This window comes from Schistocerca nitens, chromosome 2, assembly GCF_023898315.1.
Source record: "Schistocerca nitens isolate TAMUIC-IGC-003100 chromosome 2, iqSchNite1.1, whole genome shotgun sequence".
In the NCBI taxonomy this organism is placed as follows: Eukaryota; Metazoa; Arthropoda; class Insecta; order Orthoptera; family Acrididae; genus Schistocerca; species Schistocerca nitens.
Window position 1 is genome coordinate 295006337 of NC_064615.1, and position 72089 is coordinate 295078425.

Genomic DNA, 72089 nt, shown 5'->3' on the forward strand with positions numbered 1-72089 from the left:
GCACAGTATTACGTTGCAAGGTTCCAATTAGTTGTAAGGGTCTTGAATTAACAAATGATATGAAACACTCAACGACGTTCGAAAGGCATATCATACACGTACTTTATCTCCCTACTACACGCATAAAAAAGCACGTGACAAAATTGCGAGAGTAGTGCAGTGGTGAACACAAGTAAGAAGTGCCGAGCGTGGAGTCCGCCGCGGTGTCGCAACTCCGCGGCCCAACTACAGTTATTGTTGGGGGCGTGCGTGGACCACGCGACTAATGAGCAGCGCGCTGTTAGAAGAGGAACGCAGATAACTTTTCGAAGAACTGCAGTCCAATGCTCTACCAAAAGAGCTACCCAAAACAACTAACGCACCCTAAGATAACCGCCTCCCCCCCCCCCCCCCCACCCACACACACACCGACATCACGTCGTATGGTGATTGTCAGGCCCGACCAGGCTACATACGGTTACAGCAAACCAACAGGTACTGTTTACACCAAATCAACAGGTACCATAGCATTAAGCGACCTCATACTGATGAATGTCAGTGCAGGAGGAGCAATCGCGGCGACTCCTTGGAATGACTGAATAAAATCAGTATCAGAGACAAACTTACGCTACGTCCCTAATGTTAACCAAAAGGAAAGTACTTCCGACTATCTCAATATGGCACGATTTGTGCCACCAATAACATGGTACCCCCACCGTCAGCCACAAGTGTAACCACACAGCATGACTCACCAGATAGTTGAGGCGCGCGCAGAACAACAGCAGCCGGCGTTGCCACTCCTCGGGCAGCATAGCGACCACTGCACTGTCGGCGCGTGCCTAGTAGCGGTATACTGCAAGCCGGCAGCCACACTCACGGGGGAGGAGGGGGCACCGGAGGCGACGGCCCTAACGGAACGGGAGGTGTCTGCCTGCCGCCGGCTTCCGGACGCACGCCATCTGCATTGCACAACTATTTCCCTCGCCGAATTCCTGCTCCTAATCACTGCGGGCGCTACAACAGCAACAGTCTTCCGAACGGGTATCTATCGGCCACGAACTCTAATCACACTCAACAGGAAAATGCCAAACAAACAGTAAAGCTTTAAAAAAGAAAAAAACTATACTTTTTCAAAGGAGGGACAATTCTCTGTGTGCAAATATGTACACCGTGGTTAATATAGACAGAATATTCGTCGACTGTGGTGGTCCAGTGGTCAACAGATTAGCCTCGCGTTCGGTTGATTTATTTCTGTTTCCTAGCTTGTAGTCCGTCTCTTACGACCTCGTCGATAACGGGACGTTATTGCAGTGTCCAACATCTGTATCGATAAGACACCGTGACCCATTGCACTTTCGCAGAGAGTTATTCTCATTTCATGAAGTTTCGGGATTACAGCTGGATGATGTCGACTTCTTGCACTGGAGACTACAGTTCACAACGATCAAAAAAACTCATGGACCTTTTTTCACGCTGCTAACCCGTCTTCATAACCAATGTATTCTGACGTCGTTGGCTTCTCTACCTTACGAATTTACGAACTTTCTCATAGACGTTTTCGGCGAACAAATGTTCAAGGCATTATTCTCTCACGCTGTGGTATTTCAGCGGGTTTCTTAGAAGGCTCTGTGCTATCAGTCGTAGTTATGAATGCTTACAAGCGTCTATTCTTTTTATTGTTAATACCGTACTGCGTTGAATAACCAGGTTGCTCCTCTTGTATCTGCGCTGCAGTCTGGAACCGCAAGGCCGCTACGGTCGCAGGTTCGAATCCTGCCTCGGGCATGGATGTTTGTGATGTCCTTAGGTTAGTTAGGTTTAACTAGTTCTAAGTTCTAGGGGACTAATGACCTCAGCAGTTGAATCCCATAGTGCTCAGAGCCATTTGAACCATTTCCTCTTGTATCTCTCTCCAGGCGCCAGGCACCGAATAACATACAGGCCTATTAAAAGTGCACTGAAAACTTGTCGACACTCTCGTTTCACACTGTCTAAGAAGACAGCGCCGGCCGGTGTGGCCGTGCGCTTCAGTCTGGAACCGTGTGGCCGCTACGGTCGCAGGTTCGAATCCTGCCTCGGGCATGAATCTGTGTGCTGTCCTTAGGTTAGTTAGATTTAAGTAGTTCTAAGTTCTGGGGGACTGATGACCACAGATGTTAAGTCCCATAGTGCTCAGACCCATTTGAAGACAGCCTCTTATAAAACCGTGTTCGAAATAAAATTAATGTATTAATACACAGAAGCTTTAAATATCATGCCCCGAGGAGGAGGTCTATTCTCACCAGAAACGCAGCGCTGTAACTATTTTATGTAGACTCCGTTCGCACTGTAAACGTAGGAATCGACACAAATCAACTTGCCAAGTTCTTTTAATTTAGGATCCGACGTATATCATTCACCAAAGATCTTCCCAGCTATCAGTACCTCATTTTATTGTAGTGCGAATGAAGCACAGAACGGTACAATAACACTTCTCTCATGTTTCGACTTTCCTGCGTTCTTCATCATTAGTAATGTGTTAAAATGAGATTTTATAGCAGTAGTATACCTCCCCTCGAATAGCATTTCTCAAAAGTATTATCCTTCGTATTATTTGCGTCGATTTTACTGTAGTAATTCACAGTTACACTTTTTTGGGCTTGTATATTGTCAGTTATCAGGTTAAGAAGTGTCTAATAAATGCTAACTGCCTCATAAAGGGAGTAACTGAGCAGCGCGCGGAAAACATCGTTCGGCCCTTCAGCCTGCATCCGGAAACATTTTCTGGGGTGTTTCCAGTTTTCACGTCTCTCTGTCACAGAAGGTCCTTAGGAACTTCCACGAACGCTGCTCACGGCAGACATACGTAAAGTAATTTGTAAATAGCGACGGTCCTCTGTGGCAGGCCGAGGTAGCTCGGAAGACACCTACATCCCTCGACTTTGCTGCTGCTGCTGCTGCATTTTGAATTTGGAACTTTGAACCTTTACCTTCTTCGATTACACTTCTGTTGTAGAAGCCGGCGGTGTGGCTGGATTTACAATTTAAATCGGAAGTTGCAACTTTTCGGAGCCGGAGGCTAAGCTTCATTAGATACCTACCCGTGAAGTCCGCACCGAGCCGGAGATAGTGAGTGCGACCCTACTGGAGCTTCGGGGGTCTGAGAGGTAAGTACTCCAATTGAGGTGTGACGTGAGTGCGGCAAGTGCTGGCGGGACGAGTTCTCCGCGCGCAGCGGCTGGCGGCAGTCGCGTGGCGGCGGCGGCTCAGCAGCGCTGTTTGAAGCGGCCGGAGTGGCCGGGCAAACAGTAAAGTCCGGCGCGCAGATACGCATCTCGTGTGCAAACAGGCCGGCCGCCGGCCGCCGCCCCGCTCTTCGTTCGGCTCGGCTACGCGGAAAACAGCGGCCCTAATGGCCGGCAGCGCGATCAAAGGATGCCCGTCTGGCCGCCGCCGGGATTACGGCAGCCAAGATCGCACGCCTCTGGCGCCCGCGCCTCGGCTCGGCGCCGGCGTGCAAACGCGCCGGCACAGCCCGCTCGGTCGACAGCTGAAAGCAAAGCGCGGCGCGTGGCGTGGCGTGGCGTGGCGTCTGCGAGATTTCCCGCGGACCTGCGCTACCGATAATACCCTGGGGGGACCTGTGCGCCACTGTCAACAGCGTCGAACCCCAGCAGAGCTCCGGGCTGTGAAACCAGCTTCGGAGGGGAGGCTAGAACTCAGAACGTCGTCATTGTAACACTAGATTCAAAGGGACCGAGGAGCAAACCAGCAGTGAGTGGTGTTACCCAGAAACCATCCCGTACAGGACTCCCTAAGTGGCGAAGTGGTCCTCAGTCCAAATACTGTTTATTTATTATTTAAATCACTACGATAAGTAGCACGGAAAATTGGTCTTAGAGCGCCACTTGAAAAAACAGGTTTCATGCTAACTGATACAACAGTTGCAAACAAATTTACAATAGAAGAACAGGAAATAAAAACTGTTGTTAAATTTAAATTTTTAAACGTTATCACAACATAAATCTAAATGAGAAACCAACCTAGCAGTATGCAATTAAAAAACTGAACAAAGCAAATTATATTACCAAAAACACACACAACAAAAACGCCTTTCTGTAGTTGCAAAACTGAAATATAATAGTGAATAGCTTCTTTAAATAAACAGGTGTTAAAACCATTAAAATGAAACTCAATGCAATGTGCGAGCGTCCCGTGTCTTGTCGAAGCGTGTGCTGTGGTTGCTGTGTTGTTAAGCAGCTGTGTTGGTGGCACATACACATGAGCGTGTCGGCTTTTGCCACCGCAGGGCCCAGTACTTCCCTGAACAACATCTATGAGGGGCATCTATGAGAAGAGCATACTTTAATCGGATACGTACAGTTTGTGACTTAACACAGGCATGACATTCATCACTGAACACGATCGTTTTGTAATCTAAAGGTGGCTTTTTATCAACTGAGGTGCCACGCCAATTGTTACTCTGTAACTAACGACATAGCATTTTTATTTCCACCAGATGACGCAACTTAAAAAGTTGCGAAACCGGTTGGGTGGGTTTATAATCGACCTGACCATTGCACATTTCATTCAGTTTCATTTTAATAGTTTTAACATCTCTTTTTCAAAAAATTGTTCACTGTGTGAATTATCAAGCGAGAATGTGAAACATTGTAAAACAGTTAAGACACCCACACGCAGCTGAAAACATCTTCAAAACAACTAATACAGCAGAAATTGACAGCATAAACAAACAATATCCAGTAAATGTCATTAGAGAATAGCTTGAGATGAAGCAGTATACAAGAAAATAGAACCAATAATGAGTAAGATCAGGAAGAAATGCATTTCATTCTTCGATGGGAGTACCAGAAACAGGAATTAGTGAGAGAATAATACAAAACTGTAGAATAGTAACAGAAACATTTTATGGATCACAGAAATTAAAGAAGATATAAGAGAACTCTAAATTACAGTAGATTATCCAAAAAACAAAACAGAGACTCAAAATACTGCAAGACACACAAACCAGACTACAAACGAAGATCAATAAAAGAACCGCAGGAAAAGCGATCACAGACGAACAAAGAAAGAAAATATCTGGAAAAATGAAGAAATACTGGACAGACAGAAGAGCATAACACCTTTTACATAATAATAAATTATAATAATCTTTGTATAACCACCGTGTTATTGAATTGCCTTATTGAGTTATCGTTGAACTGAACTGTGTTACTTGACAACTTGTATAAACCTTTGTATAACTGACTAGAATGGTTCAATGAAAGCCATAAAATAAATAATAATAATAATAATAATAATAAATAAAAAACTGTTTATTTAGAAAGAAAAAAGTAGATCATCTTAGGTAATTGAAATAAACTTGCGATTAACGAGTGGCTGTTTTAACAATACGAGTCTGCTCCAACACTATCGGTGAGAAACAACCAGAATTACATTTCAACTAGAAAGTTGGAATATCTAGATGGCACTGTGTAGTCTATGGAGCCGTTAAAACTAAAAAAAAAAACTTATTGTTAAAGTTTTCGACCGTGAAATATTCATCTTCGTTTTGTCGACGTATGTACTTAGCGGCATGCGCAGTTTTTTCGGCGACATTGGCCGCAGCACGCTAAATACAGCTCGAGAACATGCTCCGAAAGACTACATAAAGACTATTCCTTGTGACTTGCAGTCGTGTAGTTATGTCAACATCTTTTTCTGAAGGCGAACTCTCTCCTTAATAAGAAAATTGCGCTTATAAGCCATCACCGAAGATTTTATGCACGTACCGACTTCATGCAACTTCAGTCTGAGTGTGTAGGGACAGCATGAAGACTGTAAAGATTATATTAGTTAACCTGGGGATGCTAATCTATCTATGAATTTCTGCTCTACCAACCACGTGTCACTTTGACAATCATACGAAATAGGAAAAAAGAGAGGCACTTCGCTATTAATCACACTTAAATAACTGAAGATGTTTGTCTGCAATAATAGGCATTAATTTACCAACAGACATAATGCGACTGCGACTAGTCTTCTTCCAGATTTGTAAACACTCATCAGAAAGCAAATTTTTAAGACGTAACTGATTGTGTTCATGAGACACATTTTACAACTGATCAGAGAAAATGGAACACTTCATTTACTGAACATTAAATACTATCTACAAAGTAATCGAGGTATGTTATAACCCTACCTACATACATACATACATACATACATACATACATTCACAGAAAACGCAGCAACAAACATCCTTTCCCAGAAAACTTGTGAAAAGTTATTAACTAGTTAATATTTATATGTTTCATTTATTGAAAATTAGCATGAAGGCATATCATTTTTATTAAAGTCAATATTCCCTGATTCGACCCGTTGGAGTCAGAAATCTAATGGTCTGTGTATGTGTAAAACGTTTAAGCACATGAATCACATTCCATGGATCTCGGGAAGAGGAGTCGCTGCGATTTCGAAAGAAGTCAAAGAGGAACGTTTCAGTACGTTGAACAGGATATAAGAACGTTTCAGTACGTGGAACACGATATAAGGACTGATGAAATAATACAATGTTACGGCACTACTGTGAATTATAACTTAATACAAGGGTTTTCATAAACTGTGTGAAGATACCGTTTGCCGTGTAGTAGGATTTGGCAAACACAGAATTCCTGGTTCGCTCTGAAACTATATTACCAACGTGATATTATGGTCTGGCAGGTTGTGGAATACACGTGTAAGCATGTGTCTGGCACCTTCAGTGCTAATGTTAAAGCTTTGAAATCTTTTTAGAAATTGTTTCAAAGTCAAATTTCATTCTATTTTCAAAGAAAAGCGGAATATTGGTATAAATTATATTATTCATATACCCGCTGCGAAATAGATATAAAAAAGCGCGACTGCAGGATGATCTAAGACGGTAACACATTCTTGAAACACACACTTCTGTGTTCGTAACTCACAATGATATTCAGAAAAAGTCGTCTCTGTCTACGGAGAATTCCTAAAAAAATATTGTACATATTTCATTAAATTTTGAGTTATTCAAAGTAATTTATTCATTTTTGAAGCACCCACACATATAACCTAATGCACGCAAATATAGTTGAACTTAACGCGTTTTATCTACCATATACGCTTTCCACATAAAGCTGTCGTGTACCCGCAGTCCAAAAAACTCATCGTTATAGCTTCTAGCCTTCTATATATTGAGGCTTATCAAAATTACCTTGACGCATTTTTCTGTATTTTCAATTTCTTTATTATTTTTTATTAACTACCCTTTACATACTACAAACAAGCAATTGTTTTCATTCCTATTTGCGCTACCACCAAAAACTGACAAAACTTACATCCCGTGACATAGCGTGGGAGATCAGAACGTATAATATACTACATTATAGGAAACATGGTATATGATGGACACAGAACTGATATGCGCCTCATTCTACTACACAGATTAAAAAAAAATTAACCTCTGTTTCGATTATTCCGTGATGTGTTTAGTTTTCCGTGAGGATATCGTGTTTCACAAAGTGAAAAACCTACATAATAAAAATTTCTGATCTGTTGATTCTAATATTCCATCCGTTAAGGTGAATATGGTCTTATCAGTCGACAACTGTCTTTTAGGAAAACAGTTTACCACTACTAATATTTTCTGTAATAACCGTTTATAAAATTCTGTTGTACATTATCTTCACACAAACGCTTCTGCAGATGCGCGCTATCTCAAGCGAACTAATTCTCAGGATCAGTAAGCATACGCAGACAAGCTACAATGGAATCACATAGCGAAGCACGGCATCAGACTTTCGGCATCACGAATATGTAGCTTATCTATACTCATAGGCATCGTGAAGACTGGTTTAAACGAATTATACCGGGCAAAGAGAAATTCAAGCACTCGTTCTTCCCACGCCCCAGACGTTACTTACGCTATGCCTGGGTGCAACATATTGTAGGGATATGACATGGAACGGCCGCATAATCTCAGTCGTGGGTGAAGCAGGTAGCACACTTCAGTTTATTGTTAAGATATGGAAATGCAGTCTACGAAGGAGACTGCTTTCAAATCACTTGTGTGACACAGCCTAGAATATTGCTCAAGTGTGTGGGACCCGTACCAAATAGGGCTAACAGGTGATACTGAACTATCAAGAGGTCAGCACGAATGGTCACATGTTTGTCTGCCCTACGGGAGAGTGTCTGTGATGTTGAAAGAAGTGAATTGGAGGACGATAGACATACACTATTTCGGGAAACTGAGATATGAGTTTCTCCTGGCGTATACAATGTTCAAATAACTTACGGAAATGCAGCCGTGTGGAATCGTCGACGACCGCCTGTATAACTGCAGCAGCAAGCGCTGGGCAACGGAACTTAACATCCTGTGTTGATTTCCAATTACTTTTTATTCAGTGACCAGTACTTATGCTGAAAAGATGGAATTGCAAATGGGAAGTCGATTGTTACCAATTATTGAGAATTTGATTATGGAAGACTTCCAGGAACGCGCCTTGATGTCGGCGGCTCTGAAACCTGCGTGTTTTTTCACTTATGCAGACGATAATTTTGGTTGTAAAATGGCTGTGAGAATTAGAAAGACGTTTTAGACCACTTGAATTCAATTCAATCGAGTATTAGTTTCACGATAACAGGATGGCTGCCTTCCCTTGGTTGATATGTTGGTCAGGAGTAACGTTGATGGTACGTTGGGGCATGCCGTTCACTGGCTCATACCTTGGTTCACAGGATCCAAGTCATCTCGGACCCTGCGAGTTCGGCAGTTGAGTTGGCCCATCTTGAGGTCACTTTTCATCACAATGGTTCTTGTGAAAGACAAATCACACGCGTTGCGCTACCGACTAACCGTGCACCGAGCAAGAGACGATAATACGGAGGTGCCTTACGCAGGGAGCATTTCCAACAGGATTGATAGTATTTTGCGGAAATGATGATGTGAAATGTGTTTCTCGATTATTATCTAAGATTAGGTTCCGTAAAGAATGACCTTGATTTGAGTAAGCGGGTGTCTATTGTATTTCTTGCAGTTGTGACATGTGTTATATTGATCGGACCATCAGGACCATGGAGGACCAGTTGTACCGAGCATAAGCGTCACACGGGCTTACAACTGCCTAGCAAATTTGTTACTGCAGGACCTTGTCTTGACACTGGTCATCCAATGGAATATAACACGGAGAAAGTAGTTGGCACTTCCAACTACTGGGATAGTGTTGTTAAGAAAGCAGCTGAAATTAAATTAGCAAGTAAACTTATAAATAGAGAAGGAGGTTTTCGCTTGAATTCTACCTGGAAACCTGCTCTCTCTCTCCTGTCAAAAAACGGAGGAACAGAGTTAATGATACCTCATCTGTTGGTTGTTAATTTTCACTATCGACAACTTCTGACGTCGATCGTCTTTGTTTGTGTGATGGCGCTAGTGTTTACAGTGTGTGCCCTTCCTGTGCTCCGACAGGAACATTTTTCCGCCTGTTTGTATATTCCGAGAAAGCCTACGTACAAAGTTTCAAGAACCGGTTTTGAATAGTGACTCTAGGAATATACTAAAAACCCCTCTACATATCGCTCCCATAGGGGTCGTGAGGATAAGATGGGATTTATTAAAGCGCTCACGAAGACATTAAAACATTTTCCCGCGCCCCACACCTGAATGGAGCGGGAAAATAGCTTAGCGTACCCTCTGCCATGGACTTCACAATGGTTTTCAGAGTATGCAAGTAAATGTAGACGTACCTGAGAAGCTATTCCAGGGTTGACCAGCCCCTCACTCAAGAGGGACCGTGGAAAGCTAAGTCACGACTTCCAGGGTAAGTTCTGAGCTCAGTCCCCAATAGCAGCGATAATCAGGTCGCGTTGTTATGGCTGGACGCTAGCTCTACGGCGCTTGACAGGCCGCTGCATTCATTATTCGCTTTTGTCCTCTGGCGCGTTTAAAGCGGCCAGAAAGCTGTGAAAGTGCGACGGAGCGTTCTTAGGGAGTGCTGTGTCATGAGCTGAGCAGACGCGCGGTACGGCTTCTCCTGAGAGGCATCGGCACGGCACGGCGCGGCGCGGCGCGGCCACAGCCGGGTGTCAGCAACAAGGCGCGGAAGCCGTACGCCGCGCCACCTGCCGATTACTGACGCAGCTCCCGCCGAATCAGAACATGCAGCCTTGCAGCAGCACTCTGGGCTGGGGTCCCTTCTCGAAGTGAGGCAACTGCGGCCGGCTAACGGTAGCCGCCACACACTACGAACGCAGCAGCGCTTGCGCAATTAACGAATCAGCGGTCGTTATCGAGTAGGGTGTACAGCGGCGCTCCCTGCAGCTAGCAACATGCGCTATTTCGAGAAACGTATGTCAACAGTGAAACGGCCGTACACTCCTTGACTCAGACAGACAAGTTTTCGCTGTACGCCAGAAGAATTAGCTCCAAAATGGGAGTTACTTTCCAAGAATTAGTGGAACTCTGGAAACTATTTTAATCACTCAATAAGGCCGATTTCTGAATGCAGCTTCAGCCGTGAGGAAAAAAGGAAACACAAAAATTTCGGGCGTCTTCCTGTTTGTTCTTTATTTATTTATTTTTTTTTCAAATTTCTCCGAAACCATGCGTTTAGGGAAAAACCAAGGTTACCAAAGCTGCAGAGCATTAAATTATGCAGTGACTGAGTACCAAAACTTTGCTGTTTGATTAAACTTCCGTACAGAAAAGCTACGTCAGAAAACGGCATTTTTCACACCTCGACAAACAGTCGTTTGCCACTATAAAACGTGCAGGATCTGAGAATTGGCCAGTTTCAACTAAAATATTATATGAGGAAAGTTGCAGAGCATCAAACTGTGTTTTCAAAAACTCGAATGTGACGAAAAACTTCGCTGGTGTGTAAATGTGGCCATTACTCGCCTATGTGTAAATCACACTCTAAACGACCAACATAAAACTTTCTACTTTCAGCTCAATGGTTCATTCCAATGTTCACTCTTATTCGCTTGCTTTCAGTACATCCATTCTCTGCCTAGATAAAATATGCGGAAAACACTAAAAGCTGCGTTGTACAAATTGTTTGAGGCGTTTAGAAGCCCAATTGACTTCGAAAGGACAGAGTTCATCGTAGGTCGAGGATTTCTCTGGCCCAGAGTGGCAATGAAGGCACAAGAACTACCTTCCATAAATACAAAGCAAGTAGTTTACAAATAGCGTTTGTTTGGCAGAAACATCACGATTGTGGACGATGGATAGCCTGACGTGATAAGTGACAACAGTACGAAATAAGCTGAGCGGCTGCGCGGAGCCACCATAAGAACTGTACCAGCTGTCAATTAATGAAACAACGTCAGTAACCATGGTATAAAATTTGTTTCTGTCTAACAAACAAGATAAATAGCGCCTTACTTCTTTACTCATTGCGCAACGTGAGTGTGAGCAATTCAATATCAAGCAAGCTCCTGAGAACGCCAACACTTGTAGCTACTGCCACTGACTTCGCTCAGCACTCACTCATCGCAGTCGTTACGACGGACACCGATCTCCGTGTGATTCTATTCAATTCAAAGTTCCTTGTGATTCTGGGCACTTGAGGGCCCATTGCCCCCAACTTTTTTCTACTGAAGAAAGACAAAAGCAGACAATGCGACTTAGTTTACAGTCCCCTAAATTTCAAGTTGTCTCAAGTATCGTAAGACAACATTCTCTCCGTAAATGCCTTGCGGTTGGATAAGATCTCGTCCATTTTCAAAGCAACCCTGTACTGCGAAGATGAAACAAACCCATTAAATGTGTTTCGCTATCAAACTTTGAAAAAATGTACGCTAAAGAGATCAACCAACCTCACCTCTTCGCCTCCTACAGAAGCAACTGCTCGATATCGTTCCCTGAGAAAGTATTTGCAGTTGCAAGCTTGGGAAAACTACCCACAAGACCTACTGGAATGATGCTGGAAGGCTTCGAATTTGAGCCTCTTTGCCATTTTCCACTACTAAATAAACAGCACCTGTGGAACTGCTGAAAACCATTTATTGTGCATGAGGCACAGGGTGCGATGGAGGTGGTTCCTACAGGAAAAGCAACATTACGTGTACCACTGTTTGCAAACTAAGCAAAGACCAGCCCTACAAAAAAATTCCAACTGACGCCCCTATCACTGACACTGATGACTGTGACATAAATAACGACACTGTGGAAGCAGAGATCCCACCGAGTGTATGAATATGGAAGAATAGGAATTAATGTTATTTGGACCCCTATTCTCCAAACCTGTGAATAAATAATACTGCATAATTAAGAAAAACAGACTGTCCATAGCTGAACATCAATCTTTTACTTTTTTAATTTTGGATTATTGTATTACTCTAACAAAATTTTATATAATCATATGTAATTCAATTTATTGGTAACTGAATGAAGTTTCTTTATTTCCAATAAAACAATAATAAACCTAATGTACTTCCTATCACTAATACTCCCGTCAGTGAACTTCTGTTCCATATGTAATATAGTATATATTAATATTATTCTATTAATTTCATAGATTTCAAAAGTAGTATCTCGATATCGTGTAGGTTAGGGATTATCAAAATGGTTCAAATGGCTCTGAGCACTATGGGACTCAACTGCTGAGGTCATTAGTCCCCTAGAACTTAGAACTAGTTAAACCTAACTAACCTAAGGACATCACAAACATCCATGCCCGAGGCAGGATTCGAACCTGCGACCGTAGCGGTCTTGCGGCTCCAGACTGCAGCGCCTTTAACCGCACGGCCACTTCGGCCGGCTAGGGATTATCTACCAGTAACAAAAATAAAAAGGGGAATATTAGAAAAATTCACTGAATGGAAAGTGAAAGATTGATATAGGCCTACTCATAAATCAGTAATGGCGACATTTACTTACCAGTTATGTTTCAGTCACTTTTTTGACTTTCTGAAAACACAATTTACGTCAAATAGGGCGATTCTAAAATACTTCTATTTTATAGTGAGTAAACGAGCGTTTTTTGTAAAGTGTGAAAAAATGCCGTTTTCTGACGTAGCTTTTCTACAGGCAAATTTAATCACATAGCAAAGTTTTGCTACTCAGTCGATGCGGAATTTAATTTTCTTTGGAAATTTGTGGTAAGGTCTTATGGGACCAAACTGCTGAGGTCATCGGTCCCCAAGCTTACGCACTACTTAATGTAACTTAAACTAACTTACGCTAAGGGCAACACACACACACACACACCCACGCCCGAGGGAGGACTCGAACCTCCGAAGGGGGGAGCCGCGTGTACCGTGACAAGTCGCCCATAGACCACGCGGCTACCCCGCGCGGCAAGAATTTAATGCTGTACATTTTTGGTAACCATGGGTTTTCGATTAAACGCTTACTTTGGGATGAATTCGAAAAAGAGTCTGAAATTTTGCTGGTGTACTTTTCACCACTCAAAAACCGGGACAAACTCATTAATATTACACACCGACTTGAGTCATTAAAACAGTTTCCAGAATTCCTCCAACTTCTGGAAAACAGTAACTTTCTTAGCCTAAAGCTAGGCATACGCGTGAGAGTTTTTAACTCTCAGGGGAGCTTCTGCGAGTAACACACGTGTCGTGTGGAGAGCGCCGAGAGACAGAACAGTGTCTGACGGTGGGGCAAGATCTCAGATAGTCGCGCTCTGCGAGCTTAGACCTCTCGTGTAGACGGCAACCGATGTCTCTCGAGAGTTGCTCCCAGGCAAGAAAAACTATTCCGGCATTGTCGGGAGACCGGAGAGTACCCCTAGAGTGCGGAGCAGCCGTACTGCGTCCTAGATTTGTGCCGTATTTCACAGTTTGTAAGATTCCTCAACTTCGTAATATATTTTGCCGTACTCATCCACACATTAAATAATAGTATCCATGCAACAGCGAGTTTTGACCTATAATATGTGGCCGTGGTATGTTCCTGAGCGAAGAAATCGCTCGTTTTACCTCCTAAACAAACAAAACGAACAGTTAGTCTATGAGGTTAAACAGTGCTATGCAGCATATAACCCAAAAAAACATCGTAGACGCATTACACAGAATTAACAAACGAATAAAAGTAACACTGAAGAGACTCGATGCCACGTTAATATGAAATTATGTATGAAAGACTTGCGCGCTATCAAAACTGCAACCAGCCGCTCAATAAACGTGTACCAGCACTGTCAGAACAGTTGAGACTACTGTCGCGATGGATACGAACTGTGAGTGATTGTCAGCGATGTGTCGACAAAAACAATCATGAGGAAAACTGACAAGAACTGCACTCAGGACGAAGTTGCGCATTCAATTACTTAATTTTTACGAGCAACGGCCACCGTTATGGACTGTACAGTTACTGGACTACAGGAACTGAGGTGAGGCGCAAAGTTTGTTGGCTGAAATGACTGCTGTTTTTAACACCCCCACAGAAGAAATTTACCAGAATATCCACAATTCAAGGAGTCAAGCAAAGTAGTTTTATAACACAGATTAAGACAGAGACACGTGTTTGAAAGTAATCCTTTTGGAACTGGGAAAATTGCCCTTTAACTTCATGTAATACAGCTCTAGCTAGAAGAACTGACTTTCAGGAATTTACGAGTTGGCCCTTAAATGAGTACAAATAAAACGTTAAAATAATTGCATGTCCGACAATGATTAATTTATCAGATACCCACCCCATTTGGCTTTTTGAACCCCTATGGGAAACTGGTGGAATGTTTATTTAGTCGTAATTGTTACTTTATCGAATATTAAAATAGAATTAAGGTAGCTGATACTAGACATATTAGGGTCACAAGCAGTGAATCTTTGAAACTGATGGATTTACATATAACAGAATCAAGATTGGCAATTTTGGTTATAAAGAGTATTTCTTCCTTCTCCACCGCTATCATTTTGGAAAAATTTCGATACTGTTGTTTATTTTCCATCACAGGATCTACAATGAGAATCTCTAACGTTACCAACACGAACGATGTCGTTTACGTCTTTTCTTCGCCACTAAATGTATTAAAAGTGCAGCTGCAGCCCGACGCTCTTCCATCGCAACATCTTCCTTCAAGCACAGAACTACGACAGGTAAATCTCGCAGAAAGTGATCTCTTAGCTCTAACAGACACTTCCACCTTGCTGTTTGACAACGCTTCCGACATCTGCTACCGCTACACTCTCAGACACTCGGGGAAAGTACTCGTAAGAATTATTGGACTGTAACTACCAGCGAAAATTCACCCATATTGTAAACAATCCTCCGAGTACTATTTGGGAGTTCCAAAGTGTATGAGAATAAGAAACTCTCACGTGATCCCAGCCCCAAGAAATCATAAATCTCTAAAAATGAGAGCATGAACGAAGAAAGTTCTTTAGCAAAGAACGGTCTTGTCGCAACATTATCAATCTGTAAGACCGTCATATCTTTTCAAGTATTTCTTGGCATCTTTATTGCTGTGAATTGGTGCTACAGTTGTAATTTCACTGCACTACTGCCGTACAGTATCCTGTAACTATCGACAGCGACCAATAAATAGTAGGAAAAGCAGAAGCCAGGCTGAGATTCACAATAAGAATCTTAAGGAAATGCCACTCATCCACGAAGGAAGTCGAGTATTGAGTATAGAGTACTCATTAATATGGGATCCTTTCCAGATAGGAACAGATAGAGAAGACCCAACGAAGAGAGGCGCGTTGCGTCACGGTATCGTTTGGTCGGCGCGAGATCGTTACAGAGATGCTCTACAGTAGCTGACGTTACAAGAAAGTCTTGTGCATCATGGAGAACTTTGCTACTGCAATTGCGTGAGAACACTTTCCGGTAAGAGTCTGACAACATATTGCTTTCTCCCACATACACCACGCGAAATGACGACGAGCAAATACGAGAAATTTTAGGTAATAGAGAGGCTTACCGACAATCAATCTCCCTACGCGCCATTTGCGAGTGGGACACGACAGAGGGATCAGTTAGTCACACACCGTTTGGTGGCTTGCGGAGTATGATGTAAGTGTGCAGATGACGATGGAGACGCAGACGCCTTCCGAGTTAAGATGAGAGTCAACAACCAAGGCTAATTTTTAAAGCACGAAGAAATCTACGTAATAGTTCTTTCGCCGCATCCACCCGCCTTGCCTACACACGAATGCCTCATTTCATCTTGCATCTTGGAATGTCTTGGACGATGGTCTCTTTTTTTTCTTCCACCTGATACGAATGACGTTAGGTTGCTCGGATTCGAAATCTGTTTGTTGTCAGAGAGTTTGACTGACTGCTCTAAACTACACGTGTAATGCGCCGCTGAGCTCAAAATTGCCCTGCTCATTTCGCAGAACTGGTAGAAATAACGCGGAACACACAATTTTAAAGCGTTATACAAAGCGCGAGATGTCAGTGTAACTGTTAAATGTCGGATACAATCCTACTGGCGGAACATTTGCAACTGAGCATTATAGTAGAGGTTGAAAATACCGCTTCAGTTGTAACTTTCTTTTCAGTTTTTATTTCTCAAAGCTTAAATCGCGACCGGTTTCGGGATCTTACATGCCCATCATCAGGTGTGATAACTTTGTGCTGTGACCCCTAGGGCCGCAGTGAATGAGTATAGGACGCAGTGTACCACCAGCTCTGGTTTAAGCATTGAGAAACAAAAGGATAAAAAGAACCTTACAACTGGATAGATATTTTCAACTTCTGCTATCGTAAATACCAGTTATAATTACACTTCTGTCCTGATGTAGAAAAAGCTCCGGAAAACTGTCTGGAATATTAATATAACACTAATGGATATCTACATTTACTTTGCTTATTTAGAGACTAGATTGTTAACCTAAGACGCACGCACTGTTCTTATTGAAGTGTTATCGTCAATGTCATTGAAATATGTGTTTCAATTTAATGAGTAACACTGACGACTTCAATCAAAGCAGACCTGTAATTCTGAGATGACTGTAGTGGCGTAACCAAGCGGCCATTCAAATAAAATTAAAAGTAATAATGACACTTCCACTGGCACTCAACATCAAACACTAATGTATGCATTTGGTACAGAGACAGGCGCCCTTAGCAGCTGTATCCCACCATGTCAACGGACTAAAGAGTGTTGCGACCGAAGGTCTGACATCACATTATTTGCATTCTATGGCAGATAACCGATCACCTTAGCAACAGCTTGAACTGTGTCATTCACACCCGAGGCTTCGTCGACAAGTGCACCAGTCTTCCGGAGGAAGCTCTACCTACGCACAAATGAGGTATCTGATTCGCAAAATTTATGGTTCACGCACTCATTCTGGGCCTTAACTTGCTGACGGATATGGTTTTAGAACAATTTTATCAATCGCCGACTGGGTCTGATACGACGCTCCTGAAGCATTATTCCTGTACAGAGACTCGCTAATTACGAGCGATCATTTTTGTTTTTATAAACAATCTCCTTTCCAGGTGAACCACACTTTCCTAAAATTCTCCCAATAACCCTAAGTCGGCCATGCACCTTCTCTACTGCAATGATTACATGCTCCTTCCATTTCATACCGCTTTGCAACGTTACGCCCAGATATTTAAACGACTTGACTGTGTCAAGCAGGTCACAACTAATGCTGCATCCAAACATTACGGGTTTGTTTTTCCTACTAAGCCGCATTAACTTACATTTTTTACATTTACAGCCAGCAGTCTAAGTCATCTTGTATCATCGTACAGTCACTCATCTTCGACACCTGCCCAGCATCATCAGTAAACAACCGTGATTGCTGCTCACTCTGTCCGCGAGATCATTTATGTATGTATGGATTAAGAGCAGTCCTATCACACTTCCCTGGGGCACTCCTGACGACACGCCTGTCTCTGCTGAACTCTCGCGCTCGAGGATAACGTACTTTGTTCTATTACTAAAACGTCTTCGAGCCACTTACATACTGGGAACCTATCCCGTATGAAGTTGGGCACCCTGATAAATACATATCGACACATATAATAAAGCTGTTTCAGTCTGACATTAAAGTGTATTGAAAATGAGAAGCTTACTGTTTCAAAGAACAGGTTCTTTGAATGCTCCACTGAACACAAGCATGTAGTTAGCTGTAGTGCATGATTTTCATGAATTTGTCATTCTGAAAGCTTCAACTACACTGATTTTTCACGAGTAGAAACTTGCTCTAAACTGTTAAATTTCAGAAATATTAACATTTTTGTTAAGCTTGTCAAGAAGTGTGTGCCAGCCTCAGACATGAAACTGATCTGTGGTAGAGCTGTTATGGGTGACGAGTTCATCACCAGAAGGAGAAGCACAAGGAATTTCATATTAACCTTGCACAGCTATGATTTTTATTAGGGTATCTTCTTTTTTAAATCGGTGACTCTTCATAATATTCCCAACCTGTAAAGTGCTATTAGTTGTTGTTCCTCTAGTTACTTGTTTTATTATTTGACACCACATTATAAGAACGATTATGTTTGGTGTAAGGGTGAGACAAGCCCAGCTTTTAAAAAATTCAGAGAATATCGCAATAAATCTTTGTTTGGTTGTGTAATAAGTTATTACGTATGTTGGTGGCCTAAATAAAGATTGGGAAAAGACAGGACCGATTAATCAAATTTCCCAATTTCTGGAGAGTTTTATGTACTTTACTTGAAGGTATGTAGATGTGACTTACCTGGTTATTGGAACAATGCCTTCAGTTTATCTGCTGGAGGAAATATGTACATAGAAAAACATTAAACAATATTTGGAATGTGGTATAAGGCGACTTTTTCCTTTATCCTTTGTTTCTACTGTTTTTTCCTCTCTCTAAATACCAAATAACGTCCAAAACTATTTTTCCTCTTCAATACGGATGACATTTAGCAGTTGAATTTTTTTTCTAACAAACGGTTATCATATACCAAAGTTTTCGTTGTTTAGGATTTGTCAAACCTAAATAGCTTTTTTGTATCGGTGGGAAAACACTCGCAAGAAAGTAATCAAGTACCTACTCAATCCGCTTTTGCAATAAAAACTGCAAATACTACTCGCGTAAGACGAGTGAGCGCGGCAGTTACTGATTTACAACTTACGATGTTAGCAGACGACGCCAAGTCCCGCATCTCTGCGCATAACTCATACGTGCGGTACAATCAGTTGAACACTCGCCGCGGTGGTCGGCGGCTGCTTTACACGCCATCTGCGGCGCACCCACCCGGGTGTCGTGGGTTTTGACCAAAAAGTCGCTCGTGTAAAACAAGCTGTAGTTGAAGCAAGTTACAGGTGCTGCTTTAAACAGATTCTATAAGTTACGTGAAGAGAGAGAGAGAACTGTATGTTTTTGTAAAAGTCAGGCTAACTGCTGAGAAATAATAAATTTCCCGCCGGCCTATTGCGTGCGCAGGCTAGCGCGGTATCGAAGCGGGGTCATCGCGAAACGAGAGGGGCGGTGGCTGGTGCGGCAGAGAGCGAGCAAGGGCTGATTTAATAACATTTCATTAGCCGCCGCTGGCGCCGCCCTTGTGTTGTGGTCTCGGATAGTGCGCGCGGATAATGGCCGATAAAATCTCTGCGGCTTCCGCTTTAATTTCTCACAAAGTCATTATTAGCGCGGTGGTGGCGGCGGCGGCGGCGCGTGATCCAGTGCGCCGAATTCCGCGCTCGCCCGCAAATGCACCGCCGCCGCATTTAAATACACTGCTCCTCGCGCCAATTACAACGCAAAAGGTGCGCTGTGGCCACAAAGCCAAAACCAGCGGCGGGGAACCACTTGCCCGTGGCCGCCATATTAGCGGGTCCGACTAAGTGGCCAGGTACTGCGGCGTCTAAAATTGTGCCCGGAATATGGCTGAATGCGCCGGGAATTCGCAGCTGTGCGCTGCGCCACTTGGGTTTCGCGCTCAACTCACCGAGCAGGAACGCGCGCTCTGCCCGAGAGAACTCAATGTTGGCGCACCAGCAACGCTTTTCAGCGATTTTACTCACTTCGCATCCCAGTGCAGGCTGGCAACATTGTCACATAAAACGCTAAACGAAGGAAGGAGGATTAGGATTTAACGTACCGTCAACGACATCTAATGTTCGGCTTGGAGAAGGCTGGACAACAAAATCTGCCGTGTTCGTTTCAAAGGAAGCGTCTCAGAAGTTACATTAACCTTTTCACTACCATTCGGAGGTATGTGTCCCATGACAGGTTATCCGAGAACCAGCGGATGCACCTTATTGCCATGTATCAATGTCCCACTGGTAACAGGAGGCCTACTAAATGGTTTCAGAATTATTATAACTCCAGTCCGCGTTTGTAGGTTGTGATGTCTTAAAGTTTTACTGTTAACCCTCTGCTCGGTAACGTCGCATCGAATTAGTTCTCGCCTGCAGACAGGCAATCCAATGAACAGGTTTGCAGAGCGGGCTGCTGTCGTGCATTCCCGGACAATTTGTATCAGTGAACTGCCCCGTACTGGTGTTTGCCGCGTCACAGACGGTGGCCACATTGAGCATTTGTAACAGGAGTTACTAAGTCTTTCCACTAATCTAACGTGTATGTCTTGTAGTTTTTGCGCAATCGTCTTCTGATACCTGAAGGTACTTATGCCCCACCCACGTTGGGAAACGAAATGCCGGGACAGCGTCTCAGCACTGTGCCGCCTCAGTCGACCACAGGAGACGACTGGCTACAGGCCTAACTTGTGGCGTAGCTTTGCTTGGATGGTTCCAGAGTGTCTCTGCGGAGGTCACATTCCGTAGGTATGAAACCAATAACTCTGAAAGAGGAGACCCACATGCTCCATTTTGTTTTTGTAAGAATGTGTACCTTTGTTGCTATCCAATCTTCTGATCAACATTTGGAGCAGGTGCCGCTTATGCGTAAAGCACAACCACCACGGTACATCAGTTAAAATGGTTCAAATGGCTCTGAGCACTATGGGACTTAACAACTATGGTCATCAGTCCCCTAGAACTTAGAACTACTTAAACCTAACCAACCTAAGGACATCACACAACACCCAGTCATCACGAGGCAGAGAAAATCCCTGACCCCGCCGGGAATCGAACCCGGGAACCCGGGCGCGGGAAGCGAGAACGCTACCGCACGACCACGAGCTGCGGACGTACATCAGTTATTTATGCCTTATAGCACACTGATTTTTATTAAACATTCTGTTGGGAATGATACAGTCATATTTTAGACTAAGCTCCATGACAAGCGTCAAATTATTCGCAAGCATCCAATCACAAAATGAGTATCGGATATCCTTCTATTAGTTAGTGGCGGCGTAGCTACGGATGTGGCAGATATATACCTTACTACTGTGCCTTTCCCCTTCACTAAAGGATTTCACAATTTTTAGGACGAGAGCATCCAGTAAACCAAATTTATTTAATTGAACCGAAGTGTTCACTGCTCCTATGTAAGTTTACTGCATGTCTATATGCGGCCGTGTATGTCGAAACTGCAATCCAGAAAGTTAAAATCTGTTTAACCTAGTGCGTCCCAAGAGAAATTCCGGAACGTACAGAATTTAATAAAATGGTTATTACCTGAGAAATTTGCAGTCTCTAGAACAAGTTATAATTCCGATGTGTGTACGGTCAGATGCAAAAATATCGTACACCACATTAAAGTCTCTAGTATAGCTGCTCAAGTCATGCGGAAACTTTAGAGCTTACCAGAAGAGATGTTGTCTTCGCCATCGAGTGAAAATATCGCCATTACAAAGATAAGCGTACATCATTATTCATAAAATCTGACGTTACAAACGTTTCAATAATTAAAGTAAATGGTCATTTTCCCGAAGACGCGAAGAAAAAGAAATCCATGCAAATACTGCCGAAACAATACAAAGATAAAGTAAAAACTGTTTCGGTATTTGGCGAATTTAAAATAGTTCTGTGTAATTTATAAAAGGTTTTAAACCATGTGATGCTGAAAGTTATAGGGCTACGGTCTTTCGCCTTCATCGGGCATTAAAGCAACCTCTCTTAGACTAGTCACTGAAATTTCAAGTTATCAGGTGAATCCTGTGTGCGAAGACCTAGGCCGTAAAAAATGGTAAGGGACAAGTTGGTTGTTCCGAGAACTTACACAATGAAGTTTTAATAAAGTCTCTCAAGGAAGATATTTCAATTACAAGTAACGTGATTGGTTTCACTTAGATAAGTCTGTTTTCAAATATATCTAAGGTAACTACGTATTTTTAAAATGGTTAATTCTATACAAAATTTTATTCTTAAAAATTAGTTATTGGACACTTAAGACTGTTTACCAGCTGGGCGAATTAACGAAACATTACTGTGAAATCTCTCAAAAATACAAATTTAAAAGACCCCAATTTTTTCAATTTTTGATACTAAGATTTGCATTTGTAATTTTTGCAATAAAAATCTCAAAAATTAACCATGATTCAGGACAATATGAAATTAAATTTATCAAGCTCCTTACTACAACACGTAAATAATGTTAAGGATGATCCTTCAACATTTCTACAGTCACCTTCTCACGCAAATTCACGTAAGCTATGGTAAGGGGCGCAACACTGTTTACTTGCTTAAATAAATATTCACATTAATCTGATAATCAACAACTATGAAGCGCACTTGCGTTCAGGAACATTTCAAGATCTTTCAGACTCGTAGTTATCTACATCATTCTCAGATGCGTACAAATCGTCCCCATAAAGTTTTTGCCTGGCAAGAACACCGCACGCTTTACTACTTTTGGCAGCCATGTTTTTGGCACTTATCACTGTTGACATGCACACACCCTGCCACAGTTGCCATTAGCGAGAATCTGAAACTAGAGATAGAGCTTCTACCACTTAGTTTATCGTGGAACTACCAGCCAATATGAATAAAGCACATCAGTTACCATGTTTTATAAGCAATAACTCTGTTTCTCATCGACTGTCACGTCTCACTGTTACCAGCCGAGGTCTCCAATTATGCGAAGTAGTCAGTCAAGTTGTCTTGGCGGGTAGCCTACATCGTAGGCGAGTCCATCCGTAGACACAACGTTCGTGCCACTGACATTAGCGGACTTCACGCCTTATTTAGCTGGAAACCTTTCGTGCGAATCATGAAGCCAGAAAAGTTGATCGGCGAAATACTGTACACTTTTAGCAACTTCATCCAGGTGCGAACCTGTATTTTTTTCCATTTAGAATTAGTACGTGTAGAAAACGAAGCTTGGGTATTATTATTATTTATTATTATTATCATATTGACCAACTAGGCTCACGGAACAACTTTAATTTCACTTCTTCCTTTGTTTTTGTTCCCTATTTTTCCAGTACTTCCTCTTTTTATGCCCATGTTGTCTCTTCTTTTCTTCTGTCTATATTGTTCCCGATTTCTCATTTCTCCTGCTTTGAAAGACTTCTTAATTTAGTATATTGTTGTTAAAAGGGTTTATTTCTGTTATTTCCATGTCTCTGATGTTTCTTTCTAGTTCTTCGTTATTTCTGAAATCCACATCACTGTCGATTTCTTCTTCTTGAAATACAGGAGTATCTGTTCCGTTAGTCTGTTTCACTCATCTGGTAGAGATGCCCAATAAAAGATTTTCTCTCTGTTTTCGTAGGCCTCCTCTTACCTCTCATTTTCCAACAATCTGTATTTTGTATTGCACCCACTGTTTTCCTAAACATCCGTCTTTCAAGTACCTCTATTCTATCCAGCTTACAGTTCATTATCAGGCATTCACATCCAATATACAGTCTGGTCGTACAACTGCGGTATAGTGCCTTAGTTTTGTTTTTCTAGATACACATTTCTTGTTGAAAATATTCTTTATTAAACCATACGATCTTTCCATTTTGTTAGTTCTTACATCTACTGCAAATTTTTCAACTCAATTCTGTTGTATAGGTTATCAACCATATCCGACTTTACTTATTCCCTCTTATTTTACATATTTGTGTTTTATGAATTTATTGCATTTTTTTATATTTGTCATGAATTTTGTTTTTCAGTTGCAATTCTGAGAACAGTTTTATTTGCTATTTTTCCTGAATATTTATCTCAATAACTGCTTCTGTTAGATTTTCTGAAAGCATTGCAAAATTGTCTGCAAAAAGCAGGCAGTTTCCCTTAATTCCACTTATTTTCCCACATACAATTATTGGTTCAATTTTATGGTTTTTTAGCTCCAAATTCCAGATCTTTACAATTTTTTATAGAAGGCTGTTATACAAGCACGGTGACAAACCATCCCCTTGTCTAACACCAGGTTTTATTTCAAATGGCTGAGATACTTCCCCCATAAATTTAAATTCACGAGTAACTGATGACATTTTGTTTATCTTCCTATTTATGCAGCAGGTAGATTAATAGCTATTTTCCACCCTTCTGGATTCTTTTTAGTTTTACAAATGTTCTAATACAGCAATTAAAGATAATTTATGATCTTTAGTTCTGATCATTCCGAGAATTCTGATGTAATGGAGTCCCAACGATCTACTTTGCTGTTTTAGTGTGTTTTGATGGCTTCACGAATTTCTGTCTCTGTTGGCGGAATATCTGCCTCCAGATTTAGTGGTATTACTGGATATTTCAATTTAACTGTTGGATTTGGGCAGTTTAAGACCCTGTAAAAATTTTTTTCGCTAGTCTTTCACAATTTTCTTCGCTATTTAATCCTATTTACACTTTTCATCTCTCAAACACACATTCTGATCCCCTTTAGGTACATGATTAAAACTTCGATAAATATTTCTAGTATTATTTTTGGTAAAATTTTCCTTTATTTCCGTAAGCTGAGAATTTTCAAAGATTCTTTTGATTTTCCGGATTATTTTTGATGTCTCTTTTCTTTGTTGACTGAACTGATCCAAGTGTTCTTTTTTCGAACATCTCCATTTCCTCCATTTTTGTGCTCTTTATCATTATTCTTGTCGTGTTGCTAAAATTATCAGTCACGTTTCACACTCATGTAAATAAGACTACAATCGACGTTTATAAAACTGCGCAACCATAACGAGTATTACCATCAAAGTCCAAAGACAAAGAATTATTATACAAAAATAGGCTTTAAATTTTCTCGGAGTCGTTTCAGACAGTTGTCTCTTTGAAATTATATTGCCAGCAAACCTAGATGGCGTATTTATTTAACCAGTGATGCATTCTCCACTCTGTAGCTCGACACTGTTAAGACAGCAGGTAAGCGACATCTCAACTGAAACGTGATACACGTAAAAGCACGACTTTGCTACAAATCTTTACTAGCAAGGCGCACCAGAGGGGTAAACTGGTAAGGACGTTGGTGGGAGAGAAAACAGAAAAAAAGCATATAAAATAGTCTTTCGTGGAACTAATGCAGAGGACACACGTTCTCACAGAAAGACGAGTTTGTAAACATCAGTTCACCGACACAAGCAAAACGACAGCACTAGATGATAAGTTATTACCCTGCATGTTCCAGCATTGTCTGATATGGCATGTCGGCTATTACATTTTCCTCTTCATTGTTACTTACAGTAAGCTGCAATCATAACTATCTGCGAACAACAATTACTCTTTATAACGATTCTATTAGATGATATTATTTGAGTGACAGGTTACAATGGTGTAATGCGAAGAGCAAGAGCAAAGACACCCAATATTCAGTACATATTTCAGATATGGTTGCTTTTAATCGTGTTTCCAATGAAATGTTATATCACACTTAATATATAACATAAGAGATAAAAATGCATGTTTGTAACTAAACTGAAATACGCCAGTGAGATTATTAACGCCCTTACTAAAATAGACGGAGACGAATGTGGCTACAACGCATAATACTAAAGAAGCATTAAGAATAATTTAACTTAAAATCGTGCTCTCCATTTTCACACACGTTCACCTACCCAGTCATGCAGAATGTGAATTTTATAACTCGGTCGACTTTACAATGTGCTATTAAAATCCCTCCTCAGCTACAAAACAAACCCGAGGAAATTGTGGATGTCTGTTGACTTACAAAACAAAGGGTGCCACACTGATAACGCATTAAAACCTTCTCCTTAATAATTTTGGAAGCAAGGCAGATATCTCAAAATGGTTCAAATGGCTCTGAGCACTATTGGACTTAACTTCGGAGGTCATCAGTCCCCTAGAACGTAGAACTACTTAAACCTAACTAACCTAAGGATATCACACACATCCATGCCCGAGGCATGATTCGAACCTGCGACCGTAGCGGTCGCACGGTTCCAGATTGTAGTGCCTAGAACCGCTCGGCCACTTCGGCCGCGCAGACATCTCACAGGATCTTAAAAGTTGGACCACATTCGTCTCACTGTTAAAATACATCAGTTAGTAAACTAGCCTCTGCCCTCTTGCCTCTTGCACTGGAAAAAGACAGTCGCTTTCTACTGCAGACTGAGAGCATGTTACTGTATTAAAAGCCAATTACTATGGCTGTTGTGATTTATTAACGTACAAGTAATCGTGTTATTAAAAAATAAAACAAAAAAAGCAGAGCGCCAGGTTAATGTCTGTTATTCTAGCACGCTGGCTATATTGATCGTGGGTGTGTTGATACGCAGTTTCCCCACACACGAAGTTAGACAATGAAAACACACGGAAGAGACTTTGCGTGATTCGATGACAGATGGTGATCGTGGCATTCCTGCCTGTACAGTATAGTCGCAACTTAACATTGTAAATACATGTAAAAACTACAAGGAGCGAAGTCTAATCACTTGTGGACCTTTCAGTCAGCAGGATACACAATAAAAAGGAGATCTTTAATTTTCTATCACTCAATCACGATAATAACAAAAACAAATACGCACGCACAAACACACACACACACACACACACACACAAACACACACACACACACACACACACACACTTACTTCCGTTACATTGGTGATTTTAGCTGTGAACAGGGATGCCTGCTGTTAAAATTCACAAAGCAGTTCTCTGCAATAGACAAAACTGTTTGTCAAAACTGACGTCTTCAGTTGAAAGAGAAAAAATGATCATTATTTATTACAGATTTTAATACTCTTCATTGCAGTGCAATGCAATAGTAACTAGATAACCGTTTTCGATTGACAAATATGATCGGAAGATGATTGTTGGTCAGTCGCAACCAGCTATCTAATAACTATTGGAATGTATAGTTTATCTGGACTAGGTATAACCACTGGTCATCAATTACTAAAAATTCGTTACATCCGGGAATTCAGAAAAACTGGAATTTAACTGTTTAAACGTTACGCGAATTATACGTTATTTGCACATAAATTTTTATCACATACTAAAAAAAAGTTTTATTCACTAAAATAATAAAAATTTCCTTTGGGTCAGATTCGTATGTGTATGCGCTGTATGATCACACAAGGATTTGACTGACATCAATATCGCCGTAGTTTTTTCCACTTCGTGTTCCAAATAGATAATTATTTCGTACAGTTGGGTTGCTGGCTCTGTGTGTGTCATAATGGCTCCAGACTGAGCGCCAACTTTCTAAGCTAATTATCATCGCTATCATCTTTGTCTACAAACTAAAAACGCTTCCAAGTTGATACCGTCGAAGGTCCAACACCACATTTAGCTGCAACGGTCTTTCAATAATTATTCTTTACCCACCCTGTACGGAGCATCTTTTTACCAATGAGCACTACCACCTTCCTTCTCTTTCATCTCATTTTACACTGGCAACGAACGGTGGGACTATACAGTAATGTGCAGCTCGATGTTAACTTGATGACTGACATCGTGCCAGAATCCATCTATGGCAAATGACTGGATTTAAATTTACTGTTTGTCGTCGTCCATTTTTGTCGATATTACTTCCAGAGAAACGAACACAGTACATTTACCAAAAAAAATGGTTCAAATGGCTCTGAGCACTATGGGACTCAACTGCTGGGGTCATAAGTCCCCTAGAACTTAGAACTACTTAAACCTAACTAACCTAAGGACAACACACACATCCATGCCCGAGGCAGGATTCGAACCTGCGACCGTAGCGGTCGCGCGGTTCCAAACTGTAGCGCCAGAACCGCTCGGCCACCAGCGGCCGGCTACATTTACCAGGTCCTGATAAATGAGGACCAGATAAACAAGGAACCATTGATTAAAATATGTAATTAATAAAACTGTGCTCCCACATATGAATAACACACGTGAGCATAAAACAAAGAGATGCAAATAGAGCGCGTAAGTACTGATGATCAAGAGTAACAGAAAGAAGCTAAGGCGTCACAACTTAGGCACTCTCTGTTTGCGTCAGCCCACGTGGCAGACGCCCAGACGCCTCCCACCGCGGCGGCACGCACGCCGGTATTGACGGTGGCGGCGTGGAGGCGCGCGCACTGCGCATGCCTCGCCTCTGCGGGGGTGAGGGCGGGGCCTGACGGGGGCGTGCCCGGTGACACCCGCCCCTGCACGAGCATCCCGCGTGCTCGCGGCGCCAGATTCGCATGGCTCGCTAAACCTCGTATGTCGTCACACACACACACACACACACACACACACACTAGCTAGTGTGACGGTACTGTTCCTTGCGTAAACTGGCGTTACTGTCAGAGAAAGGCTAAAAATATAAGAAGTAGTTTCTCAAATTACTTGCTCAACGCACAGAAGTGTTTGGAAGTCAATGTGGTTGACAGTACACGTACCCTAAGAAAAATAGGACTGTTTAATGTGCCACTAGAGGTGGGCACCGTGCACAGGACAATTTAAGAGAACGACAAAGATTGGTATACGGAGCACACATCAGAGACGAGCAGCGTACAGCAGATTATGAGAGACGCAAACTGAGTGGAAAAAGATTCTGCCTGACAAGAACACAGTACATATCAAGAACGTTACATTACATGTTTTCTTGACCATAATTTATTAGCTTCCAGAAAAAAGAAGCAGGCTACTGAAATTGATATTGTTGACGTATTATAATATGAACACCTTAGGTGAAACAGTATTAGAGTATTAGAAAGGCAGTCGCAAATCACACGACTTTATTTTGTCAACTAGTAATGTGGAGAAAATAACCTCACGCCGTTTACGTACAGTGAGGCGACAAAAGTCATGGATTGGTTCCTAACATCGTGTCGTACCTCCTTTTGCCTGGCTTAGTGCAGCAGCTCTACGTGGCATGGAAGCAACAATTCGTTGGATGTCCTTTGCAGAAATATTGAGCCATGCTGCTGCCTCTATACTCGTCCATAATTGCTCAAGTGTTTCCGGAGCAGGATTATGTCCCGTAAATGTTCGATGGGATTCACGTCGGGCGATCTAGGTGGCCAAATCATTCGCTTGAACTGTCAAGAATGTTCTTCAGATCATTCGCGAACAATTATGGGCCGCTGACATGGCGCATTGTCATCAATACAAATTCCATCGTTGTTTGGGAACATGAAGCACATGAGTGGCTGCAAATGGTCTCCAAGTCAACGATCTGCTCAGCTGGAGCGGAGGACCCAGCCCATTCTATGTAAACACAGCCCACACCATTAAGGAGTCACCACCAGCCGCACAGTGTCTTGTTGACACCTTCGGTCCACGACTTCGTGGGGTTTGCACAACACACTAACACTACCGTCACCTCTTATTACCTGAAACAGTTTTTCCAGGCGTCTAGGGTCCAACCGACCATGGTCACGAGCGCAGGAGAGGCGCTGCAGGCGATTTCGTGCTGTTAGCGAAGGCTCTGGCGTAGGTCGTCTGCTGCCACTGCCCATTAATGCCAAATTTCGAGGCACTGTCCTCACCTTTTCTCGTACATCACACATTGGTTTCCATGGTTATTTCACGCAGTGCTGTCTGACAGCACTGACAACTCGACGCAAACGCCATTAGTCTCGGTGAAGGCCGTAGGCCACTGCGTTGTCTGTGATGAGAGGTAGCGTGTAACTACCAGTCGGCGTTCAGAGCCGGTTAATTCCCGTCGTATGGCCATAACAACATCGGTAACCTTATGAACCACCTGAGTACAAATGAAAGCTTTGCCAATGCACTGCCCTTTTACATCTTCTGTTTGTGATACTACCGCCATCTGAATATGTGTATGTCGCTATCCCATGACTTTTGTCACCACTGTGTATTTTAGTCTGATTCCTAGAAGCGAAAATTGTATTTGCAGTTACATGCAAACGTGCATAAAGTCACCGCACGGTGCACAGTTGCACAGTAATTGTGACGACCAGTAATCACTGACATTCTTACGCACATTATACAAATATATTCTAATACACGGCGCGCCTATGACAATGTTATATGAATGGAATGGAGATCTTCTGGAAAACATTAACGTTAAGAAAACCAAACGGTCAACGCCATATTGACACTAGATTTTCCATTTGTACCGAGCTTTATTTAAAAAAAATTGAATTTTGGAATAGTTTAATTTTAACGTATTTTACAGCAGTTGTAATGAGCAGATTCGTACAAATGTACGAACAGTAAGTCTTCGTTATATCGGTTTAAAATCAAAGGATATTTTTACGAAGTTGGTGGCTTTTGTAAAGATTCTGCTCAGTAATTCTCAACATCTGGCAAATACGTGATTCAGTTCACACGTGGTCGGGCTTCTCTTGAATGTGGTCCACTTGAAGGACATCTTCAAAACTGTTCTAACGTGCTACACTCACCTTCGTTCAGACAGCTGGTGTCTGAATACCATGAGGCATTAGTTTCAACGTATAAAGCCAATACTATCAAATGTAATTGTTTAGCAGATCATGATGTACTTCTACCAAGTACGTAAAACGAACATACATTACAAAGTACAAGGGGTTGGCCCTGGTTTTGCAGTTACTCGAGTGCATTACTGTCTCATCTATTGAAAATACACAACACTGGAGAGTTGTTTATACTTTAGTTATGCCTCACTTTGCATATTTATTTGATTTATTTGTTGCGTGGTACTTGAAGAGGACAAATACTCGTGAGCGTTAAGCCTTTGTTGCCTAAACTACCAAAACATAAATTTTTATCTTTTTGTGGATTATAGCAGCAAATAGTAGCAAAAGAACGGTGAACACTATTTTAAAAAGCTGGTAGCTTTGAGTACAGTCTGAGCCTCCAGTGGCTTGCCGACCAACGCCTCTCAATACAGCAGTAAGTAACGGATCTAAATCTGTCAGAATGCATGAAGGCTACAAATCAGTGGACATTAGGACGCAAACACTTGTTTTTAATTGCAGCAGACAAGTACTATACAAAACAAACATTCAGAGTTAGGTCTTTCACGATATACTTTGGTCTTTTACTACATACTTCACATCTTCCCCTGTTTACTGCGAAAGTGACAAAATGAACGCATTTATTTCCATATCTCACATCGTTTGGGACTAAGTTATTCCTAATGTTGCACTTATTGCGTTCTGTTAGAAGGTACTTTGCATTCGTCTGATCCATAAGCCCCCGAGCAACACTCTGAAACGTTGCTTTCGTCCGCCCTCGGAGCTTCCGTGGCATCGCGCGGAGTCACGCTCAAGGCCGCGAAATCAGTCCACGCACTCCTAGCGACGTGCAGCGCACGAGACCAAAGACGCGACGTACGCAAACGTTTCTGGCGAGCCCCGATTAACTGTCTACTGTGCGACACAACCCACTCAAATTAAATAAGAGTAGCCAGCATCGCTTCAAACTACTAGACATGGTTAAACTTTACAACCCGAAAGTCAATATTTAAAAGACCTGTTGGTGTCTAACCATTTTCAGGTAACATTCCTAGCTCCGACCACTGGATTGGAACGATTTAGCGCTACCGGTTCAATAAATCTCATTCAGCTGGCTGGTAGCAATTGTTGTTGATAATTACAAGGGGACACGGTTCAATGTCAACAGGGTAGACGTCTCTCCAAAAAAACATCACTGTTAGGTTTGCAAAGAAAGCAGTGAAATTTATTGGCCATAGTTAACACTAGCCAAGTCCGTCTCGTTCACTAAACTCGTACTGCCCAGCTAGCTCCATGTTTTCTACGAGATAACCACAGGAAAGTGCATAAGCGGTAACCGACGCCCGCGCACTCGAACGCACTTTCACATATACTGTCGGCTTTCCGCACCCGAAACGTAACTTCGTTGATCACGGAGGAACCCTACGATATGATAAACCACGCAAACACCACCCAGGAGGGCCCACGGTACTGATGGCCGACTTCCCCACCGCTCCACGAAATTGTTTAAAATATACGCCTTTCAGAGAATCAGGAAAAAGCAGCACAAAGCAGGCAATGTCACTGGTTATTCCCCTTGCTCCTTCTTGATGCTGCCCTCTGACAGGACATTTCGAACCCTTTCTACAACGGCTGTTATGGGTAAATTTTTCTCTCTCGGTAAAAACTGACCGTTTAGAAGGATTAGGGAAAATTCTGCCCATGCTCTTCAGGCCGAGCAAAACTCTGTTCCAGGCTGCCGGAAACAGGCTGCGGCGGCTACCATAGCGAAACAGAGCTCCTACACCTGGGCGACTTGGAAATGATAAGTCACAATTTGTTTTAAACTCCAGAAGTGTAACCTCTCCACACAGCTCACTGTTGTCTTTCCACAAAATTACCCCAATTCAGACGATGATACCCTGTAATCAAAGTCACCTATTTCACTTACTTAGAAAGTAAAAGACCTGATGGGGGAACTTACTTGTTTACTCTCATTACGCTAAAACCCCAAGTTTTCTCCACTTTTAGCCTTCCAGGAAGGGAAAAGTAAGTAAAAAAGATATCAAAGTTGAGTTCCTGTTGTTTCCCCAAAACTTTTTCATGAATCTGAAACTACCCTTTCTCCTAAATTGCAATTTTCGAATTCCCCCATTTCTTCGCTGATAAATATCAAAGACAACAGTGTAGCCTTTCTTGTCCGCAATACATCTATGTTTGTAGCCTCGTTATACAGAGTTCATTGGATTGTACCGTGTCACTTAATTTCTCACTTAGATGAGAATGATATCTACGTTTCCTCCAACTTCTATTCATTTCGGTCTCAGGCCCTTTTCTACTTCTGCGAAGGTTTTCACGCAAGCAATAATTTATCTCTTGTTTCTTGCATTTCTCTACAGTTTCTGGCAAACTATTTTCGAGCTCCACTAGTGCACATTTTACCAAACATCTTTAAAAAGTCCCACTCACACTAAGTTTTTGCAAAAATCGCATCAAACAGAGAGACTGCAGGATTGATAGCACCACTTGCACCAGTATCGTCATCTCCATCATCCTCTACTTGCATAACGTCAGTATCTACATCTACATCTACATTCATACTCCGCAAGCCACCCAACGGTGTGTGGCGGAGGGCACTTTACGTGCCACTGTCATTACCTCCCTTTCCTGTTCCAGTCGCGTATGGTTCGCGGGAAGAACGACTGTCTGAAAGCCTCCGTGCGCGCTCTAATCTCTCTAATTTTACATTCGTGATCTCCTCGGGAGGTATAAGTAGGGGGAAGCAATATACTCGATACCTCATCCAGAAACGCATCCTCTCGAAACCTGGCGAGCAAGCTACACCGCGATGCAGAGCGCCTCTCTTGCGGAGTCCGCCACTTGAGTTTATTAAACATCTCCGTAACGCTATCACGGCTACCAAATAACCCTGTGACGAAACGCGCCGCTCTTCTTTGGATCTTCTCTATCTCCTCCGTCAACCCGATCTGGTACGGATCCCACGCTGATGAGCAATACTCAAGTATAGGTCGAACGAGTGTTTTGTAAGCCACCTCCTTTGTTGCTGGACTACATTTTCTAAGCACTCTCCCAATGAATCTCAACCTGGTACCCGCCTTACCAACAATTAATTTTATATGATCATTCCACTTCAAATCGTTCCGCACGCATACTCCCAGATATTTTACAGAAGTAACTGCTACCAGTCTTTGTTCCGCTATCATATAATCATACAATAAAGGATCCTTCTTTCTATGTATTCGCAATACATTACATTTGTCTATGTTAAGGGACAGTTGCCACTCCCTGCACCAAGTGCCTATCCGCTGCACATCTTCCCGCATTTCGCTACAATTTTCTAATGCTGCAACTTCTCTGTATACTACAGCATCATCCGCGAAAAGCCGCATGGAACTTCCGACACTATCTACTAGGTCATTTAAATATATTGTGAAAAGCAATGGTCCCATAACACTCCCCTGTGGCACGCCAGAGGTTACCTTAACGTCTGTAGACGTCTCTCCATTGATAACAACATGCTGTGTTCTGTTTGCTAAAAAATCTTCAATCCAGCCACACAGCTGGTCTGATATTCCGTAGGCTCTTACTTTGTTTATCAGGCGACAGTGCGGAACTGTATCGAACGCCTTCCGGAAGTCAAGAAAAATAGCATCTACCTGGGAGCCTGTATCTAATATTTTCTGGGTCTCATGAACAACAAACGCGAGTTGGGTCTCACACGATCGCTGTTTCCGGAATCCATGTTGATTCCTACATAGTAGATTCTGGGTTTCCAAAAACGACATGATACTCGAGCAAAAAACATGTTCTAAAATTCTACAACAGATCGACGTCAGAGATATAGGTCTATAGTTTTGCGCATCTGCTCGACGACCCTTCTTGAAGACTGGGACTACCTGTGCTCTTTTCCAATCATTTGGAACCCTCCGTTCCTCTAGAGACTTGCGGTACACGGCTGTTAGAAGGGGGGCAAGTTCTTTCGCGTACTCTGTGTAGAATCGAATTGGTATCCCGTCAGGTCCAGTGGACTTTCCTCTGTTGAGTGATTCCAGTTGCTTTTCTATTCCTTGGACACTTATTTCGATGTCAGCCATTTTTTCGTTTGTGCGAGGATTTAGAGAAGGAACTGCAGTGGGGTCTTCCTCTGTGAAACAGATTTGGAAAAAGGTGTTTAGTATTTCAGCTTTACGCGTGTCATCCTCTGTTTCAATGCCATCATCATCCCGGAGTGTCTGAATATGCTGTTTCGAGCCACTTACTGATTTAACGTAAGACCAGAACTTCCTAGGATTTTCTGTCAAGTCTGTACATAGAATTTTACTTTCGAATTCACTGAACGCTTCTCGCATAGCCCTCCTTACGCTAACTTTGACATCGCTTAGCTTCTGTTTGTCTGAGAGGTTTTGGCTGCGTTTAAACTTGGAGTGAAGCTCTCTTTGCTTTCGCAGTAGTTTCCTAACTTTGTTGTTGTACCACGGTGGGTTTTTCCCGTCCCTCACAGTTTTACTCGGCACGTACCTGTCTAAAACGCATTTTACGATTGCCTTGAACTTTTTCCATAAACACTCAACATTGTCAGTGTCGGAACAGAAATTTTCGTTTTGATCTGTTAGGTGGTCTGAAATCTGCCTTCTATTACTCTTGCTAAACAGATAAACCTTCCTCCCTTTTTTTATATTCCTATTAACTTCCATATTCAGGGATGCTACAACGGCCTTATGATCACTGATTCCCTGTTCTGCACTTACAGAGTCGAAAAGTTCGGGTCTGTTTGTTATCAGTAGGTCCAAGATGTTATCTCTACGAGTCGGTTCTCTGTTTAATTGCTCGAGGTAATTTTCGGATAGTGCACTCAGTATAATGTCACTCGATGCTCTGTCCCTACCACCCGTCCTAAACATCTGAGTGTCCCAGTCTATATCTGGTAAATTGAAATCTCCACCTAAGACTATAACATGCTGAGGAAATTTATGCGAAATGTATTCCAAATTTTCTCTCAGTTGTTCTGCCACTAACGCTGCTGAGTCGGGAGGTCGGTAAAAGGAGCCAATTATTAACCCAGCTCGGTTGTTGAGTGTAACCTCCACCCATAATAATTCACAGGAACTATCCACTTCTACTTCACTACAGGATAAACTACTACTAACAGCGACAAACACTCCACCACCGGTTGCATGCAATCTATCCTTCCTGAACACCGTCTGTACCTCTGTAAAAATTTCGGCAGAATTTATCTCTGGCTTAAGCCAGCTCTCTGTACCTATAACGATTTCAGCTTCGGTGCTTTCTATCAGCGCTTGAAGTTCCGGTACTTTACCAACGCAGCTTCGACAGTTTACAATTACAATACCGATTGCTGCTTGGTCCCCGCATGTCCTGACTTTGCTCCGCACCCTTTGAGGCTGTTGCCCTTTCTGTACTTGCCCGAGACCATCTAACCTAAAAAACCGCCCAGTCCACGCCACACAACCCCTGCTACCCGTGTAGCCGCTTGCTGCGTGTAGTGGACTCCTGACCTATCCAGCGGAACCCGAAACCCCACCAATGTACTTTTTGAGCAGCACAGAAGAGGTAGAATTCAAGATAAGCATTTGCTTAAAAGTACTGTAGCACTGTATCATCAGTCCAATATTGTGCGATCGGAATAAACAAGGTTCGAAAGCGGTGGTACTTGGACGCTTCAACAAGCAACATCCTCAGAACTGTTCCATGCAAAACAAATGCTACACTCAAGTGCGTCCATACAGCTGCTGTTTGAATACCAAAGCACGTAACTTTCAACACGTATAACCACTACTGTCAAATAGAATTTAGTAGACCATTATTCACATCGAAAAAAAAATTAGGGACTGCCCTGATTTTAACGTTACTCGAGTGCGCTAGTGTCTCACCTACCGAAAATGTAAAACAAAAGTCAGTTGCTAATCCTTTAGTTATGCTAAATTTGGCGTATTAATTTCTTGTATGGTGCTTCTGAGGATAGGTCCTTGTGACCACTAAAAAGAGTTAAGACTCACACTGAAAGCTCAATCGTAAACGAAATTTTGTCTTCTTAATTTGGGAACAGCCGAGAGATATATTCATAAAAAATGGTTCAAATGGCTCTGAGCACTATGGGACTCAACTGCTGTGGTTATCAGTCCCCTAGAACTTAGAACTACTTAAACCTAACTAACCTAAGGACATCACACACATCCATGCCCGAGGCAGGATTCGAACCTGCGACCGTAGCAGTCCCACGGTTCCGGACTGCGCGCCTAGAACCGCGAGACCACCGCGGCCGGCCGATATATTCATATTCAATACACAGAATGACATTATCTTTGCTAAGTTTCTCTGGCATGTGCTGGATAAATGCGAGTAGCAGTGTTTGTTTTTGGGTTGTACACTACATTTGGCGGTAATTTTAGACATGGCGGGGGTTATACGTTTGTATGGAATTTCATTTTATCGCTTTGGATATTTCACAAGACTTGAAATATAAAAGAAAACTTAGGATGTTCAAATGTGTGTGAAATCTTATGGGACTTAACTGCCAAGGTCATCAGTCCCTAAGCTTACACATTACTTAACCTAAATTATCCTAAGGACAAATACACACATCCACGCCCGACGGAGGACTCGAACCTCCGCCGGGACCAGCTGCAAAACTTAAGATGGAACAGCACTCACTGACAGCATACAGTTAGACTTATATCATCATACCAAATACAACTTAAGTGCTTTCTAGCGAAACTAAGAACGCCGAATGAATGGCCGAGTTTACTCACCGACGAACTGCTCGTAGAGTCGAAATCAGTCTTGGCTGAGGGTGTTGCTAGTCAGTTTAGATGTCACCGCCTCAAGCTCCAGACGTAGCCCCGGATACTCGTCTGGCCAAATTCTCTCTGAAGGGGACGGATGCTCTGAAGTGCAGCATCTCCAGAGACAGACCAGTGACCACTTATCTCATTTGGTGACTACCGCGCACTGTGCCACCCGAGTTCGCCAGTTACCCTCAGGCGAGGCACTGGGTAGTTCACAGAAAGAGGTAAACGCCGCACGGACCACTCCGAGCTTTGTCGTGACACAGAAGGTCTCTCAGATACAAGTCAGTTGCACAGCATTAGTGGCACGAGACATCAAACGACCGTCAGGTGATCAAATTTTATATGTTATCAGAGAATGAAATGGAGTGAAAAGTGTCAGTACAGGCGTAAAAGACCGCAGACTGGGACTCACTCGGGCCGCCCGACGCCAGTGGCGGGCTGCTCGAGAGCCAGCGAAAACATTATTACTGGCGACGGGGGAAGCTGGCGGAAGGGTGGCGCGGCCGCGGGCTCATTAGCGATGCGGGGACACGGCGCACGACAAAAGGCCAGTTTAATTCGAAGCGAGGCGACCCGCCGGCCCCGGCGCCGCCGCCGCCGCCGCCGCTGCTGTTGACGTCCGGGCGTGGGTCTGCGCTTGCGAGCAGCCGGAGATACTTTTTATTATGATCGCCGCCGGTGGAGCGCGGCCCGATCCCCATTCAGCGGCGGACAATGCAGCTTTTCCGCTGAAAAGCGTGCGCGGCGCGGCGAGGGGGCGGAGAGGGTCGCGGCGCTGGGGAGCGGCGTCCGGTCGCGACGACTGTCACAGCGCAGATCGAGAGGTGAAAGAGAGACGCGGATGAATGCGCCACGGATACAGCTAAATATAAATATAGGCGGCGCGGTGACGCAGGCTCCGCGGCGCGCCCTCCCTCTCGGCCGTCGGCAAGAGCCGCGCACGAGGAGACAAAAAGGAATGATCGCCAATTTGTGCCGCGGCTTACAGAACACAACTCGGCGGCGTAATGAGGCCGGCCGCTCGCTGACCGAGGCCCCCGCCGGGCCAACCCTTGCCTGCCTGTCACACCGCCCCCTGGGCGATCGCAGGGACAGGCTGTCTTCGACCCTCTTTCGACAGTGGCGTACGTCATTCTTAACATTCGAAGAGAAGCAGCTATCCCGTCCCTACGGATGGGCGACTAGCTGTCATCTCATACATTCCCTTGACAAACTTTAGACTATGCTCCAGGTTTTCTAGTCACACCAGGTTACACAGTATCGATACTCGACAAATACGAAACGACTATTCCTCGAATTTTCACTGCATCGTATGGCGCTGGCAGTACAAAAAGAAACGGCTGCTCTGTTCACAGGCCTTTCAGCCTCGAGTGAAGTTCTTTTGCAGCCGTCTATTTGATGTACTCACAGCTGAAAGTTTGCCCCTTTTAAAGCAATACAGAATCGATTCTGCGTGGCATGGATTGCGCAAGTCCATGGTAGATTCCCAGAGGTATGTAGTACATGATTTCTACATACAAGTCACGCAGTTCCCGTATATTACGGAGGATGGTTTGGGGACACGGAGCTGGTGCATCGAGCATAAGGGACGCAGGTGGTCCGCAAATAATCACGTAGTCCATAGCTATCATGGTACTTCCGATAACCAACAGGATACCTGGGACTGCCAGGCGAATGACCCACTAGCACAAAACTTTGCCTTGCCGGTCAGCCTGGGTCCTTGGCGCGCTGAGTGTTTCGAACAGCCGGTCGCCCATGATAGCGTAGTCAGACATGACCACCGACCTCGGGTAACAAGGAACGTTATTTACCCGAACATTGACCCACGGTTCAATGTCGATAGTTTGATGCCCACTGCAATCACAACTGACGATGTCGCTAGTTCAGCATCGTCAAAAGTAGGGATCGTCTGCTGCTGAGCGCCATGTTGAACAATGTTCGCTAATGGTGTGCTCCGAGACAAGTGTGCCTGCACCAGCACTGTACCCCCTCATCAAATATATCACAGATCGCCGCCTATCGTACTTTCGTGTGTGGGAAGAATACAACCTCGACGTTCTGTGATGAGGTGTGAACGTCCAACACCTTGTCGTTCATTCATGGCTTCACCTTTCTCCAACCATTTTTCACTCTCACGGCAGTAGTAAGCAAACAGAGGTCCAGGTTCGCCGTTTTAGAGATGCTCGTATCCAGGCGCCGAGCCACAATAAAATGTCCTTTGTGAAAGTAAGTTTCGCCACCGCATTTCCCCACTCGCTTCTATGATTTTCCACTCGTCTCTGCTCCGCTTACATTTTTTCCTCACCGCGTCGTCGCGTCATGTGCACGCAACGCCTCCAGAAGGAACTGAACCTCGCGGTGAACGTTCCTCATGATGCTCTGTCTCGTCAGTGTACGCATGCGCATCTGTGTGTATGGGGGAGTTGACGATTTGGGACAGAGTTGATACAGTCAAAGATGGCACTGGCACGTTTTATTTCATGCAGTGTGGTCGCCGCAAGTGTCCCACGCCCTCACTCTGTATGTTACACGGTAGAGGTCTACAAATTAACGAAGGACATTCACGGGCAAAGTGGTAAGAAACTATTCAAAGCAGTTTCTGCTCCCCTCTCCTAACTTGCCAAAATGGGGTTGATAAAAATTTCTTCCGCGATCATAATTCCATAAGATTAGCTTTGGGCAGAATGTTATTGTACCAGTGACCACGGCAAAGTAAGCGGTTTTTAAATCATCGTAGGTCAATACCGCTACAAGATATTTTCTAAGGGTGTTTCTGCAGATTTTGCACTTTCCCACTGCAGAGTAGCGTCATTCAAAATCTGTATTACTAACACAAACTAACTTACCGTCCCGGAATGTGACCACTCTTCGTGTGCTACTACTGACACGTGTCCTCTACAATACGATTTTCTACTTTAATGGCACGAAGAGCGTGTTAATGAAAATCTAGCAAATGGCAGAACTTAACAAAAATACTATGCGGAAGTGTTCATCGCTAACGTGACTTCTGAAAAGTGTGAAGTAGTTACCAACACAAGGTGCAGGGCAGCATTGATTGGTAAACAGTTGAGTTAGTTTCGAGGCCTTGGCCAGGACTCCTAAACCTTATTACCTTATCTACATCACTCTTCAAGAAAGCAGAACTATCGCACGAAGATCGCGAATCATTTATTTGTAAATCACTGTCGAATTATTGTCACCCTCCGATATGAACTGCTGGGCAAAACAACACGATTAAATTTTGTTCATATAAGTGACGAAAATAAAAAGTTGTACACGTACCATACGAACATCTGAAAATCAGGCAAGCTGAGTGTAAGCTGAAAGTCTGGACAAAGTAGTATCTGCTGCTCAATAATTATGTTGTCTGGTAAGTTGTTTGACTTACGGTAAGTTTTTGTTTTGCTGCTGCTCTGCGGAAACAGGTGCTGATGCCAATTTGGGAAACTCCGGGGCAGCAAAGTAAGAAGCCAATTCAAGATTTTCACTGTGCTATTTATAAATAAGGAAGTTTCAATAGGATGGCACGAAAACAGTGAAACTGGCAGTGCTTGGGACAGACGCAAACGGAAAGTCGCGATATTTACTATTCCGTGTTTCCGCATACGATCTAATTTATCCAACACGGTAAATCCATCTCCAAGGTGTCCACTGCTTTCGCAAATGTTCGAAAGTCCACCATCGACGAAAACGGGAAAGCTACTAAATATTTTTTTTTACTTTCTTCCTCTCTTTCACACACACACACACACACACACACACACACACACACACAGAGAGAGAGAGAGAGAGAGTTCTATGCCACATTACGCAGGAATCTTCGGGTGGAATGTCTTACTAGATAAACGTCAAGACGCAGGCAAGGTTCGCTTACTGATGTCTGAGGAAGTATTTTACTCACATACGCCCCGTTAAAATCCGTACCTGAAAAGTGCGTTTCAATAGTTGAATATAATCAGCTAAGCAAGAGAAATTAAGGATAAAATTCGTCCATACTGTACATGTGTAACGCGGTAAGTCTTGCGGTTGTTTCATTTAATTAATAAATTTTAACGGAGTGCCTGCACTCCCCACTCCTCAAACATTTGTTCTAAATTTTTTGTAAACAGCAAAAACAGACAAAATAAATGCCTTATCTCAGCAACCGACTTTTTCATTCTCGATGGATGAAGCACCACACGGGAAAAGTGTTACTAGTATTACTACTAGCTCACAACGTCGGCGAGATCGCCCGGCGTTGGCCTATGTGTAGAAGGCGATATTATTCTGTTTGAGGTGGGTTCCAAGTTTTTTCAAAGACGGGAGTACGTTTGGAACATCAGTTACTCTTCGAAAACAACGACAATGTCTGCTAAGGCAACATCTGCTGCGCGAAGCTAGCCGTTTCCAGGTGCTCATCTCTCTTCATATCTTACCTTTTTGCTCTGACGAAGAAAGGGGACGAAAAAGGATGAACGAGGGGAAAGCACGACAGCTAAAAATTACAGTTGCTGGTTCTGATGTCGAAAGAAGAGCTTTCATCGGTAACAATGGGAGCACCCAGGCAGGAGTCGAGGAGGAGAAGTACAATAACAATAAGAAGGGGCATTGTCTGCGAAATATAAAGATGAGAGGAGAGCGGACAGGCCGTGTGACGGGAGCCCGCGCCGCTGATTGCTCCGGTTAAATAAAATGCGCCAGAGGACGCTATCCAATCAGCACACTTGCTGGAGCCGCAGTGGTCTCCAATTCTGCTAATGGTCGCGCCACGCGGAGACCGAGCCGGCCGACACACTGGCGGGGCCAGTCGGAAGGTGAGCCGGCGGGCAAGCAGGAACGGGAACTTACGAGCTACGAGCAGCAACCAAACTGACCAGCACAGTTGGTTGCGCATCAGCCGACAACGCGGTAATTTCCACTCTTCTCACGGTAAGGCGGGAGAAAGAGTGCATTAGAAATCGATTCACCAGGTACTTCAGCCATCTTCAGAATTATAAACCACCGGCGCTCGACTGAAATCCTTACCATATAAAGCTACAGTCTGATATAAACTAGTTGTCACTCCCGCCACATGTACTCCAATGCGAGCCCGACACTGTCGGCTTCCACCGCTGCGCTACCCTGCCTGAGGTGTTGTGCCAGCCAGTTCTCCGAGAGAGATTTTGGATGACCTTGAGCTTCGCGAGCCTTATGATGTGTGATGAAAGCTGTCGAAAGAGGAGGAGACCGAGGCTGCACACTCCTAGGAAACTTTCAAAAACTGTCGGACATGGCGTGATTATACGCGGTCAGTCACGCGAATTCCGGTGTCCCACAATGGAGTATTTTAATAGGGAGAGAGAGAGAGAGAGAGAGAGAGAGAGAGAGAGAGAGAGAGCTGCATGCTACCCTTGTAGCAGCGAACATATTTCAGGGTAGTAAATCGCCCTTTTTACAAATCATGAAAAAGTTAGGATTAAGCTATAAATCCATTTCCGGCCGCAATTTATCAATAGATATTCCGTTCTGGCGATGCCGCTTTCTTAAAGAATTAGTAAGGGCAAACTTTTGGCTTGATGTAACATGGGTTAATGCGGGACACAGTTAAAAAAAGAAAAAAAAAAGGGCTGGACAGATGATAGCGTCAGCGGTATTATGGCAACTCCGATACAGAGAGGAAAACAACAATTAAAGCATATTCTGGGAATTCAGAACGGTTTATTTCTAATTGTCTGCAGTTATTCAGTTCAATTAAGACCTTCGACTACCGCGAAGAGATAAACCACAATACTTTTGTCAGATGGTTTGAAGGCACTATGCTTCAAAACTTAACGAAAGACTACAATGGTCATATCAATGCGGTTATACAAGGAGCCCACAAAGGCAACGAATAAAAAACGACATTGTTTGCTGGCTAGGGAAACTTAAGATACGGTTTGACAGTAATGTGACAAGGGCAGAATTATTAGGTTTCGCGACACAAGCCAAGAACCCAGTTTACATTGTGGATGAAATAGCAAAAGATTACTGTCTTAAAGTGGCCAGACTGCCTCTCTACCACTGCCACTTCGACGCAACAGACCTGATCCTGCTGTGAGACTAAGGAATACCATTCAGCCATCTCCCATCATCTCCTTATGGTAACTTACAATCCATTTTAAATGTTATGCCTTTTTGCGTAGACAATATTTCATGCTTGTAATAGTTTTCGGTATCTGCAACGACAAGGAAGAAACTTTTCCGGACGCGAAAATTTCTCCAATTTTAATGACCAATGTAACTAAGGTCCGAATCAAAATTAAGAAAAGATTTTTGACGTCCTTAGAGACAACTTCATACTTGTAACGAGATAAGTACCGATAAAATTGCACAATAACGCCGTTTTCAGAAGCATATATATAGGGAACGTAACCCATTGTACGAAAATTTTAAAATATTCGTTGCAGAGCGAGATATTTTAGTAATAAACAAAAAAAACTGTTGCTGTGAGAGTATTAGTTTTTGAAATATGACGTCATAAGTTTGAAACTGTTTACGAACGGAAAAATGTAATCTGTTTCTAACAAATTAACGTGACTCTTTCCTTAATTTTGACATGCTGATTGACACTATAGAGGTCTACATCGTATGTAAATTATAAATTTTTTACTTGATAAGAGGCTTTAAAGTAATTTTTTTATCGCCACGCAAATCGATGCCCTGTGGCAACTGCCTGCAGACGGTGACAACGTTGCAATTTTGGAGCTTAAAGTCAAATAACTAATTTAAATCAGACTATAAAATCTAACTAACGAAATTTATTCGCTGTGAATTACACTCCTGGAAATTGAAATAAGAACACCGTGAATTCATTGTCCCAGGAAGGGGAAACTTTATTGACACATTCCTGGGGTCAGATACATCACATGATCACACTGACAGAACCACAGGCACATAGACACAGGCAACAGAGCATGCACAATTTCGGCACTAGTACAGTGTATATCCACCTTTCGCAGCAATGCAGGCTGCTATTCTCCCATGGAGACGAGCGTAGAGATGCTGGATGTAGTCCTGTGGAACGGCTTGCCATGCCATTTCCACCTGGCGCCTCCGTTGGACCAGCGTTCGTGCTGGACGTGCAGACCGCGTGAGACGACGCTTCATCCAGTCCCAAACATGCTCAATCGGGGACAGATCCGGAGATCTTGCTGGCCAGGGTAGTTGACTTACACCTTCTAGAGCACGTTGGGTGGTACGGGATACATGCGGACGTGCATTGTCCTGTTGGAACAGCAAGTTCCCTTGCCGGTCTAGGAATGGTAGAACGATGGGTTCGATGACGGTTTGGATGTACCGTGCACTATTCAGTGTCCCCTCGACGATCACCAGTGGTGTACGGCCAGTGTAGGAGATCGCTCCCCACACCATGATGCCGGGTGTTGGCCCTGTGTGCCTCGGTCGTATGCAGTCCTGATTGTGGCGCTCACCTGCACGGCGCCAAACACGCATACGACCATCATTGGCACCAAGGCAGAAGCGACTCTCATCGCTGAAGACGACACGTCTCCATTCGTCCCTCCATTCACGCCTGTCGCGACACCACTGGAGGCTGGCTGCACGATGTTGGGGCGTGAGCGGAAGACGGCCTAACGGTGTGCGGGACCGTAGCCCAGCTTCATGGAGACGGTTGCGAATGGTCCTCGCCGATACCCCAGGAGCAACAGTGTCCCTAATTTGCTGGGAAGTGGCGGTGCGGTCCCCTACGGCACTGCGTAGGATCCTACGGTCTTGGCGTGCATCCGTGCGTCGCTGCGGTCCGGTCCCAGGTCGACGGGCACGTGCACCTTCCGCCGACCACTGGCAACAACATCGATGTACTGTGGAGACCTCACGCCCCACGTGTTGAGCAATTCGGCGGTACGTCCACCCGGCCTCCCGCATGCCCACTATACGCCCTCGCTCAAAGTCCGTCAACTGCACATACGGTTCACGTCCACGCTGTCGCGGCATGCTACCAGTGTTAAAGACTGCGATGGAGCTCCGTATGCCACGGCAAACTGGCTGACACTGACGGCGGCGGTGCACAAATGCTGCGCAGCTAGCGCCAATCGACGGCCAACACCGCGGTTCCTGGTGTGTCCGCTGTGCCGTGCGTGTGATCATTGCTTGTACGGCCCTCTCGTAGTGTCCGGAGCAAGTATGGTGGGTCTGACACACCGGTGTCAATGTGTTCTGTTTTCCATTACCAGGAGTGTATTTTGTAAGCGTGATTACAGGGAGAAAACGTACGTTGCTGTCGGCTTTACAAATAATTGAAGTGCTTTAGAAACACTCACAGACGATGATACTATGATGAGCTCCATCATCCTATCAAAAAACACTGACGCTACTTGCAGATGAAGATGTCGTTTATCGACCAGTAAAGTCATCAGAAGATCAAAACAAATTGCAAAACGATTTAGAAAAGATATATGCATGGTGCGAAAATTGGCAACTGACCCTCATTAACGAAAAGTGTGAGGTCCTCCACATGAGTGCTAAAAGTAATCCGTTATACTTCGGTTACAAGATAAATCAGTCAAATCTAAATTCCGTAAATTCAACTAAACACCTAGGAATTGCAACTACAATGAAACTGGAAGGAGCACATAGAAAAGGTTGTGGGGAAGGCTAACCAAAGACTGCTTTTATTGGCAGGACACTTAGGAAATGTAACAGATCTACTAAGGAGACAGTCTACACGACGCTTGTCCGTCCTCTTTTGGAATATTGCTGCGCGGTGTGGAATCCTTACCAGATAGGATTGACGCAGCACATGGAAAAAGATCAAAGAAGGGCAGCACGTTTTGTATTATCGCGAAATAGGGGAGGGAGAGTCATTGAAATGATACAGGATTTGGGATGGACATCATTAAAACAAAGGCGTTTTTCGTTGAGAAGGAACCTTCTCACGAATTTCGGATCACCAACTTTCGCTTCCGAATGCAAAAATATTTTGTTGACGCCGGCCTACATAGGAAGAAACGATTCACATGATAAAAAAGGGAAATCAGAGCTCGTACGGAAAGATATAAGTGTTCGTTCTTTCCGCGCGCTATACGAGATTGGAATAATAGAGAGTTGTGAAGGTGGTTCAATGAACCCTCTGCCAGGCACTTAAATGTGATTTGCAGAGTATCCATGTAGATGTAGATGTAAAAACAGAAGCCCTTTTTTTTCTTTTACAGTGTGCGAATATCAGATCGAGATTATAATTTTTATAATCAGATACTTTCTAAATATTTTCTTGATGTTGTCGCCTGAACATCAAACCAAACGCCTGTTACGCTCAGGAAATAGAGACGTGACCCGTTTATGATGATGGACGGAGAGTTCTCATATCCTTTATCGCAGTCGCATTGGATGACAGGGGTCCATTTTTGAGCGTGACGGTGAAACTCGGCGGAAGTGAACCATCGTATCAGCAGCTTTTGCCCTCAGGATATAACATACGGAAATCTGTTCCTAACGGTCGTTTAAAGCTATCCCCCGTCCCCCTACCGCGTTTTAGCTCGCAACAAAATAGCCGACGAAGCACGTTTCGCATATGAGACCCATTATCACACAAATCGAGCATTTTAATAGTTTCCAAACATAAAAAGGGCATTTTAATTGAGTTCTCAACACCAGAGAATACACTTTCACAAAACGAATAAAAATCATATTTGCGATAACGCAAGCAATTACAAATAATACACATGGATACGGTTTAACTTAATCCGGATGCATTAATGAAATGAAATTCGAGTTTAAATTTCTGTGATTGGGGACGGATGTGTAAAACATTTACATAATTGCGACGCACTTTTATGCAGTACCATTCCATTGCGCTGTCATTAAAGCGTTCGTAATTCCGTTGCAAAAACTGATGGTAAGCGACCCATTACGACAAAAACGAACCTTTTACGCGGCGTGCGAATATTTCACGTGAGTCGGTAACGATCGGCCGCTGAAATTTTATTTCTTCTCTGGACTGTTGGCTTTAAAGGGAAGGTCGTGCAGCGGAAGCCATCAGAGAACAGCTTGCGAAAGCTTGCTTCTTCCCTTTCTCCTCTCTTCAACACACTAGTAAATTTCTGGAAACCACAGGAACGTACATGAAGACTCAGGATCTCACCAAACGTAAAACAGTGAAGTAACTTTATACGGCCACAGTAGTATATCAGTTCGACGAGTACTGAGATTAGCACTTTTAAGTTTTAATTTTACTTAAAACTTGTTACTACAAAGCACCGTGCAGGTCGCAGTTGAAGTTTTCAGACTTTGAATTTTGACTACACATTCAAGCACCCGCAGGAGCTCAGAATATGGTCAGAAACATTTCCACATGCGGAAAATTATGCGTTTTAAGTAGAAATACTCAGTGACTTAGCAGTACATAAACGAAGATTCCGCGGTAAAGATATTTAGTCCAGCAGAGGTTGCGTGTGGAAATGGAGAGGGAAAGTGAACCTGAGACATACGTACACCCTATTCTGAGAAAGTTCGCTAGTTCCAACTCCAAAACGGTACGACACCACAGTTTTAGCAACGTAGCGTTAACTGGGCAAAAATAAGTGATTTAATTTTATACAAAACTCTGAATAGTCTAGAGCCTGAAGCGTTTATCATGTTGTCGCTAATGTCGTTATCTTGAAATTACGTTACGGTTAGAATGCAACAGAAAAAGTGCGTTTTTTTTATTTTGACTATATTCTTCCATGTGATCGCGTTATGTGGGTATAAATAGGCATTCTCAAAGAGGGGTGCCCTGAATAGTGGTCGAAATGACAAGATCACTCTCTCGCTTCCGCCGCGGAAACGTGCACACACATTTTCGCCTAGTACGTCCCTCCATTTGCTACCAGTAAAGAGCCACATTATTACTGCCTTTACAGACAGCGACAAGCAGACAGTGGTGTAAGAGCGGCGGCAGCTTGTGGCGACGGATGGAGGAACACGTAGAAATCACGGGCGGCGAAGCCCCGGCACCGCCGGGGTTCAGGGGTCCTCACAATATTGGCCGTAATCCCGCTTAGCGGTGAGGAGGGAAGCCAGCCCGCACCACTTGACCTTCGTGCGGCTTCTTGGGCGGCCGCTTGCCGTCTTGCGTCGCGACCGCAAACACACCCACATCGATCGTCCTCGCTAGTTGCCGGAGTTTGTATTACCAGTGCGTCCCACTCTGCAGCTCGACTGCCTGACTGCTCGAAGGAACAACTCCACCCCGTGTTTGTCGAATTTACGGGACGCTTGTTACAAGGTTGACCTTACGAGGGCAGTTCAATAAGTAATGCAACACATTTTTTTTCTGAAACAGGGGTTGTTTTATTCAGCATTGAAATACACCAGGTTATTCCCCAATCTTTTAGCTACACAACACTATTTTTCAACGTAATCTCCATTCAATGCTACGGCCTTACGCCACCTCGAAATGAGGGCCTGTATGCCTGCACGGTATCATTCCACTGGTCGATGTCGGAGCCAACGTCGTACTGCATCAATAACTTCTTCATCATCCCCGTAGTGCCTCCCACGGATTGCGTCCTTCATTGGGCCAAACATATGGAAATCCGACGGTGCGAGATCGGGGCTGTAGGGTGCATGAGGAAGAACAGTCCACTGAAGTTTTGTGAGCTCCTCTCGGGTGCGAAGGCTTGTGTGAGGTCTTGCGTTGTCATGAAGAAGGAGAAGTTCGTTCTGATTTTTGTGCCTACGAACACGCTGAAGTCGTTTCTTCAATTTCTGAAGAGTAGCACAATACACTTCAGAGTTGATCGTTTGACCATGGGGAAGGACATCGAACAGAATAACCCCTTCAGCGTCCCAGAAGACTGTAACCATGACTTTACCGGCTGAGGGTACGGCTTTAAACTTTTTCTTGGTAGGGGAGTGGGTGTGGCGCCACTCCATTGATTGCCGTTTTGTTTCAGGTTCGAAGTGATGAAACCATGTTTCATCGCCTGTAACAATCTTTGACAAGAAATTGTCACCCTCAGCCACATGACGAGCAAGCAATTCCGCACAGATGGTTCTCCTTTGCTCTTTATGGTGTTCGGTTAGACAACGAGGGACCCAGCGGGAACAAACCTTTGAATATCCCAACTGGTGAACAATTGTGACACCACTACCAACAGAGATGTCAAGTTGAGCACTGAGTTGTCTGATGGTGATCCGTCGATCATCTCGAACGAGTGTGTTCGTACGCTCCGCCATTGCAGGAGTCACAGCTGTGCACGGCCGGCCCGCACGCGGGAGATCAGACAGTCTTGCTTGACCTTGCGGCGATGATGACACACGCTTTGCCCAACGACTCACCGTGCTTTTGTCCACTGCCAGATCACCGTAGACATTCTGCAAGCGCCTATGAATATCTGAGATGCCCTGGTTTTCCGCCAAAAGAAACTCGATCACTGCTCGTTGTTTCCAACGCACATCCGTTACAGACGCCATTTTAACAGCTTCGTACAGCGCTGTCACCTGTCGGAAGTCAATGAAACTATACGAGACGAAGCGGGAATGTTTGAAAATATTCCACAAGAAATTTCCGGTTTTTTCAACCAAAATTGGCCGAGAAAAAAAATGTGTTGCATTACTTATTGAACTGCCCTCGTATTACTGTACCAGGAAAAACACTCGCCAAGCGCAGGGCAGTGTGCGATTTGTGTTTTTACCAGTGGGGGGGGGGGGGGGGGGGAAGTCTTAGGGGGTTAGTATAATTGTATATGTTACTAGCTTGGACCGTGGCGAAACTCACTATTCACGCGTATGCACTATCGGAAAAGCCATCCCTTGTTATATCTTTAAAAGTACATTATAGGTAAAGCTTATTTACAAAATCATCTACATACAGGTATACGAGGGGAATTCAAAAAGTAAAGGCACATTTGTGAAAAGCTGTACGTATTCTGTTGATAGAATGAAACATGCGTTATTTTTCTACGTAACTTCCCTGGACTTAAATGCAATTTTCCCGACGTTTTACGAGTTTTTCTTTATTTCATCAGAAAATACGTTTTTCGGTTGCATCTGTAATCAATTCTACACCGCAGCAATGACGTCTTCGTCACTTTCAAATCTTCTTCCCTGTAGTGCTTCCGTTAAGGGTCCAAACATGTGAATATCGCTTGGAGCCAGGTCTGGACTGTATGGTGGATGTTCCAGCACCTCGAATCTCAACTCCTTTATTGCGTCGGCTGTCCGTTTGGCAGAATGTGGGCGAGCGTTATCTTGCTGCAGGATGACACCTCTTCACAATTTTCCACGACGTTTGGATCTGATTGCAGGTTTGTTTCGTACGCAACACATCACATCCACCATACAATACAGACCTGGCTCTAAAGCCTCGTTTACGCTGGGGCGGCGTCTTTCAACATTGTGGCATGCAACGGAAATATGGCGTGCGTCGTCTTGTAGCCATCTACAACAGCAACATCTTGCGGCGTATGTTGCAAGCGGCAGGTTAATTTATACCAAAGCAACAGAATTTGTGCCACACTTGGGTCGGTCTTGCAGTATAATGGATGATAAAAGTGATCGAAGCGGCGACTTACTTGGTACTTGCACATGCAGCTAACAACGGAAATGAAAACCAAAGGAAAACGATGGTGAAAGACAAGAGTATTTAAAGAAGGTCCACGAAATAGTATCCTAGGAACTAGAAGCAGACGATGGTGCGTTATTTAGTAATTTTACGAGAAAGTCGACTGAAGACTTTAATTACTTACTGCAGTTAACTACACCTCTTATTCTAAAGAAAAATAACAACTGCCAAGACAGTATTTCACCAAGAATTCGATGGGCCATCACATTACGATTTTTAGCCATTGGCGATTCATACAAGACACTAATGTACTTATTTACAGTATTATGTTCTGCTATTTCCCTCAAAGTGCCAGAAGTATGTGAAGCTATTTCATTGGTGTTGAAGAATTACATAAAGGTAAGCACGCAACATTCAATACTTATTTCATTTAAGTAATGTTTTATTGGCATTTTTAAACAAATAAAAGTGGATATTAAAGAACTGTTAAAAAATACTTATTTCTAAAATCGAATTAATTCGAGCTCTTCTGTTTCTGTTTGAACAAATTCGTCACAATTATTATTGTCCACATATACAATTTCACAGCTAGGTTTTGCAACCAATGTTTCGATGCTCGGAGTTTGCTGTTCATACTACCCCAAGGCCGCTTTAAAAAGAACATTTGAAAATATGTGCTTGACATATGTGGGAGGTACATGTTCTTCAAGAGCTATATCGCCGTCATCTTTTGATACTGTGTCCTCTGTGTCATCAGTCTGAAAAAATAGGGAAAGTAATGAGTATGTTTTACTTTTCAGATTCCAAATGATACTGAAGAATGGCAGAAGGCGGCGAGAAATTTCGAAGTGAAGTGAAATTTCCATCACTGCACAGGAGCCATATATGGCAAACATGTGCAAATTATGTGTCCTCCGAATACTGGAAGTGAATACATCGACTACAAAAAAACATTCAGCATTGTCCTTATGGCAATTGTAGACGCAAATTTCTGTTTTCAATATTTAAATGTTGGATGTCACAGGGACAGAAAGAGAGGGGAGGAGGAGATTGACTTAGAGGCGGAGAGAAATTGACCTTAGTGAAGGGGAGAGTGACGGAGGGGGTCGGAGGTGATAGAGGAGAAAAGCAGATGGACAGAGAGAAGGGCAGAAGAAGATGGGGAGTGGCAAAAGAAGGAGAGGGACATAAGGGGAAGGTAGAGACATCCGGGTAATGCCGTACCTCATTTATAAAATTAATAAATCTTCATATGTTGTAAATGATTCATGTAATATACGATACTCAAACTATACTAAAATATGAGCTGAATGAAATGAAGAATTACAATTTTTGTGTTGTTTTGTGCTTAATTTTAACACTCTGAAATTATAAGTGAATGTTAATTTGTTAAATCATCGTATTATGACAAAGCCAAAGTAAAGTGTGGCCGGTTCAGCTAGTACTACAGTATATAATTGCCATTTTAACTTAACAGAGTTTAGTTGAAGAGACGAGATGAATGAGACTGCTCCTGAAGATTCGAGGGTTTGCCTGTTGGTTTGTCAAGGGCGCTATGGTGCTGAGACTTGATCCACCTTGCTGCAAATTTTTCTGCATCGAAGCAATGCAGTGGAGGTCCATTTATTGAAATGAAAAGTAGATTTGAAAGCGTCGGAATTTGTAAGTGATTTCTCTGATCAGTCAGTGTTAAATTCATGGCACTAAATCCGCATTCACATTCAGCCGTAGATATAGGTATAACTTCGACTGCTTTCACAAGTTCTTTCACAGAATTGGGCATGTGTTGAGGATTTTCTTTATAGATTCGAAAATCTTTAACAAGTGATGCACACGTGCTTTCACGTAATTTAAAATCTACCTTATTACACAAGCGAGAAATTGACGTGTCACCATAAAACAGACGTTCATTATCATCTGAAGGCCGTGTATCTGAATTTAATACGGCTACATCCGAAAAGAAATCCAGGTCCTCAAAGCGGTTTTTTATATTGTCTACCACAGACTGAAAACATTTCTTCCGAAATGTCTGAAATCTGTTATATTCATCACAACACGGTTCTTTAATTAATACCCCTTTGAATGTACGATTTTTCTCCAACTCTTTCACTATCATACTAATTCGTGGCGAGTCATTTGTTGTCAGTGTTTCAGGAGTTCTTATAGTCACGTCAATTTCCTGTTTTGCTTTAAGGACTGAAGAGCTTCTGTTCTGCATAAAGAATGATAATACTTGCAGAACTTGTAGGGCCTCATAAAGCATAACTAATTCCATTACAAGCAACCACTTTGTGAGATGTTTTAGTAAACCTTCAAATTTAGATCTCTCCTGAGTTGATCTGGAACCATCATGTCTCAGTTTTTCAAAAAGATGGGCAAGAGAATTGTGACTTTCAAGAAGAGCTCGAACAGCATTAAATGAGGAAGCAACCCAACGTACGTGAAAAATACGGCCTAGTTTTAATAGTTGCGAGGATAATTCTTGTGAAACACTTTGTAGTAGTCTCTGATTTTGGGAACTTCGAGAAAACACAGAATATAAGGAATCTAAAAAAAACCTGTATATGGTATACATCTGCTACATCATTCATAACATCGTGGACAGCCAATTCCATTTTGTGGTTCATACAATGAACGACAGTCAAATCCTTATGTAAATGACTACGCAGTAGAGCGGCTACGCCTTTGTAAGGTGCAAGCATTGTTGAGGCACCATCTGTTGCGATACCTACCAGGTGATTTTTTAGTAAATCATTTGTAATGGCATACTTTTCAAGAGCTGCTAACAGTGAGCTGAAAATGCATTCTCAGGTCCCATTTTCTAATTCAACAATGTCAAAAAAATAATTGCAAGCAACTCCCTCAAAGGACAAACGTAAATATATTCTTAAACAAGTTTTATTGGAAACCGTTGTACTTTCGTCCATCATGATACTAAAGTTTGTACCCGATCCTACACGGAAGTGAGCGATTCTTTTTCATTTCTTCTCCTACAAACATAATGATATTTCGGCATGCATCGTCAGAATGAAGCATATTACCGACTGATAAACCATTAAGCTTTTGTAGTTCGATTACTGCAGGATACGATTTGAATGATAATTTCTGTTTAGCTATTAAATATGCAGATCTGAACAACGAAGCAGTTGCGATTACTTTTTCTTGATGCTGCTTTCCCCACAACTTTTCACTTTCACTCACGCATTTTTCTAAACTTTTCTTTTATACTGATCATTTCTACGCACTTCATGTGTGATTTGCACTTTGCATGATCCCCGATTTTATCATTTAGTTTTTTGGCGTTCTTAGCAGGAACACCAGCTAAAAACGCGTTATCGATACGCACACGTTCACTGCTTTCCACCTTAAGTTCACGAACTTGTGAACACACTGTGCATATTACTAAGTTTTTGTCATTTACGGATAGCCACGGCTTAGTCTTTTGCCAGTTTTGAAAACGTGATAAGGCAACATAATTTCCTACTATAATATCAAAAGTACTGTTACCTCCATTCCTACCTTGAGATGTGTCACAGTTTTCAGTCACCGGAGATTCAGTCTCTTCCCCTGTATTAGCACCATCATTACCGTTTTCTTTTTTATATTCACTGTCTATTTTAACTCTTTTAGCACCACTGTTAGAATCCTGACTGTCAGAGTTTGTACACGTATCAGGTGATGCACTGCTCTTAAGGAAATCAGAAATTTTGCTTTGTTTGAATGACATCCTGAAATTCCGTAGTTCTTACAGGCACGGACGCACTCAACTCACTAATGAAGCTACTAAAGCGGGAACGTGTGAAGATCGCCGTGTGTTTGGCAGGCGCGAGGCAACGAACGAACGGCACGAATTAATTTGGAGTACGCGATGCTGGGGAGCCTGTGTTAAGCTCCACCCACGTGGTTCCCGGTTAGCGAAGTCAGGCTGTCCGATCCCGTCTGGTAGGTACCGTTGCTCACTTCGCACTACTTTGTGCTTTCGTCCCAGGCGCGTTAGTCCGCGCCATACCGTTGCCTAAAGGTGGCCTAACGATAAATGTTCGCACAGGTACCGGGCCAGTCACCACCCTGTGTCAGGGCCCGGGGTGGGAATTTCAGCCCCCAGCTCATCCAACTCTGCGGTACGACTGCCACACTACTTCCCTCGCAAGCTCGCACGTAAACGGATGCCGCACCTTAGGCGAAAGCAACAATGACAACATGAGAATGATGATTTAGTTCTAAACGTTTTGAAATGCTTAACTACTACATAACACTCCAGTGCGTGGGAAATAAACATCCCAGGTTGGGATGCATAAACTAAAACCAGAGGAGGGGATGGTTTGATGCAGAGGGGGGGGGGGGGAAATCCCCCCCATCCCCCCCTGCAAATCGCACACTGGCGCAGGGTGAGAGATATTTCCGCCGACGCCCGCCTCGTTACGTGCGTACTGCTTTCTTATTGACCGCGCCGTCTGTAGAAGTTCAGTGAGCTCTGATGTCACGGGTTTGAGCACTTTCGGAAATTTCACACACTGCTAACAACATCTGCTAACTTAGTATAAATGTCACACGGAAGCTAAGGGGGCTTCAGACGCTCAATATTATTGTCAATAAATCAATACAATGACCGTCTGAGGACGATTAACGTACAGTCAATGCCAGAACTATTGACGAACAGTACTATGCCGAGCAAAATATTTTCAACCGGCTGGAGTGGCCGAGCGGAAATAACTTAATTGTGGAATGCCGGTGATGAACAGGTGGTGCTAATTGCTTCATATTGCCTTATATCCTATTCCACTGGGAACTGTTCTCTTTCTTTAGCTTTCCCGTCTCTGTCTTTCCCACCTCATCTATGCGTGTTTTGTTCACCTGTACGCGTACTACCTGAAATGTCCTTGCGTACTATTCTTCCTCGTATTAACATTAATAAATATATTTTGTTATCCGTTGTGGACCCATTAGACCCCTTAGAACACTGCAACCGTCGTAAATAAACAAATAATGTTCACGGCGCTTAAATAAATGGAAAAATCTGAAGATGGGGGGTGCATACAAAATGAAAGTACTCTGGGAATCGCGAGTCGAACATTACGGCCACTTCCTCCCATGACCGACGCACGGAAGTGGAGCAAGGACTGTGAGCAAAAAGAATTTATTAACTGGAATCATATTATAAAGTACACATGGAGTGAACAATACCACTCAAAACATAGCAAGTAACGGAGGAGCCCAAGGTGATGAAAGGACATCTTCGGCGCAAGTTTGTTACTTAATTAGTGGGCTTAAACGTTAGTATTGTATTGGTCTTCGCACACTCACCTATCTTTTAGCTTTATCCATATCCGCATTATCTATCGCTGTACCAAAAAAAAATGGCTCTGAGCCCTATGCGCGGGGTGGACGCAACGTATCTTTTATTCATAACTTTTCTAGCGCAAATTCGCGTGTTGAATGTAACACTGACGAGATCCGCTTCGTGTTGTTAGGGAAGCCGTTAACTCTGGGCTCTCCTGGCTATAATATTAAAGTATCACGAGTGACTCTATTGGCAGCACGATTCTATCTTTCTGTTATTCACGTGCTGTGTTCTAAGCAGTGTATTTTCGCGGGTTTTGATGGAGTTTTCTTTGTGACAGTCCAAATTCCAGCCCTCAGCTGATCACGTACCGCTTACTTTGAAGTCACTAATAAATTGCACTGCTTAAATGATAGAACTCAAATCCCCGAGCGTAATGAGTACCCATATATGTATTGATTTTTTTTATTCGTTTGTTGTTTTTTAATTTACTCGATGCAGTCTAAATTTTGTCTCTCAGCCAAACACATGCATTGAACTTGATCACCACCGACGACCAATTCAACGAGTGTTTGTGATCGATTAATTGTGAATACGATGGCTACCTATATAAGTGGGAAATTTCTTTTAGTTTTCGACTTGCATATACTCGTGAGATGGTCAATGGTACGCGTCGCCGGACTATACGCGTTCCACCGCCGCCCCCACCTGTTCTCCTGAGTCTCAGCATGCAGGTGTACTGTAGAACTGAAGTTGTCGGGACCCTGTATGCATCACTACACGAGTATGTCGAACGTTCTTCGCCCTTGTCTCCCATAGTGTTCTCTCATCCTTGAACATCAGGATCTGCTTGATCTTGTTCACTGCGGTATTTTTAATTATTTCATAAACAGGCGTTCATTACGGAATCATAGCAGAACAGTAATTTTTATTGTGTCTGCATAGTGTGGGACTGTATCACGTTATCACTTTCGTGCTTATGTGGCGATCCACAATTGATGAATAAACTCATTTTGTGTATCAAGAGTTTCCAGGTAATTCATCGGACCACATAATAAATATCACTTCCCAAATCCGTGCTATATGAGTGCCCAAATCACAAGCATGAATCTTGCTCTGTGATATATCTTGAATTAAATAAAGGGTGGTTCTGTGTAATGCAAATGGAAAGGAATCAGAAAATATCGTACGGTCAGTTTCCCTCTCCCCCGCATGCCTATCAAGAAATCGGAAGGTGTTCAGCTTAGTTATACCTAGTGCATAGTTCATAATTATCATCATTTCATTTACTGCGCCAGTTCCGTTGTTTGGGCATGCACAGCTGTGAATATGATGCGCACGTTCGAAATCTGAGTGACTTCACGTGGCACTAAACCCGCGGTAAAATTACAAGCAGAAGCGATCTAATCGTTCCCTTTCTACTACGTATTCATATCAATTCAGAACTATCAGTTAATGATAGGTACGACATCACAAAATGGTTTCCAAATATTCGTTCAAAATCGTATTGTTTGAAAAAAGTTTACGCCCCAGCCTTTAATCTGTTTCAAATCAACGTTTATATTTGCAAATGATTTTTTTTCTTTAAGATAATTATTTTATTTATTCACTCATTTGCTATGCAGGCACCAAACAGTTCGCCAACGATGACGAAATGAAGGAATCATTATCACACAGATAAGCAACTAGATACCACGATACTACACAGCGGTAGCCGACAACCTGTCTCAATTATCACATTTCGTTGGATTTCATGAAGCGCGCCGGAAGCCGCTGACCTGCTCGCAGAGAAATACGCTCAGGCCGAAGGTGGCGTTTATTGGCTGGAGGCCGCGGCAGCGCGGCCGGAGGCGTCGGCTTTCAATGCCCTTCGATTCCAGAGCGAGAGGCGAGGCGCCATTGACCAGCCGCCCGGAAAGGGAAACGAGCGCCCCGGCCAAGAACTCTCCACAAGTTTGCTCCCTCTCGGTTCCGCTCCCCTCCGCTGCACGCGGAATGTGGAGAGTCTGGCCGCGTAAAAAGGAGGAAAACCTACAGTTTTCAGAACAAACTTTTGCCAAAAAACCAGACCGAATCTGCACACAAAAGAATTCTGTTCGTTTTGCGGAGGGGATCTGTGGACGGTGCTCGAGAACTAGGAGGGCGGCCAGTATAAACATCCACTTGTTGGTGAAAAGGCGGCGCCAAAGTTTTCCTCGCGGCAGGGGCGAACGTTGCGGCTGACCAAATGCCCTAGCCTTCATTTGGTTGTGCACTACCCACACTTGTGGGCCTCACGGTTCAACTACAGAAACCCTGTCCGTAGAACAACTTCACTACAGGTGCAACGAACAAGTTTGCATTTATAATTTAACGTAAAGACGCCGCTGCGCGCGAAACGTTTGCCCGCTAGCTAGTACCGCGATCGCTCAGTCAGTCCTGCCTTTATTACGCAATGAATTCCTAGCACGCAACGAAAACCGAGCATAGGAAATTTTCGCAGAATTGGTAAGAAACACACACTTGTGGCGTAGTTGGTAATTATGATACCTCGAATCGATTTCCAGTTGGCATTTCGATTTTCGCCTCAGTTCCGGATCCATTTTGGGGTGCGAGACTCAGACAGACAGATCCAGTGTGAGGGGTGGGGGGCAATGTCACACAGTCTCCCAAAGGTCGACGTGGTGTTCAGGCGGATGACAAAAGTGCCGGGTAAGATGGACTGCTTTTCTCGTCACCTCCTAGCACTGCGCCGCTCTTGGAAGGTGTCGTGTTTACACGAACAGGAGCCTTGCTGTCCCACAAAACGAATCTTTTCATTCTTCATAAGAACAGACGGCTCTGAGCACTATGGGACTTAACATCTATGGTCATCAGTCCCCTAGAACTTAGAACTACTTAAACCTAACTAACCTAAGGACACCACACAACACCCAGTCATCACGAGGCAGAGAAAATCCCTGACCCCGCCGGGAATCGAACCCGGGCGTGGGAAGCGAGAACGCTACCGCACGACCACGAGCAAGAACAGACAATGAGTAAGCAATCAGGCTGATCTTTACGGCATTGTTTCACCAAACAACTACAAAACTGACAAAAAGTGAAAGCGAAATCAGTACGACAGTAATAATGATGATAATAATAATAATATATCTATTGTCTTGTGACTAGGGCCTCCCGTCGGATAGACCGTTCGCCGGGTGCAAGTCTTTCAATTTGACGCCACTTCGTCAACTTGGGCGTCGATGGGGATGAAATGATGATTAGGACAACACAACACCCAGTCCCTGAGCGGAGAAAATCTCCGACCCAGCCGGGAACCGAACCCGGGCCCTTGGGATTGACATTCTGTCGCGCTGACCACTCAGCTACCGGGGGCGGAAATAATAATATTAATAATAATAATAATAATTTTAACAACAATAATGATAATACGATTAGACTGACAGAGAAATATTAAGCAACACCTTAAGAGTTTGACCTGACATTGTCTCAGCGGCAATCATGATAGAGACACTAACAAATAAAAAAAGCAAAATTAAATTTTTAGGTGAAACCTCCAAGGCTTTTGAGATCGACACTAGTGTAAGACAAGGAGATGAACCGTGCCCATTGCTGTTCAGCTGTGTACTAGTAAAGTTAATGGAGGAGAACAACAGAAGAAGGATTTTTAAAAAAATCACAATTGGGAGAAAAGAGGGTAATTTGAGCAATGATTGTTTCGTTTTTGCAAACGATCTTGTCATCTTAGTTGAATCTATGGAAGATGCAACAATGGTGGTAAATCTCCTACACGAGACCGTTTCAAAAACAGGTTTCAAAACCAGGCCTTTGTATGTCTTTTGAAAAAACAGTGTATGACAGATGTGAAGGAGGCACCTGGCCGCGCGGAGTGGCCGTGTGGTTTGAGGCGTCATGTCACGGATTGCGCGGCCCCTCCCGCCGGAGGTTCGCGTCCTCCCTCCGCGTCCTCCCTCGGGCAGGGGTGTGTGTGTTGTTCTTAGCATAAGTTAGTTTAAGCAGTGTGTAAGTCTAGCGACCGATGACCTCAGCAGTTTGGTCCCTTAGCAGTTCAAACACATCTGAACAATTGCTTAATATGAAAGAATAAAAAGAAACTACAAATTTAAATATATTTGTGAACTAATACAACCAAATGCTTTGGACAAAGAAGCCAACTTAGCAAGGGCAAGGGAAGTGGAGGTGGCCTTTCAATTAACAAAACACTTGTATAACACGAACTCTATTTCCATAAATATAAATGCGAAACTCTGACGCTACAACACCGGCATTAGGGTAAAATTCCCTTATTGTTCAGAATACCTTTCATCAAACACAGTCAAACACTTTCATGAAATAAAAAAGAAGGAAAGGAAAATAATCAACAAAATCATGGGACCAAAATACGACAATGGAAAAGAAACATCAGTGACGTTGACGAAACAAATTAAAGCACACACGAGGGAAATGAAAATAGCGGAGGAAGAAATAAGAGAAAGAGAAATTCAGAGCGCAAGTAAAAGGGTTCAAGGGCTTCGTGAGGTAACAAAGAAAGAGACAGGCGCAATATTGACAGAAGAAAGAATAGAAAAATACAGGAAAAGAAAGAAACTGCTGTACAGAAAGAAAGGACAAAAGAAAGAGAACAAGTAATTTCATGTGATCTTCAGTAGGCTAAACCAATAAATAAAAGCCGGCTGGTGTGGCCGAGCGGTTCTAGGCGCTTCAGTCTGGAACCGCGCGACCGCTACGGTCGCAGGTTCGAAACCTGCCTTGGGCGTGGATGTGTGGGATGTCCTTCGGTTAGTTAGGTTTACGTAGTTCTAAGTTCGAGGGGACTGATGACCTCAGATGTTAAGTCCCATAGTGCTCAGAGCCATCTGAATAAATAAAATAATAATAATATTTGTAGGAATCCGGGTATTAAACGTAACCTTCAACTATTTTTCGAACTGTAGATACTGTTTGGTGGTCAAACAAAGACGCGTGACTACAGCACCAGTGGGGCAGTTATAATTCCAATCGACCACCTGACGGTTCACAGTTTCATTTGAAAAACATCAAGGCAAGCGGAATCCAGAAAATTCCGTTCCATGAACTATTCATTCATGACTCTGTAAGATGAAGCCGGCGATTCTCTCCCGCCGTAGTTCACCTTATTCTCCCATTCTCCCAGTTAACAAAATAATTAAGGTTTATATCCTAATCACCGCTCGACTTAAGTGATCAGCAACAAGAATTTCAATATAAGAAGGGCTGTGAAAATTAAGCGAAAAGAAAACTACACAAAACAGAGCGGAGAACAGAGGTAAAAAGCAAAGCGTTAAAAAGACTAAAATGGATACAAAGTAACTGTGTACGTGTAGACAGAAGGAAGTTGCGGGAAGATGAAGTATCGCAGAACGCCTCTTTTATTCCGTCGGCCACCTTCTATACGACAGTTGTTACACAGATCCCTCGACAAGTGGAGTCGGAGTGGGCTTTTGTGACAGACCGTGAATGCGATGGCTAATTAGAGAGACCGAGAGAGGGTGGCGCTGGCGGGCTGGCAGACACCGGGTAGCCACAATGTCTACCCCAGCTACGGATCTCAGCGCAATCGCACACGTCTTGGCAAGTAAGCAACAACTGTCGTTTCTTTTGAATTGTCTCCTAGTAAGCAACTCGTCTAAAAGGGGGAAAAGTAAACAGATTTTCTGAAAGACGACGACATGCCTAAATGTAGGTACAACCAGGTAGGAACTTAATATATCGCTGTCAGGAGTAAAGAATTGTCAAACGGCCTTACAAATTATCTCGAAATGATCACTTCGCTGGACAACATCTTCAACGTGCTGCATCCTCTGTCGACATTGTCTCTTTCATGAAGTAACCTACAAACACGAGAGGAAACGTAATCGTTTCCCCGACAACTGAAGACTGGAGGAAAACTCGGGTGTATTCGCTGCTGCGCCTGCCACAGTTACTGCAGGCAGCCCACGGCGCAGACCCGCCTGGCGGGAGGCAGACATTCACGATGGGTCGTAGCTCGGCTTGGCTAGCCTGAGCAACGGACAGAACTCACGCGCACAGCTAAAGCTGACAGTTCTATTGATAAACTACTGCTGCTTCCCCCTATATGTCCATCAGTGCACGCTGGACTCTCATCAGCATACATACAGATGACATCCATAGCTCCTGAATTTCTGCCGTTGACTTCTTTTTTTTTATTTTTTAGGTACAGTGGAGAATCGATTATCTGGACCTCAGTCATACGGATTCGCGATCATCCGGATTGTCAACCACGAGCAAAAATGTCTATGTAACCTAATTCATGCGTGCACGGAGATGTCGCGATGGTACTAACCACCCACGCCCCGTGCGATCTCTGCCCCGCGTGTTTCTTTACTGAGTTAGTCAGTTGCCAATCCCTATGCCTTTGCGCCATGTCACGTCTGTGCTAAAAAATTCCAAAGCGTAACAGTGGTGTCAAAAAGGAGGTTCAAATGGCTCTGAGCACTATGGGACTTAACATCTGAGGTCATCAGTCCCCTACACTTAGAACTACTAACTTAACTAACCTAACGACATCACACACATCCATGCCCGAGGCAGGATTCGAACCTGCGATCGTAGCAGCAGCGCGGTTCCGGGCTGAAGCGCCTAGAACCGCTCTGTCACAGAGGCAGACCAAAGAGGAGGAACTGGTCATATGTTACCCGATAAGTCTGGTGTGGGTACTTCTAGGATATGCGACATAAGAAGAATACTGATTCAGTTTTGAAGTACAGAATACTGATTCAGTTTTGAAGTACACCTGCAAACTTGACTGTGAAGACGGGAGTAAATATAGAAAAATGATAAAGAAACAGAAAAACGATGTCCTGGAAGGAACTTCGTTTTGTCGGTTTTTACAAAAACGACCAACTGGGCAACCGATGCCTGATCCTTTACAGTTAAGTACAAAAACAGGTGAAGATGAATCGTTTGGCCAACTGACGGACGACTGTACAGATTTAAATCTCGTAACGGAATTCGCAAATTGGAAATACAAAATGAAAAAAATGTCAGCTGATGTAGGTGCAGCAAATTCCTTTAACAATGGTGAGAAACTATTGGACGAAAAGGACTATGACTTGCACTCCTCCTTCAACGCTAATGAAACCGGATTAAATTGGAAATCATTATCGTGAAAGTCTGTAGCTTTTCGGCGAGAGTGCAATGCCTGGATATAAAACTAATAAAGAGCGAGCAACAATATTAGTTCGCGCAAACGCTTATTTGTTTATGTTGTTTCGAATAAACACCGAACATTATTTATTAACCCCAGAAAGATAATATTATGACAGCATACTTAGAAGGCAACCATATGCGGGCGACGTAGATCTTTTCTTCATACAGTCGGTTATCCGGATTTTCGATTATCCGAATGACTTACAACAATTAGTTTAATAGAGTCTCCACTGTATTTAATGTCCTAAAATTTCTGTAGTAGGCGCGTAACATTTATTTTCTCTGGTTAAGAAATCTAGTTTATGCCACCCATATGATCATTTACTCGATGTCTTTGTGTGTCCCGCATGGTTTTCCAATTTCGTAACTTCCAAACTCATCTGCATTAATAGATGTCACGTTTCCTTGCAGCCTTCTGGATACAACTGTTTTTCCATGATATTGCATCCTCAGAAAAGAGTTTCATTTCACAATCGCTAAGAGTGTCTGATTAAATAATTCTTGTGAACTACCTGTGTCGATCATTTGATCATCTTCAGGTATCATACAATTATTTACAGGAGCCTATATAGCAACGTTCTTACTGTAAAATCTATTTTATTACTGATCGCTGTGACGTAGAAAGACTTTCATTTTGATGCCTGAAGATGATTATATTATCGAAAATGGTATTTAATAAAGAATTATTTCAAGTGCAGCTCTTGGCGGTTCTGAAGTATGGCCTTTGCTCCAAAAAGTAATAAGCTATGAGGGCAGCACCTGCACACAACACTACGCACAATGAGCTGTCACAGACTGTGGGACAGACTCTGGGACATTTTCTGTTTCACAGAAGCCTCCGTTACTGTTGTGGTTATGGTGAGGGTCTCGCAGAGCTGAGCACAGGAAGGAGCCACGTCGTCGGTTCGCCGCTACACTTGACGTGCAGTCTGGCTATGCCAACACAGCAGCAGCAGCAATGCGCTTCCTTATAGGGCAAATTCACAAACTCCCTATTAATAACGTGAAATGCTGAGTTCACTTTAAAAGATATGCCCCTTTCTACACACTCTCGCAGCTACTCCAGATGCCCTGCTGCGTAAACACGCGTCCCAGAGAAGCTAAGTATAAACAAAAGGAATCACAGTAAATTACTTTACCGGCCACAGCTTGCTGTGTAACCACTGCCTGAGCTAGAACGGGGACACGACAACGCATATGTCCTGAGTCGTCGTTGTGGGAGCTGTCTTGTAACGATCACTTCGTTTCCAGATCCAGTACAGTGTATTCGTAATTATTTGGTTACAAAATGGCAGCTCCGCAAGATCAGGTGACTACAATCTGGATTTCAGAAGAGAACCAAGAAACTGCTACCGCGACGCGTAAAAGCGGTGCAGCGCGTTGCGGCGGACGCCTGTTACTTGTCAACGACCCACAGTACGGCTTCGGCTGAATGAGAAGCACCAGGTGTAGGTGGGAACGAATATTTGGAGCTGTGCCAAGAGGTACCATCTAGCTGCAACGCGCACGCCACAGAGAACAGTATCAAGATACCAATTCATCGTCAGAGTTTTCTGTGCTCCGGTTTCGAAAGAATGTGTGTCGTTTCTGCCCCCACCTCCCACTCCCCATTACCTTATCGCGTACTTCACTGTCAAATATCAACGAACATGCGTTTTTGACAGCCGATAGCGCTACAGTTACGTAGTATAGTATCCAGTTTATGTGTAACCCGATAACCACAAACAGAACGGCAGGAAAATACCGGGGCTTCTGAAAAGACCGTCTGCACTACCACTTTCAGCTACCCACTCACAGAGCGTAATCGACGAGAAGAATTTCTTAATAAGGCTCGTGATAGTTACTTCAGCCGAAACGTGAGTACGGTTCGTACGAGTACCTATTTTCAGTACAGTACATCGACTACTTACTGTTATTACGAAGTTTATTCGGGAAGTAAGGAACGATCGGCCGCGGAATGGAAACCACAGTGAAAATCCGATGACGTTTTGCACAGGTGTGTTGGGCAGGGTCTCTAGTATGCCCGTCGATCGCGTTACGTCGTTCTTTTTAGTTCTGAGCGCACAGTGAGCACACAAAGATACCTGGAACAGCAGTGTCTCCCGCCAAGTACGAGGGCCCGGTGAGAAATTTCGCCCGTGTGCTTTCTTCTTCAAGACAATTCTCAGCCGCATTCTGCAGGGGCAATGAAGATGCTCCTGCATCGTTTTCAATTGGAAATGTTTGATTACCCACAGTACAGCCCGTAATTGTCTCCCTCTGAGTCTCATCTCTGCTCACATGAACTGCTGACTATGAAGACAACATTTTGGCACAGACAACGAGCTGTAGACCAGCGTAGAGAGTTGGCGGAGAGAACTAGCGGCTGCCTTTTACAACGAGGGCACTGGAAAACTTGGTACAACACTACGACAAACGTTCTAAGTAGGATCGGCGACTATAGAGATAAGTAGCTGGAAGTTGTAGCTAACTGTTGCAAATAAAACAGTTTTGATTTTCACTGTGGTTTCCATTTCGCGACCTATCGTTCCTTACTTCCCGAATAGCCCTGATATGAACACTGCAATTAAAATTATGTTCTGAGAATATTTCACAATTGATTACATTTTTATTAATGACAAAACTTTTACATGGTACGTTCGAAAACTGTGATTCGACGGCTTAACAGGCGTCAGACTAAAGAACCAAAGATTCGTGATTCAATCTACAGTCGGTTCCGCCACTTACCGCTTTTCACAAAGCTGGCAATGATTTTTAGATGTGAAAAATGACAAGTAATAGCACAGGCTGTAGTCAGCGTTAAACAGTACGTCTTGTTTGCAAAGGCATATAATCTGGAATAGGACGATGTCCAACTTTGGGTTGAAGACAGTTTTATGCTACACTCCTGGAAATGGAAAAAAGAACACATTCACACCGGTGTGTCAGACCCACCATACTTGCTCCGGACACTGCGAGAGGGCTGTACAAGCAATGATCACACGCACGGCACAGCGGACACACGAGGAACCGTGGTGTTGGCCGTCGAATGGCGCTAGCTGCGCAGCATTTGTGCACCGCCGCCATCATTGTCAGCCAGTTTGCCGTGGCATACGGAGCTCCATCGCAGTCTTTAACACTGGTAGCATGCCGCGACAGCGTGGACGTGAACCGTATGTGCAGTTGACGGACTTTGGTTCAAATGGTTCAAATGGCTCTGAGCACTATGGGACTCAACTGCTGAGGTCATAAGTCCCCTAGAACTTAGAACTACTTAAGCCTAACTAACCTAAGGACAACACACACATCCATGCCCGAGGCAGGATTCGAACCTGCGACCGTAGCGGTCGCGCGGTTCCAGACTGTAGCGCCAGAACCGCTCGGCCACCAGCGGCCGTCCATTGACGGACTTTGAGCGAGGGCGTATAGTGGGCATGCGGGAGGCCGGGTGGACGTACCGCCGAATTGCTCAACACGTGGGGCGTGAGGTCTCCACAGTACATAGATGTTGTCGCCAGTGGTCGGCGGAAGGTGCACGTGCCCGTCGACCTGGGACCGGACCGCAGCGACGCACGGATGCACGCCAAGACCGTAGGATCCTACGCAGTGCCGTAGGGGACCGCACCGCAACTTCCCAGCAAATTAGGGACACTGTTGCTCCTGGGGTATCGGCGAGGACCATTCGCAACCGTCTCCATGAAGCTGGGCTACGGTCCCGCACACCGTTAGGCCGTCTTCCGCTCACGCCCCAACATCGTGCAGCCCGCCTCCAGTGGTGTCGCGACAGGCGTGAATCGAGGGACGAATGGAGACGTGTCGTCTTCAGCGATGAGAGTCGCTTCTGCCTTGGTGCCAATGATGGTCGTATGCGTGTTTGGCACCGTGCAGGTGAGCGCCACAATCAGGACTGCATACGACCGAGGCACACAGGGCCAACACCCGGCATCATGGCGTGGGGAGCGATCTCCTACACTGGCCGTACACCACTGGTGATCGTCGAGGGGACACTGAATAGTGCACGGTACATCCAAACCGTCATCGAACCCATCGTTCTACCATTCCTAGACCGGCAAGGAAACTTGCTGTTCCAACAGGACAATGCACGTCCGCATGTATCCCGTGCCACCCAACGTGCTCTAGAAGGTGTAAGTCAACTACCCTGGCCAGCAAGATCTCCGGATCTGTCCCCCATCGAGCATGTTTGGGACTGGATGAAGCGTCGTCTCACGCGGTCTGCACGTCCAGCACGAACGCTGGTCCAACTGAGGCGCCAGGTGGAAATGGCATGGCAAGCCGTTCCACAGGACTACATCCAGCATCTCTACGATCGTCTCCATGGGAGAATAGCAGCCTGCATTGCTGCGAAAGGTGGATATACACTGTACTAGTGCCGACATTGTGCATGCTCTGTTGCCTGTGTCTATGTGCCTGTGGTTCTGTCAGTGTGATCATGTGATGTATCTGACCCCAGGAATGTGTCACTAAAGTTTCCCCTTCCTGGGACAATGAATTCACGGTGTTCTTATTTCAATTTCCAGGAGTGTATGTTCTAACTGCTATGTTCTAACCGGCACTGTAAGTTATGAATAATCATACGTAGTATTAGTGTCTATTTACAACAGTTGCTCAAAATGGAGTCCCCCAGCATCAATGCAGGCATGGCAGCGCACACAAAGTTCAGTCGCAGCCGTTCTAATATTTGCGGTGTCGTTTGAACAGATCCTCTTCAGTCTCGATGCGTCCCGCACACAAGGCTTTTAACATGGCCCCACAGGAAGAATATAGTGGGGGGGCGAGATCAGAAGAACGCATTGGCCGCTAAACAGGAGCTCCTCTGCAATGTCAGATCCAGCTTTTCACGAATCCCCAGTCCAGAGCGAAGTGGGGCCATATCATGTTGGAACAACAAGCGACAACGAATAACAAGTGTTCCAGGAACCTGTGTACCCTACAATTAAAACTAACAATAATACCGGTACATGCATTACAGTGTCAAAGCTATCAGAACGATTTTCGCTTATAACTTACGGCTCGGTCGTTTGCGGACCACGGTCTCTGGCCTCAAATTGATGCATTTACCCCTCTCCATCATCCCTGAAAGTTTGTAACACCATCACGGAATCACAGTGTATTTCTGTATCCTGCGTTTCCTTGAACATTTTTGTACTTCCTTCTATCGTCGAATAATTGAAGTATTTCTTCTGTTATCTACGTTTCTTCGCAGTTACGTTCCTTCACCTATGTTTCTCTGTTCAGCTTCTGTAAGTATCCTTTACAGAGACGTCCAGTCCTCTTCAATTGAACTGCCTGCGTGGTGGCCATCATCGCAGTATCTACAGCCTCAGAGAACTTCAAACGTATCACATCATTCTTAAGAACCCCATTATCCCGCTTCTTTGCACATTGATTCTTCCGGACGAGTCTCTTCTACATCCACATCAACAAACATACCCCGCAAGTCAGAGTACGGTGCGTGGCGGACGGTACCTTGTACAACTGTTGCTCGTATCCTTCCCAGTTCAACTCGCAAATAGATCGAGGGAAAAACCACTGTCATGTGCCGCCACACGAGCCCTTATTTCTCTTCTCTTATCTTATCTTTGTCTACCTTACGCGAAATGAACATTGGCAGCAGTGGAATAATTCTACAGTCAGCTTGAAACCCCGGTCCTTTAATTTTCCCAACAGTGTTCCGCGAAAAAAACGTCGCCTTCCCTCCAAAGATTCTCATTTGAACTCCCAGAAAAATTCCGGTAGCAAATATAGCAGTCCGCCTCTGAAACGCTTCGATGTCTACCTTCAATCCGAGCTGGTGGGGATCCCAAACACTCGAGTAGTACAAGACCAGGTCGCGCTAGCATCCTATATGCGGTCCCCTTTCCTTTGCTAAACCTCTCCTAATAAAACGTAACCGACCATTCGCCTTCTCTACTACATTGGAACTACATGTTCGTTTCATTTCATATCACTTTGCAACGTTACACCTGGATATTTAAAAGACGTCACTGTGTCAAGCAGAACTCTCTTAATGCTGTACCCGAAAATTACGGGTTTTTTCTTCTACTCATCCGCATTATCTTACATTTTCTACATCGAAAGGCGGCTGCCATTCATCAAATCAGCTAGAAATTTTGTTTAAGTCATCTTGTATCATCCTACAGCGACTCTTCTTCAACATCCTTCCATACTCCACAGCATCATCAGCAAACTACCGCAAATTGCTGCTCATCCTGTCCGTCAGATCATTTATGTATACAGATAAAAGCAACTGCACTATCACATTTCCCCGGGGCACTCCTGAGGATACCCTCCTCTCTGATAAAACACTCGCCGAAAGGAGAACGTACTGGGTTCCATTACTTAAGAACTCTCCGAGCCACTCATGTAGGTGGGAAAGTACCTTCGTTCACAGTCTGCAGTGGGCACCGTGTCAAATGATTTTCGTAAATCTATAAATACGGAATCTGCCTGTTGACCTTCATTCGTGGTTCGCAGGAGATCATGTGAGAAAAGAGCAAGTTGAGTTTCACACGAGTGATAAGTTCCAAATCCGTACTGATTTGAGGACAAAAAGTTTTCAGTCTCAAGGGAACTTATTATATTGGAAATGAGAATACGCTCAAGAATTCTGCAGCAAACCGATGTTAAGGAAACTGATCTGAAATTTTGCGGGTCCATTCTCTTACCCTTCTTACATGCAGGAGACACCTACGCTTTTTTCCAGTCGCTTGGGACTTTGTGCTGGGCGAGAGATTCGCGATAAAATACAAGCTGAGTAAGGGGCTAATGCTGTGAAGTACTTTTTGTAAAATCGAAATGGGATTCCATCCGGACCTGGCGACTATTTTTAAACGCTTTCAGTTGCCTCTTTACGCCACGGACGCCTATTACTATATCCTTCATACGGAAAGGCGATACCCATGAACCAATGAAGCAAGGTCTAAAATATTTCCAATGCGTGTGGGAAGTGTAACACACTGTTCAAGACAGTTTTCGGAAAATATGTTCAAAAGTACTTCACAAGACTGACTGTCTGTACCACCGCAATGAATCCATAGACGTCCAAGTCTATACTCGGCAGGTTAAAGTCATCTGAACTAATACTTCATGATATAGATATTTCCGCTCTACTGAGCGTAGACTTTCTTTACATGACTCAAACTACCACGGTGGAACTGGGTGGCCTCTAAGCACTTACAACAATTAACTTGATTTCGTCTAGACTTGCTGTACACGTTCACATAACTTCACAGTCTATGTCAAATTTCCTGGAGGACAGTAAGTAGGGGAACTTGGTTACCAATTCTTCGACAATTTACTGATAAAATTTTGATAATCGAAGTGTCCTTACTCTGAACACTGTCCGATTTCGCTACTGCGTGTAGGCTATCGACTGATAAAAACTTCAGGCTTCTCTTCATCATTACTGAATTGCGATCGAAGTCTGTATCTGCTCTATCTGCTCTTGGGTGCACTTTACAATTCGTCATCTTATTTACGAATGTCTGTCTGACAATGATGTAATCCAGCTGCAATCTTCTGGTATCTCCAGTTTTTTCCAATTATATATCCTCTTTCGATTTTTGAAAGTGTATAAGGTACTACTGCCTGAATTTTACTGCAGAGCTCAATTAGTCTTTCTCCTCTTTCTATCTTACTACCAAGCCCATATTTTCCCACAGCTCTTTTTTCTATTCCTTAGCCTACTACCGTGTTTCACTCGCCACATTAACTGTAGGATCCTTATAATTAGTTGGGTAAGCCATTTCAGAAGTCGGCAGAAGACAAGGTCATCCCACTTGCAGTAAGACCATATCTAGCGAGCGCTGTGTTTTGAAATCGACCTTCGAGTTGAGGACAGTTTTACGAATAACTGAATTTTACGAGTGCGGTGACAAACACAGCAGCGTCGTATATTATAACTGACAGACTTCATATGCACGCGATTATCTTTCCATATTTTAAGGACACGATGTTACCGTTTGGTCACGGGGTAACGACAAAGTAACTATAGGAGGACAGATGAATTAAGAAGTTCGGGAACAGAAATCATGGAGCAGTATGCGTGTGGGTGGCAGTCAGAGTGTGTATGTGTGTGGGGGGGGGGGGGGGGAGGGGGACGGGCGGCAGAGTAAACGCCGAGCAACAGTGGGCGGGCCGGCCAACTTGTGTTGCGGACACCAGCGGAGGCTCACGCCACGCGAGCTTCACGGTGGGAAGGGGCGGCCCGTCACGCGAGCCGAGTTGTCCGGCCCAGCGCCACACATCACTGTGTTGCACCCACCATCTGCTTTACAGACTATGCTTCCCAACGACTATATGAGCTAAGTTCTTATTGTTGCTAATCGGTCTACCAGAATCTCCAGCGATTTGGAACAATGATCTTCTCTGTTTCAGATACGATCCTTGCTTAGCTAACGAAGAAATGGGCTATGTATTAGTATAGCAGAGTGTATTCATTATCGCCCACTCAGAATGCCTTAAAAGAAAGTATGGCTGTAAGAAATGTTCCAATATACAGAAAATGTATCAGATGTAGCCCAAGGTGCTCTACCGAAAGACTCGACACCAGAAATGTTGGTCGACATCCACACTGTAAATTCTTTGACTCCTACGAGGTTTGTGCTACGCATATCTAGCCAACGTGCTCTCTCTTGGTAGTGCCAACAAAGCAGTGTGTAAGTGACGTAGTATGATGTGAACAAAATACCTGTTCGTGAGTTTCTAGCGTCGCTTTCTCTCAGCGGTTCAGGTAACATTAGATGGAGAAAAACTCGATGCTCGGTTGTGGCCTGACGA